The 72,089-nt window shown below is 39.3% G+C and overlaps 1 protein-coding gene across 1 annotated transcript; it reads left to right on the top strand.

The window, feature by feature from the left end:
* The first annotated feature begins 20,762 nt into the window (after nt 1-20,762).
* On the top strand, nt 20,763-45,374 carry LOC149244776 (peroxidase 16-like). Its single transcript, XM_089368073.1, has 4 exons — nt 20,763-20,996; nt 21,212-21,406; nt 21,980-22,145; nt 44,815-45,374. Exons 1-4 carry the CDS (start codon nt 20,763-20,765, stop codon nt 45,219-45,221), a joined length of 1,002 nt encoding a protein of 333 aa, XP_089224199.1. The 3' UTR covers nt 45,222-45,374.
* Nucleotides 45,375-72,089: the final 26,715 nt, after the last annotated feature.

The following is a 72,089-nucleotide window of genomic DNA, read 5'->3' on the forward strand; positions in this document are numbered from 1 at the left end:
TTCTTTGTCATTCTTTTGATCTTGTTGTGGTGATTTCGAAGGTTTGTCTTTGTGTGTTTGGGTTGTCTTATCTATGTGAACACCCTTTGAACTCATACACAAAGTTGTAATCACTATTGTGCAAGTGTCGTCACAGTCGTCCAAAGGCCTATCTCAAGTGTCGCGCTTGTCACTTTCAACTCTAAGACAGTCTCACCGAGGGCATGTTTTGTCTTGTTGTATTGATGGTCTGTGTTGTCTCATTTTCGAAGTATGCTAAGTGTATGATCACAATGTCAAGTCTGCCCAAGTTCACTTGCTTTCAACACTTACCCATTCTCTTGAAAATTTGTCCGATCGGACAACCCTCTTCCAATGGACCTCGACTAAGATGCACTGCGCAATCTCAGCCCTCCATGACCTTGCTCTGCTACCCGCAACTGTGTAGTTCTTGAGGCTATCCTCTAGGTTAGTTGAACTGTGCAATCCTAGAGGGGAGCAGCCTCTCTGCCTCTCAGAACTATGCATAAATTGCCTTCAAGTCCAAACTAAATTACACATTTCTCATGCACAGTCATCAAGCCTCCCTTTGGTTTTACGGAACCCTGTACTGCACTGAGATTTGGATATGTACTAGCTCCAAAACTGCACAAACATGCCTAGATGATCCCTTTGATGCCTTGCTCTATATTTCCTTAAGAAACTGTGGAATCATGTCTAGTAGGTCCTGTGCTTCCTTGCTTTGCGCTATTCTCCAAAACCACGTAGTCATGTCTACTAGGTTCTCTAATTCCTTGCTCTACACTTCCTTCAAAAACTACACAGTCATGTCTAGCAGGACCTTTGCTACCTGTTTTATACTTTTCTCCAAAATTGAGCAATCATGCTTAGAAGGTCCCTTGCAGCCCTGTCTTGCCTTGCTCTTGAAAAATGCACAAAACTACCCAACATGTCCCCTACAACCTTATCATGCCTTTCTCTTGAAAACTTCATAGAACTGCCGAACATGTCCCCTACAGCCCTGTATTGTCTTCCCTCTAGGAACTGCATAGAAGTGCCCCTCAGGACCCCACCTTGCAGCTCCCACTAGAGTCCTTCACTGCGCAATTTTGCCTCCTAGTGGTCACTGCGTATCTTTTCCCAATAGTGTAGGCTATCCTCCCGGAGTTCCTCATTTCGGCCTGAGCTATGCTCTGTGCTGTCTCAGTGAGTTGTCCTACCTCCCTGTCACATGGAACACGAGAAACATGTATCATGCTAGACTAGGAGTTTTTTGATTTGATGTCGTCTTGTCATGAGTGAATTGCAGAAACAGGTACACGAATAGATCACGGTGAGATGAAAAATGGGATGAAGATTGAGCGCACGTGGTAGAAGACTTGATTGCAGTTGGATGGACGTACTAAGAACATCAAGAAACAAGCAATAGGAATACATGCATTGAACCATCATGCAAAGCTAAGATCATTGAAGACTTCGCAACATTAATCCATATGGAGGAGAAGACAAAGCACACCAAGAATACTTCCATCACTCAACATCTCAATAGCTTGACATGGACACCATAGTCATCTAGTACATGTTAGAAGTGTCATGCCAAGTTGTGTCATGGGCTGTGTTGGCCACATCACCACTATGGGCCATATTTGTTGTAACAGAATGTAATGTAAAGTGAAAGTCCAATGACGCACACAAGAATTTGAAGAGTTATGTTAGTTGAAAATTCATAGGAAGTTAAATGGTCATGAGGGTAGTCCAAGAGTCACAAGGGTGAAGCTCCACCCTTGGCTATATATAGCCCTCCCATTATATGAGCAAGGCACTTTTCACCTTGGCTCCTCCCACATAGTCTTGAGAGTCTATAGTTTGTTCTTTAAGGAGAGAAGAGTGGCTCCAATGTTCCACTATTGGGACTAGTGATGTATGATGTACAGATGTGTCTTGGGACATTTTATTAACCTGTTAAGACAACATTTTTTTACACATGTTTTGTAGATGTTTGTAAGACTACTCTTTAAACATTTGTAATGCATGTTTGCTTAACCTGTACTAAGATAGTTGAACTAATTTGGTTATTTTAGTACTTAAATTGTTGAATATGTGTTGTATTGCTTATCACTGTTGTCTCATCCCTATGGACTACTCCGTGGGATACTAGACAAACCACCTTTGTGTGTTGGTTATCACCGCTGTCACATCCTTGTGGACTGCTCTGCAGGATACTTTACATACCATCTTTATTTTTTGGTTATAACGATCATCACATCCGTGTGGACTACTCCATTGGGTGGTGTACATGTTGTCCCCTTCACCTCGGTTCTAACGACTGCTGCATCCATAGTGGACTATTCCACTGGGTGTTGGATAGGCCTTTCTGGTTCACATATGTCTCTTCCTCAGTGGTACTAATACCTCTAATTTAGATGCTCACTTTACTCTCCCCCTTTGTAGTAGAAGAACCTTGACATGGTTACAATAGACACTCACTAGGCACACATACCTTTCTATTTGAAGATACCAACATAACACTCTCATGTGCTGACAACTAGAGCCAAGGCAGATCTCTAAGTATATGGAAACTGAGCCTTCATACCATATGGGACTCCTACACCAAATGGTGTGAGGTCTAGTTGGGACTTCACATCGGGGAGATCCCCTTTGTTGGCGGGTCCAACATCATCAACATGAACCTAAACCTACCATATTATACCATTGAACTAACTCGAACCATGAACCCTTCTCTCCTGCGAGTTTACCATCCAAATAGACCTTCATCTCAGATATCAGTCGTTATAAATTAATTAACAGATCAACGAAACACATAAAAAATTGCTAAAACACAAACTTTGAAGTGCATAAAATAAGAAACACAGATATACATTGTTCACCCAACTTAGGCTACATCCATGGAAAAACAATCAGTCCTTCATTTTATATTATCTAATGAAATGAAGAGACACAACCTACAATAGATCCGTTGCAATTTCCTCTTCGCTCTCACATAGTCTCCTCTCTCTTTCTCACTCAGAATAATGATACATAGTTTCAATACAATTCCTTCATATAAATGAAGGTTTGCATTCTATGGAAAAAACCCTAAATTAACTAACATAAATTCTATTGTCAGATCATCCACCTAATGAGTGACCCAAATTGACTACGAAATCACAATATTTTACAAGAATTTTTTTCATCTATTTTGAGCTTCAAGGACACTGCCCCTGAAGCCTTGTCTAGGGGGCTCATAAAAATCATCGTTTCCCCCCACTAGGTCACCCTTCTGATGATCATATGGGTGGCATTGCCTCCTTATTGGGAACAAGGATCCAATGTGGTTGAAACAAAAAAAAACTTTGTACAATCAAGAAGATAATTAGGTTGCACACCCAACAGGGTTGTGATGAAACATACTAAAGTCGAAACATTATTTAGCCTGGGCTCTCAAGTAAACTTGATTTTAGAATAAATAGTTAAAAAGTTGTGATTAGAAACCAAGCCTCATCCAAAACCCTACCCTCTTCGTTGGGTACGTGACAAAGAAAAACTTCATGTAACCAAGAAATGTAGGGTTAGGTTTGTTATTCCATCAAAACATGTAGATGAGGTTGATATAGATGTTGTACCGTTGGATATATGTGGCATTGTTTTGGGGAGTCTGTATTTGTATGATAGGAAAGTTGTCTTCTTCCGACATGAAAACAAATACCATCTCATAGAAGATGAGGTGGAGTATATTATCAGATCCCATTGTTTGAAGATCAATGCAAATCTTGTTAGTGCAGGTCAAATGAAGAGGCTTATTAAATCCAACAAAAGTTGCATGCTCATGGTTGTGAGAACAAGGGATGCGAAAGCATTTGAAGCTTTCGAGGGTTGAGATCTGACTCACAAGAAAGAATTGTATGAAATTATTTCTAATTATGGTGGGATGTTTCAGGAACCAAGTGGGTTTCCTCTAAAAAGAGAGATTCAACATGAAATTAATCTCCAACAATATGATCCTTTACCTAATGTGGGTATGTACATGTTGTCGGTTGTTGAAATGGAGGAGATTAAGAAACAAGTCGAGGAATTGTTAAACCAAGGGGTCATAAGACCTAACTCTTCTCGTTGTGGTTCATCCATAGCATTGATGCCAAAGAAGGATGGCACATGGAGGATGTTCATGGACTATCGATCACTCAACAAGATAACGGTAAAAAACCGTCGTCCTCTCCCTCACATTGATGATTTATTAGATCAATTGAAAAATGTTATTTATTTCAGCAAATTAAATTTGCGCAGTAGCTACCACCAAGTTAGAATTGCATAATAGGATGTATGCAAGACTACATTCAAGACAAAATAGGGAATGTTTGAATAATTGGTGGTGCCATTTGGTCTATGCAATGCCCTGGCCACATTTATGAGGGTGATGAATGATATCTTTAGGAATTTTCTTAAACATTTTGTGCTTGTGTACCTTGACGATATGCTTGTTTTTTGTAGAAATTGGAATGATCTTGTGAATCATGTTAAGAAGGTGCTTGATATTTTGCAAAAGGAAAAACTATATGTTAAAATGTCCAAGTGTGAATTTGGCAAGACTTCTTTCGTTTCTTTAGGTCATATTGTTAGAAGAGGACAATTGAAAATTGACCCTTCAAAAGTTAATGTGATTGTTAATTGGCCTAAAACTATCAATGTAATAGAAGTAAAAAATGTTTTGGGTGCAATGCAGTATCGAAGAAGGTTCATTGTCAACTTCTCTATCATAATGTCTCCCTTGCATGATTTAACCAATGTGAAGCATACTTTTTAGTTGGGTGGAAAGTAAAAGAAGGATTTAGACACCTTGAAAGAGAAGATTAGTACCACACCAGTCTTAGTCTTTCCTAACCTCCAACAACTTTTTGAATTTGAGACAGATGCTAGTGGTTACACCATGGGGGCAATGTTGATGCAATAGAGGAAACTTATATGTTATCATTCAAAGACTTTCTCCCAAGTTGTTGTGAATTATCTCACTTATGAAAAGGAGTTGTCTACTTTAGTGTAAAGAATCAAGAAATGGAAACATTACTTGATTGGAAAGGAGACAATTATTCATACAAATCACTAGTACTTGCAATACCTCAAATATCAAACCAAGTTCTAGTAGACACATCATTTCAAGCAGATGGGATTTGTTCAATATTCTTCCTTGGTAATCAAATACAAAAAGGGCACAAGTAACAAAGTGACAAATATGCTCTCTCGTTGTCCTATTTCTACATCTTTTATTTAGCAAAATGCTTCTTTGTGTCATGAAAGTTATGTTGTGTAATATGTTGTTGATGAAGATTTCTAGAATATTTATGAGAAGCTAACCCATGGATCTATCGTAGGGAAAACCCAACAACGACCCTTTCCATTAATTTTTGGCTAAACATCTTTTATGATTTTCATTTAAGTTAATTGTCTTACAATTTTATCATTTTTTTCATTTTCGTCAGATTTATGTTTTGATTGTTTTTTTGAATCAGATTTTTCATAAGCTTTCCATCGATACTTGTTTCGCCTCATTTGGTCAACCGGTTTGTAAATGACACTATTTTAAAGTTCGATCATTTTCTCGCGTGGACTAAAATTGTAAATAAATGTATAATATTTCAATTTTTGTAACTAATTAAATTCAATAGTCATTCATTGTAAATATTGACTTTTAATTAACTTTGATTAATTTTTCATTTTCTCACTAACGGTCCTACAAAACGACTCAGCTAAATCATAGAATCAATGAAAACGCATTTCAGAATCTTGATAATTTACTCCAATTTATTATTTTTAAATAAATTATGAAACTCAGAATCTCAAAATTACAAAGTGACTATAGTTCAATTTGTAAGATTGATAATTCACTTAGGTTTCACTCATCTTTATTAATTTAATAGCCTCAAGACCAAGATCAGAAAAACCAATAAAAAAATGTTATCGCAAAAATCATATCACGAAAAAAGTTCTCGCAAATTTTAAACCTCAACATTTTTAACAAAACAAAAAATGCGACATGACCGATCTGCTCGTAACTCCGAAGTTTGTTATGTTTGTTTTTTTTTTTTTTTTTTTTCAAAAGGTGGTAAAACCTATCAAACTCAGTTTGTCAAACCAACAGTGAGGACAACCATCTCTGGCTGCTATCCGCGAATGTCAGTTGACACATTACTGTTATCAAGGAAAACCACGCCACCTGAAATAACCCGCTGGTGGTCCGTAAGGGAGCAGGCTTTCACTCCTGCCAGATGCCTCTGGGTCTTGGGCCGTTAACCTATTTCCTTACGTCTGAGGAAGACGAGCTCTTAGCCAAGCAGAAGCAGTTTTAGGGCATACTCCAGGCCCTGTAACTCCGAAGTTATGTTTCGTTTTCAATTCATTTAAAATGAATCGAGGGAGTTTAATATATGTGTAAATATGTTAATATATATATATATATATATATATATATATATATATATATATATATATATATATATATATATATATATATATATATATATAAAATGTTAATAATTTTATTAAATAATCTGGCGCAAACGGACAACGCTGACAGTGGTTGCAGAAGGGTTTAGACGGTGGTAAGAGCTCTCAGATCCGCTGGGACAGTGAACCCCAGACTGCAGGCACGGGTTGGTTTAAGAGATTTCAACGGCAAACGGGATTCTAAACCCCTGAAAACGCCCTGAGCGACATGGGAGAGCCAAGGGGGGGGGGAGAGATCCCCTCCTTCAAGAATGTGGTAATGGGTGAAACGAGCACAGGAGGAGAGCAGCACACTGAGAAGGAAAGTCATGCCCCAGTAATGGGCAACCTATGGCAGAAAAGAATGAGAGGAAAATGTCTTCCTAGGGCTCAAAAACAGCCAAGGTATGTTGTTCCCAACAACAAATTGGAGGATTATAACTGTTACATGAGAGACCATGCCTTAATATGTAGATTCGTTGGGTATTGGCCTTCTGAGCGGGAACTCTACAGATGGATTGATCAGAGATGGAAACCTACGGGACAGGTAGATCTCAAGCTGGGAGCCCAAGGTTTTTTCACCGCAATCTTCTCCAATCTGGAAGACAAGAACAGGATCTTTGAGGAGGGACCATATTTCTTGAACAATGCAGGCCTGTTCATGAAATATTGGGAAGAGAGATACAACCCTGAAAAGGAGAAAATGCTTGATGCACCAGTCTGGGTCAGACTGTTTGGGCTTCCTGATGAGTTCTGGGACCCTGAAATTCTGGAGGAATAGGCAACACGATTGGGAGCTTTGTCAAAATTGCAAAGGCTACGAAACGAGGTAAATATAATGCTTATGCGAGAATCTGTGTTTACATAAATCTGGCAGACCCCCTCCCGGAAAATGTCGAAGTAGAGTATCATGATGAAATCTGGAAGCAGCCAATTGATTACGAACATATTCCTTTCCGATGCCGCATATGCCATGAATATGGCCACTTATACAGGCAATGCCCTCTGAATAAAGAGGAAGAGTCCAAGAAAAGTCAAGCGGATCAACAGAGAACCACTGAGAGAATGGAGGATCCGGAGAGAGGCTTTCAGCAGGTAGTAAGGAAAAAGAGGCAGAATAAAGTGGGACCAAAGACCCAACCTCAGAAGCAACCCAGCCAAACAAGAAATCAAAACAAATTTAAGGTACTGCAGAGCGAAAATGAAGAATATGAAATAAACCTGGAAGATGATGAGGACCCGGAAAACACCCCCATGGAAATAGCTGGAGAGGAGAAAGAAAAAGAAACAAATATAAGCAAAACAAGTAGAGAAAAACCGGAGGAGAAGTCAATAGAAACAGAACTGGAGTCTCAGATGGAAGTGAAAAACCCGCCTAAAAATGAAGCAGAAGAGGAGAAAATCATGAGAAGGTTACTCCAGGAATGGAAGTATCTGGATACCAGGTTCATACCGGAAAAACAAAAACAGCTGTATAAGGAAGTTTTTCGAAAATACAAGGAGAAAAAAGGAGAGCCCCCGGATAAACCAGTTATGATAGAAAGTGAGCAGGGGAATGAAGATAAAGGAATGGGCAGCTCTGGCAAAAACAGCAGAAAAAGAGGCCGGAAAACAATGAGTGAAACTATCCAGACGGTGGGAGAAATATTGATAAACTCAGGTAAGGTGATACCTCTGTCGGAGGTATTCTTCCCCTCATACAAAAAGTTTTAAATGATAGTTATCAGTTGAAATATTAGGGGTTTGAATAGTAGAGGTAAACAAAGGTATATGAAGGATAAATTGAAAAAAGAGAAACCTAGTATTATGATCTTACAGGAAACAAAGATTTTGGTTCAACAGCTTGAACAGATGTTAGAAAAAAGCAGATTACATTATCAAGTGACTGGGCAAGATGCAATCGGTTCTGCGGGAGGTATTGCAGTACTGTGGAACCCCAATGAAATCATCATAGATAACTGGGCCAGCATGTGCGGAACCCTTACTGGGCTGGGTAGGATAGTAGGAACCAAGCAACAGGTGGTTATTTCAGGGGTCTACGGCCCCCCTTCCCCTGGGAAAAAGGAGCAGTTCATAAACAGTTTCAAATCAGTCCGTAGACTTTACCCTGAAGCTGCTTGGATCATTGGTGGAGACTTTAACTTGATCAGATCCTTGGAAGAGAAAAAAGGAGGGATTAGGAGGAGGGATCACTTCATGGACAGCTTCAACGATATGATAGAGGAACTTAGGCTTGTTGATATCCAGACCATTAATGGGACATACACTTGGAATAACAGAAGGGGAGGAAAAAACCAAATTGCATCTAGATTGGATAGATTCTTAGTTTCTGAAGCCATCATGAACAAAGATGTTTTTGTGGAGGCCAAGATCATTCCATCTTTGGGATCTGACCACTGGCCGATCCGATTAGAGGTTGATATCAAGAGGATTCAGGGGAAAAGGCCTTTCAGATTTGAAGCTTTTTGGTTAAGGGACCCTGAGTTCATCAAGAAAGTAGAGGACTGGTGGAAACAATGTACTAGTCAGGGCAGATGTAGAATGCACACGTTCCAGCTAAAGTTGAAAGAGCTGAAAGGCAAAATAAAAAAATGGAACAAGGAGGAATTTGGCAACATTCTAGAAGATAAACAAAAACTAGAAGGGGAAATGGCAGATCTCCAGCAAAAGATAATTTTGGAAGGAAGAACAGAGGAAAGCATAAACAGGGAGGGGGTAATCCTTGGCAGACTGGAAGAGAGACGAAAGCAAGAGGAGATCCTTTGGCGCCAAAAATCTAGGATAAAGTGGCTAAGGGAGGGGGAAAGAAACACTAAATTCTTCCATCAGGCTATGATCAAGCACAGGCAGGGAAACAGGATCCTATCGATAAAAGACAAGAACGGGGAAAGAGTGGTAGAGCAGAATGAGATTGAACAAGTCTTGATGGATCACCACAAAGAGATTTTAACAGAACCTCAAATCGATAGATCGAGAGCCATACAGGAGATATGCTCAGCTATCCCCAGCTTGGTCACTGAAGACCAAAACAAAGCGCTTATGAGGGTCGTGACCATAGAAGAGTTGGAGGAAGTGGTGAAGGCAATGAAGAAAGGGACAGCTCCTGGGCCGGATGGCTTCACTGTGGACTTCTACCAGGCAGGCTGGCATTTCTTGGGACGAGAGATACTGGATCTAGTGGAAGAATCAAGGATAAATCAAAAGGTATGGCCTGCTCTTAATTCTACCTTTTATGCCCTCATTCCTAAGGGAGACAACCTAGAAGAGGCTAATGGCTTCAGACCTATAGCACTATGTAATGTCATTTACAAAATGATCACTTCCCTGATTGCCAAGAGATTAAAACCCCTTCTGGACATTTTAATCTCGGCTGAACAAACAGGTTTTGTGGAAGGCAGGCAGATTCTTGATGGTCTTGTTGTAACTCAGGAGGTCATCCACTCCTTAAAAGTTAAAAAGCAAAAAGGAATGATGATCAAATTAGATTTATCCAAAGCATATGATAGATTAAACTGGAAGTATCTGGAAACTGTCCTGGAGAGATTTGGTTTTCACCAAAGATGGATTGCCTGGATCCACAACCTGATCTCCTCTCCTCACTTTTCTATCCTGGTTAATGGAAGCCCCTCAAAAACTTTCAATGCTTCTAGAGGGATTCGACAGGGAGATCCTCTGTCCCCATTTCTATTTATTCTAGCCGCTGAAGGTCTAGGTCGATTCATCAAACAAGAAAGAGCAGCAAACAGAATCAAAGGATTGCAAATTTGGGGAAACAACCTGCCTCTGACTCATCAACAATTTGTTGACGACATTATGTTGTTTGGAGAACCAACGGTAAGAGAAGTCCAACATCTAAGGAGAATCCTAGATCTGTTTTCAGAGGCCTCCGGGTTAGAAATCAATAAGGACAAATCTTGCATCTTCATCTTCAACACAATGGATCAGGTCAAGTCCCATCTAATCAGAATACTAGGATTCAAAAGGGGGGAATTACCTACTAAATATCTGGGTAATATTCTTGATTTCACTTCTAAAAGGGTGAAGAACTGGCAAGGGGTACTGGACAAACTAAGCAACAAGGTTGCAAATTGGGCCTTCAGAGTTCTAAATATTGCTGGCAGAGTTGTTCTTGCCAAGTCAGTCCTTCAGGCTATCCCTATCTACCCTTTATCGATTATGGCTGCCCCAGCAGGGGTTTGTGCTAAAATCAGGGAAATCATAAGGAAATTCATATGGAATGGATCTGATCAAAAGAAAAAGTGGGCCCTGGTCTCGTGGAGTCAGCTAACAGAAAGAAAAGAGAAAGGAGGATTGGGTCTAAGGGACCCGGAAGTTCTTAACAGGGTCCTGGGAGCCAAGCTGTGGTGGAGATGGCTCAGTGGCGGAAATGATCTCTGGAAAATCATATGGAGGACTAAATACAGAATGCCAAACTCTCCGGTCGATGTCCTAAGGCAACAGGAAATCCCCAAAGGCTCCACTATTTGGGAATTAGCCTCTCAAAACAGAGATCTGATTGACAAACATACTTTCTGGGAAATCAGGGGGGGCACAGAGGCCAACTTCTGGGAAGATAGGTGGCAGCAACGAGAAAGACTGAACAGTATTCAGAACCTCCTCCAGGTCCATGGCAGAATTGAAGGAAACAGAACTAGTGTACAAGATTATTGGAAAGTAAATGACTTGTCGGAGGGATGGAGAGTCTGGGAGGACCCGACAGAATGGGATCGGGAGCTTAACTCAGATCTCCAAGAACTTTACAGGAAAGAAATGGGATCAAGGAAAATCAGAGTTCGACATGGGAAAGACATCCTCCGGTGGGGGAACTCTATGAAGGGGACATTTACAACCAAAGAGGCTTATTATCTAATGGATTCGCAAAACAGAGGTGACAGGAATTTGGAATGGAAAACAATATGGGAAAATAACTGGTGGCCAAAGGTGTCCATTTTTGTTTGGTTAGCCTCAAAAAATAAAATTCTGACCTGGGATCGTATCCAGAAGAAGGGATTCAAGGGCCCTTCACGATGTTACCTGTGCAACAACGATGATGAGACCAGAGATCACTTATATGTTGGATGTCCTTATACAGAGAAGCTATGGATGATTACCAAACGACTGTTCAACAGAGCAGGATTTAACATCAGAGAATTTAATGAATTGGTCTTCTAGTGGAACAAGGAAACCTTCCAATGTAAGGTTGTTCAGAGAGCTTGGAATCTTATATCTCCCTTTATTCTCTGGATGGTCTGGAAGGAGAGAAATAGAAGGGTTTTTCAGAATTCTGCTAAAGATCCAGAGGTAATTTGGGATCGGGTGGTCGAGAGTATGCGGGAAACTATCCTAGTTGATAAATGGGAGAGTGATGATTGGAAGACTAACCCAGAAGAACAAGAAATTTTGAGCAAGTTAAATCTAAAACTGGAGATGGTTCACCTTAAATGTTCGGCCAGCCAAGATATGTGAATTCAAAGCCCAGATAAGTTCACATACCCGAGAGATCACTTTGTTAAGCTAAACTTCGACGGGGCCTCGAAGGGAAACCCGGGCGAAGCTGGCTTCGGGGGGATTTTCAGAGACAACAATAACCAAGTAAGGTGGATTTTTGCAGACTGGGGAGGACAGATGACCAATAATGAGGTCGAGTTTTGGGCCCTGCATCAAGGATTACGAATTGCCATCAGGAATGGCTATACCAATCTGGAAATTACAGGGGACTCAAAGATTGCTGTGGACATGCTGAGGAGGCTCAATAACGGGCAGGGATGGGAGAAAGTCACCAAAAGCTGGCGGACTGCGGGCATTGTTCAAGAAATTGCAGGCTTGATTAAACGTATCAACTACAGACTCATCAGTCATGTTCGTAGGAAAGGGAATCAGGCAGCGGATTGGCTGGCCAATTGGGGCTGCAGAGGATGTGGTAGCACAATAGATAGTCAGTGGAGAGCCGTGGAAGGAAACAGAGAATGGAAGGAGTTGGCAGACCTAATTAAAGTGGATCATGATCACGCCGCAAATGACAATGCACGGATCAGTGAGTTGGACTAACAAGGGGAAGTGGAGACCCCGTCTCAAGAATATGGCTCAATTGAGATTTGATAAAATCATCATTTCAGGCTGCAGGATGAAGGATCAGGATTTCGGTGACAGTACAGCGGAGGCGGGAGGAGTGGTTAGGCAACAGTACACACAAGGCAAGATAATTAATGTCCGAACTATGAGAGGTGATGGTTGCGGTTCGCATGACTTCACAACAGAGGGGATTAATAACGATATGATGGTTGAGAGTAGGGGTTCACCGGAGAGCTACCGGCGGCATTTGAAAACCGGTCTAAATTGGTTCTCCGAGGTAAGGAATTCGATATATAATCAAAGAAGGCCGATTGTGAAGGCATTGTATGCGCTTCGAATCTGGGTAAGTGTGGAAGTTCCCATCGAGCGGCATCAGAGAACAACGATAATCCCAGGCAACCAGAGAACGAGGTGCGTCAGACCCTCGGACAATATGGAAACCAGACAGAAACTGAGACAAGTGGAAGAGCAGCAGAGTGCAGGGGAGGAGAACAGAAGCCGAAAAGGCAAAGTCATTATGCAGGAGGAACCTCCTTTCAAAGTGTGGGAGGTTGAGGATGACTCGGATGAAGACTCGATCCTGGGCGTAGTGAGTGAACGTAGGCGACACCATAAGAACTTGGCTGAGGAAGGAAAAGAGAAGGCGAAGGCGGACCAGTCTGAATTATGGGATTCGAAGGTCCGTCGCTACGGTAGGAGGAAGCGCAGCTCAACTCCTGACAAGGATAAGGACCAGGATGGAAAAAGAACCAGAGGTCAGAGGGGGAAAGGGCAGGAGGAAGGGGAGACTTCCAGGCGAGGCCAGGGGAAAAGCAGAAAGCAGAAGGAGACGGTTAACCACAGAGTTCGAAGGGCTGAGCAGGCCTTCCTCCGTAATTCCAACCCGGCAGTGCGTAGGGTCATGCAGCATCTTGAAGAGGAATCGCTTCAGGAGCAATCCGATGAGGAGATGGAAGAATGGGATTTTCTCCTCCACGACCCGGGTCATACCAGAGGGCGTATATCTTTATTCAAGCAGTCGCTTCACATCTATTGGGTGATGAAGGGGCTTATGGCCAAGGCGTTGGAACAAGTGGCCAAAGAGATGGTTAATCTGGCTAAGGGGGATCCAGACATCCGCAGAGAACTGCGCTTCCTTCGCATAGCAATGATAAAACAGGATGAGAAGCTGGATGCTATCCAGCAAATGCTGAATCGGGACCAGCCAGGACCAGCGGAAGCAGCGAACCAGCAACCCGATGGCGGCAATGACTGAATTGAGATATGTTTAGAAACTGCAACAATTTTTTTGGTTATAGCTTTGTATATGTTAAAGATAGGAAAAAGTTTGGAGTACAGAGCAATAGCTTTAGTAATAGTTTCAGTAAGTTTCAAGATTGCATAGTTTATCTAGCTAAGACTATCAGACAGTGGACCTACTATTTTTGGGCTGCACTTAAAAACTATAGGTGGCGTAATGACCCGGTTTCCCCTAGAGGGCGGGCAGAAACTGTTTTTTGAATTGCTGTAATGTTCTGTTGATCAAGTAATAGAAAGAGATCCATCCTAGCTTACAAATTTTTTTTTTTTTATTAAATTAATCTTAATATAATTAAATTAATTAATATTCAATATATAATTAATTAAAATTAATTAAAATAATTGTATATATTTAGTTATTTAAACCACTAATAAGAATTAATAATGTAGTTATTATTAATTGTGATTGATTAATTAATAATAATAATTTAATTTAGGATTAGAATTTATTTAACAAATTTTGATTTTTTGGCTTACGTAACAGAGTTTCCAAAATTTTACTAGATTTAATTCATCAACTTTGGAGACTCATAGATTGAGTTTTACTTGGTCAAATGAGGCTGAGGACGACTCATTGGAGAGATAAAATCATGAAGAACATTTATGAGGAGGTTTGATTAACATATTTGATCATTTATTGAGTCTAAAATCCAACAGAAGATCAAGCTCCAAATTTTTAAATAAAACTAATTTTCCCGAGTTTTATTTTTTGTATTTTTAGTTGCCCAGAGCTCTTCTTAATGAAAATCCATTCGTCAATGATATCATTGGCCAATAAAATCATAACAAGAATCAATAGAAAGATCATATTTCTTTTCCAATTATTTATTTAATTGAATTTGATTAGATTTGTTTTAATTTTAGATTTGGCATTTTGATTTTATTTTTGCATTTTAATTTTATTTGATTTGATTTTGCAGGAAAATAGTTGAAGAGATGAAGAGAAAAAATCTCAATCAATGAGAAGGCTCTAGCAATACATGAATGGAATTTTGAGCCAATAAAAATTGATTAAACAGATTTCTTCTTCAACAAACTTTCCTATTTTGAATTCTTTTGTAAATATTATAAATAACAGATTGTAGAATGTAATAAGGGTTTTTCTCCTATGCAATTCTGGAATTATAAAAGAACTGATGTAATAGGGATTTAGAGTTGTAGGTGGGAGGTGTGAAAATCTCAGATCTAGGGATTATTGAGGATTTTTCTTTTGCATTCTGAATTATGTGTGATGGGCAGAGTTTGCACTTCTGCGGCTCTTGTTGCAACAACAAAAATTCAAGCAATGTAAAGGACGATTGGAGACTAGAGCCAGAGAAATGGATTCAATAAATTGGTATTTCTAATACTACTGTTTTAAATACTAGTTTCATTTTATGATGGCAACAATGTGTCATTTTGTACATATTTGTGTACTTTTGTTAGTGTGAGTAATTTGTCTAAATCATATGTTATTATTTATCTCTGCTCTTATGGGTTGAATTCTGATTTTTGAGTAACTATTTACTCATAGATATGTCTTTTAACACTGGTTTAAAAAGTAATAATATGTTGTGAACTTCTTCTTCATGTTATTGTTTAATTATTCGAATTACTAATTAAACAAACAATATCATATCTGTGAACTTCTTCCTAAATTTTGTTGGTTGATTATTTCAGTCAAGAGGTCTCTTAATAGAATGTGACTTGGTATTCATAATGTAAGTCAATTGAACTACTTCATCAACTTGATATTCATTATAAGCTAGACATTTAAATCCCAATCATTTAAATATCTTGCTCTCAGTCGTGTTAGATCTATATTTTCCTAATTGAGATAGGATTAGGATTTAATTAATTTTGCTTGCATTATAAAATAAGTTTGCGTTTAGGTTTAATTTTACATTGTTATAAGTCCTCTTCCTAATAAGGAAAACTTTAGTTGTGGCTTGGCTGAGCCCCAGATCAGCTTAAGGATCACTTTCTTGCCTGATCAGTAAGAGGGTTGATATTATGTCTCTTCTCCACTGGTGGATGAAAGTCATATTGTAAGCCATTTTGTAGATTGAGAGAAGGTAACTGAATCTAGTTGAACCAATTAGAACCACCATTCCAAACGGAAAATGAGTTTCCTTAAGGTCTGGATCGGTTGGTCATCCCCCATGTTGTTGCAGCAAATTTCGACGCTTCAACAGGATCACAAGTAGATAATTACCATTTGCAAGGAAAACTCTTGTACCATCTAGGAAAACTTTGTATTCCCACAAATGAAAGGGTCCATGTAATTAGAGAAGCACACACTTCTCTTGTGTCAGGTCATTTGGGTGTAGGGAATACTATATCTCATTTGTAGAGGTTTTTCTATTGGCTTCATATGAGAGAATTTGTATCAAAATATGTGAAGGGATGCATGATGTGTTCTATTTGTAAGCCCACTAATAGAAAATTGGGGTTATACAAACCACTCCCTATTACTTGTCGTCCTTGGGAAAGTCCCTCTATGGACTTTGTTTGGGGTTTGCCTTTGTCTAGAAAGGGTCATGATTATTTGTATGTCATGGTGGATAGGTTTAGTAAGATGTGTATCTTAATGCCTTGTAAAAAGCATATTACTACTGAGGAGACTGCTCAACTCTTCTTTCAGTATGTTTGGGTTTACTTTGGTCTGCCCAAATCCATTGTATCTAATCAAGATTCTTGATTCCTTGGGGATTTTTGGACAAGTTTGTGGAAAATGATGGATACCAAACTAAAGAGGAGCATGACATTTCATGCAAATACTTACAGAGAAACAATGATCATTAACCGAATAGTGGTTCACTTGCTTTGAGACTATTGTGGCAAACATCCCAAGTTGTGGGATGAGCAACTTCCTTATGTGCAACATGCATTATAATAGGCCAATGTAGTCATCTACTCAAATCTCACCATTTGAAACATGATTTGGGTACTTGCTCAAAGATCCCTTAAACATGGTCTTTGGGGAGGATGAAGATTCAAGCGAATGAAGTGACGAGGAAAAAGTTCACAAGTTCATTTAATGCATCCAAGTGATCCATCAAATAGTGCAGGAACATATGGAGGAAAGTGAGGCTCGATACAAAGCTTGTCATGAAAAACACTGATTTGATCACCAGTTCCAGGTTGGAGACACAACATGGATCCCTATTACCAAGGACATAACATAGGGGGAAGACAAGAAATTGATACCAATTTGATATGGTCCTTTTACCATCTTAGAGAAGATTGGAGGTAATGATTTTCACCTTGACTTGCCAACCTATATTCAGAAGTAAATGGTGAATGTTGAAAATTTGAAACTATATGGACCGTTTATGATCATGGACATAGACGAGATTGGACAGGTACCTTCAGTGGATGATTTTCCACCAGAATGGTTGGACAAACTACCTGAAGACAACATTCTTGATAGGAATAATATGACCTCATGATGAGGAGATGTGGAGTACCTTCATGTTGGTTTCAAAGGGATGCATGCAAGTAAGTACCGATGGATTGAAAAGGAGAAAGTGAGGGAGAAATTCCCTTACTTTCTAGTTGATTGATAAGGCTTTTGGAGGCCCAAAATCTTCTTAATGGGGAGGAATGATCCAAGATGTTCCCAAAAGGCCACCTTGTGACTGGCTAGTTGGGTTGTGACTGGGCCAACCATAGCAGGAAATTTCGCAAGAATCTTAGTTGTGATTTGTTTAGCAATTTGGCCAAGTTAGGGGTTGGTTTTGGCAGACAAGTGTCTCACCCTCAATGGTCAACATGTCAGTAAGTTATAACTGGTAAATGGGTTAGCAGGCTGCGAACTTGGCAGACCCACCAAACCCAAATCCAAACTAGTGAATGGAACATTTTACATTGGTTCTCTATTTATATATTTGAAAAAAAGAATGGGAGGGTCTACAAGTCAAACTCGTGACCTTCGAGCGACTCAACAACTCAACTTACCCATTGTTACCAATGCGCTAGTTGACATGTTGTTTATAACACTCGGGGATATTGTATTTAAATAGGCCATTTGACGCCAATGGGGGGAAAAACATGATGGATAGAGCGAAACCACTCAACGTTGGAACTGAGCACACAGGAACCATGCCTAGGGTGGAACCCAGTTGCACACTTTATGATGCAGAGGAATATTCTAGAGCATATTCTTGGAATATTACTTGAATATGATTGTGGGAGAATCTATAGGGAATATTTTAGATTCCCTAGAGGCTGAGGGGTCACAATGACAGAAAGTGGTCAACTATATAGTCAAATTTCACAATTTTTTGCCATGAATATGATGGTGTGATCATTTTTCTGATCTGAGCAGCCCATTTTCAGGCCATCCCTAGATATGGATGTATAAGATATATGTTTCCATGTAGTCATTTGATTTTTGCTGAGATTAATGAAGAGGCCTCCCACTGTTGAAGTAAGGCCGAAAGATGTAGCCTACACTGGAAGAGCTTCATTATCAAGCTCTTTGTGTTCTTTGTCTTGATGGTTTCCTTTATTTTTCCTCTTCTTTAAAGTGTATGAATATGCAGTTTTTCATGCTCCTTTACATGCAATTTTGAATACATCAATGAAGTAAAGATCTGAGATCAAGTATCATCATGATTGTAAACACAAACAAACTAAAGGTTTTGATAAATAAATCTGAAAGCTCACTTATGATATTTTTTCAAATAGATATTCATAGCAAGTTCAATTGGAGCTATAGTGTTGAAAAAGGGATAAATGGAGGGTGGAAAGCTTATTATGGGCTTAAAAACAAGTGTAAATTAGTAAACCTTTGACTATGGATAAGAAAAAAAATGGTTTGATACTCCCATCTTGCATGTTAGATTATATATATGTGAAGTTTGGGGTTGAAATATCTTTGGGGTCACTGGAGAGAGATAAAGCAAATCTAAAAGAATTTTATAACTTATAATATTAATATTAAAAGCAATACGTGCCCTATTCTATCATCCTCATAAAAGAGATCCTACAAAGTTTGTATTAGTAGTTTGGTGCCTACAAAGATATGTTATAAGGAAATTTTCATTTATATCCTTTGTACCATATGTGAGATTGTTTGGTTATGATTCATGAATGTTTATACAAGTAAGAAATTGTCTTATATTGATTCACACCACCTCCTACCTAGTATAAGTGTGAATCCAACAAATGCATGACTATGGCTAGATACTTAATGTACAAGAGAAAGATAAACAACTTGGATGACAAAAGGCTCTCAAAATTACTTCCAACTCCAAAGAAACCATATGATCACTCAAGTGAGGATGACATCAAGATGCCAAAAATTTACTAAATCATTGGGGAATACATGAAGATGCCATTCTATAGGATATCAATAATATTTAAAATATCATTACATCTAAATTAAAGAAAGGTTGTGGTATGAAAAAAATAGAAAATAAAAGGAAGCTAAGATACTACAAGAACATTGTGAGACCTCATCTAGAAAATCAAAAGTATCTCTTAGTTGTAACTAACACAAAGAAGAAAATGAGCGTTGGTAAAATTTGAATAAACTCCCATGATCTACATAGTGAAACTGCACATTGGACGCTTTCTAAAACACCATGGAATGGAATAATATGTCATTTTCTTGATATTAAGAGGGTTGAAGATGAATGATTCTTTCTCATACATTGAATTTTTTTATAGTGAAACTAAATTTCAATTTCAAAATATCTATTATAGTACCAACCTTCCTAACCTCTTTAAATCATCAAAACTATGAGATCTTGGAATGTTTCTCTTTAAATCATCAAAATTATGTGATCTTGGAATGTTTCTGTTTAAATCATCAAAACTATGTGATCTTGGAATGTTTCTCTTAATGTTTTTTTAGAAGAACAATATAATTTTAAAGAAAACCTCTTACCATTTTTAAGATTCTATAAGAATTCTAATTATGTGGATATGAATGCTTATTTTGAAAAAAAGCTTCCAAGGTTTAATTTAATTATCAACAATTATTAGGTGGATAGTAAGGATTCAACCTCCACAAAATATTCTTGAAATATTCTTAATAGTATTCACAAATCAAAGATTAAGATTTATCCAAAGGTATTATGCTCTTTCCACCCTTTTAATTAAATTGATTAATTTAAAAAATGTCATATCAACAATTGTCATATGAAATGAATTATGATTTTATAGACATGTGGTATTGACCTATTTAGACATTAAGAATCTCAATGAGAAAGTGAGAGATCATATATTATTATTTTTTATAAATAATAATAATAAATATATAATGTAATTAATTTTTAATAATTTTTTAAATCTTAATAATGTGAAATATGTCATGAAATAAGTGATTTGAAGTTTATCAATGTCCATTAACATTTAGTAATCAAATAATTTATATAATTAATAATATTAATAAAAATTAATCATTATTATAAAAAAATTTAAAAAAATCAACAAATGTATTTTCATATATATAATTTTAATTTTTATGCTTTAAATGTGACAAAAAATCGCATTGTCACCTAGATTATTAAGACTGATAATAAGCTGTGAATATGGAAACTGACTCCTTGTATCGGGTAAAGGAATTTGGATTGAGAATATTTAAATCTTAAAGGATTCCCCTTATTTTGAAGCAATCTAGATTACCGAGAATGAGACTAAGCTGCGCATACGTAGAACCTGAGTCCTTGTAATGGGGAAAAGAATTTGGATTGAGAATAATTCAAGGGATAAAAGAATTTGGATTGAGAATAATTCCAGGGATATAGAAAGGCAATAGGGCGCCTGGCCGATTTGCATGCACATTTGGCGTTTTTTTGGGTTGATTTAGTCCCATTTCTGCGATCCACTCTCTAACCAAATCATTCATTGATTATGGTCTTCATTGGAATACAGTAGGCCAGAGGGTGTTTATATTTTGGGTTTTCAGGTAAGAGTTTCTGGAATATTATTGAGTACCGTGAATCATGGTTACAAAGAAATATGGCAGGAAGACATTGGAATGTGCTGGAATTGTCATTTGGGTATTGTTTGGACTGTGTGTAAGCAAAGGATCAGCTCAGCTTAGTGAGAATTTTTATGCAGAAACCTGTCCCAATGTTGAATCTATTGTAAGAAATGTTGTTTCTCAAAAGTTTGCGGAGACCACTATCACAGTCCCTGGAACACTGAGGCTCTTTTTCCATGACTGCTTCGTTGAGGTAAGAGACACATATATATAAATACGTTCATGTTTTTGTTTGAAATTGAAATTGAAGTTGAAATTTTTGTTCTTCCATCTTTTACCCATTGTTGATCCTAGAATATTAGTATTATTAATATCTGGGCTCATATATATTGTTGAACACTGTCAATTATGATGATGGATGTTTGCATTGAGGTCAAATGGTCTGATTTTACGTTTGGGTTTGCACAGGGATGTGATGCCTCTGTGATTATTCAGTCTACTCCAGACAACACAGCTGAGAAAGATTATTCAGACAACTTGTCACTTGCTGGTGATGGATTTGATACTGTAAATAAGGCCAAGGAAGCTGTAGAAAAAGTGTGCCCCAACACAGTGTCTTGTGCTGATATCCTAACCATGGCTACCAGAGATGTTGTAGCATTGGTAAGTGATTTGCATCACAGGGCTAAGGTGCTCACCTTCTTTTTAATGAGAACATGGGAAATTAATGGGTTTTCAGTCCAAAGTAAGTAGGATGACTATGGCCAAAACCATAAGTAGTTTATCCATATAGCTGAAATGGATTTTGATGCAAAGGCACTCACTTTGACATAAAACAAAAAATGGAAAGGGAATCTGATGAAATGACTAATACGTAATAAAGTTAAAAAACAAAATATTTGAAATTTTCACTTCAGATATAAAGATAATTAGTTCTAAAGATGAGTAAAACCTATCAAAGTTCATCAAATATTTCCTTGTATCTAAATTTGGAAGGAAAATGATTTTTGGTGCACTATAACGATGGAAAATGAGGAAATTTCATATACCTGTGAGACCTTCCAAACCACCGAAAAATGAGGTTGCCCAGATAATTTGAGGCATTGGCCTAAGGATTTACTTCATGCAAATTTTCCATTATTGCAAATCTGAAAATTGTAATCATAGCATTGGGATTTAGATGATCCTATTACATTTATGTATTGACTAATGTTACTCTATTCTCCTGTTTTGCAGGCTGGAGGTCCACAATTTAATGTGGAATTAGGGCGGCGAGATGGAAGGGTATCGCTAGTCTCAAGAGTCCCAGGGAATCTGCCAGATCGTAAATTCAATCTCGACCAACTGAACGCTTTATTTACGAGGAAGGGATTGAGTCAGACAGACATGATAGCTCTTTATGGTAATTAACTGCAATTTTTATTTTTCTATTTCCCTAGTAAGTCTTAATGTGTCATTCCCAATAGTTTTATTGCGATGTTGTTGTTGTTGTTAAAGGTCGTATGAGAATCTTTATTGAGCAAGTAATCCAATTTAGTACAACTATTTAATTCGTAAACATATAAAACTATACTTATTTTACACTGATTAGAACTTATAATAAAAAAAAAAAAGGTAAAAAGACATGCTATTTATCATTAATCCCATAATGATCTGATGCCTTTTGTGAACTCCTGCACTCTCTATATGACATTAATCCCATTTGTAAAAGGACATGTTACTTATCATTAAGCTAATAATGATTTGATGTCTTTTATGAACTCGTACACTCGCTATATGACCTTAAGCCCATTTCTCCAATAAATTCCAAAAATAAATTGGGCAGATTAGTAGGCAGATGGGAAAAGATTACAAAAATAGTGAAATGAAATGAAATTCAAAATGATTTTATTGGTTTTGAAAAGGTTTTTGTAAAATCTTGCCCGATTTCTTTCAAGGATTATAGGCCTATTTTTTTTGGTGTAATATCACATACAAAATGATTTCTAAAATTATAGTTAATCATTTAAAGGGGAAGCTCTCTGATTTCATATCAGAGGAAAATTTTGGTTTTTTAAAGAATAGGTTGATTCAAGACCTCGTTGCAATGGCACAAGAATGCATACATTCAATTAAATCCCACAAAAAGGAGGCTATTGTTCTTAAGCTAGATTGCCATAAAGCATACGATAGTGTTGATTGGGTGTTCCTTAAGTTGATCCTACATAAAATTGAATTATCTATTGGCATTGTGGACTGGATTATGTCTTGTGTCTTGATGGTATGTTATGATGTTTTGATTAATGGAGTTTCGTCTCATTTCTTCAGGGCTCATAGGGGGTCGAGACTGGGTTTTGCACTTTCTCCTCTTCTGTTTCTATTTGTCATTGGTGGTTTGAGTAGAAAAGTTTCCATGGCTAAGATCTACAATAGATTTGTTGGTCTTCAGACTACTAAGAAGCTAATTATTATTCATCTTATGTTTATTGATGATGTACTCATCTTTGGACAAGTATCCATTTCCCAATGGAAAGGACTCTTGCTCATTATCACAAAATTCGGGGATGCTTTTGGTCTCTTCCTGAATGGCACAAAATCACTGCTCATCCACGCCTCTAATCAAAAAAAGATCATTCCAAAATTTCTTACTTCTTTGATGTTGGTATTGCGCCTCTTGATGAAGGATTCACCTATCTCAGATACAAATTAAAGTCAAATTGTTACTGAATTTCTGATTAGAAATGGATAATTGATAAATTTGAGGGAAAGTTAACAAATTGGACATACAAGTGACTATCATCAGGGGGAAGGATAATCCTCATTCAACCTATATTGTAGAACATTGCGATATATTGAATTGAACTATTCTTATTTCCTAAATTGGTTATACAAAAGATCAATGCTATTGTCGCCATGTTCTTATGGTTCGGGGAAAGGGAAGGTTAAAATATTTACTTGTTAGGCCTAAGTGACATTACTAGACCAATTGACCATGGCGGTTGGGGCTTAAAAGATTTAAACATCTTCGACTAGGCTCTGTTATCAAGATTTTCTCAAGAGCTATTTACAACACAAATATTTGGCAATCTATTATTAAGTCTAAATACATGAAAAATCATCCTTTTATAGAATGGTATCTTCTTCATAAGCCAAATTATGGAACAAATAAATGATTTACATTCACTTCTTAAGTGGAAATTAAGGGCCTTGCGGGGTTGGGCTTTGCAAGTGAGAATGCTATGATATGGGACAAATATATTAAGCATTTACAATGGGTAGGGATTCCAATCAAACATGTTAACGACATACTTATATAGAATGCTATTCTTAGTCATGGAAATATTGTTGTAGTGGAGTTGTATCATAGGATCTCTCAATCCCTTATGGGGAATGATACTATATGTAATTTTCAGATTGTATGATCTTGAAACATGCCATTGAAAATCACAATGTTTAGCTAGTTGATTTAAAGGAATAGAATCCTCACATGGGTGAACCTGTGTGGAAGAGGAATCATTGCCCTTGGTTGTTGCTATTTGTTCAAAGGTGCATTGGAGGATACATTTCATTTACTCATAAAATGTCCCTTTCCCATTGCTACATGAAATTGGGTTCTTCTTTGTCTTAATTTTCATATGAGGTGGTGTTATAGGTCGATGGATGAATCTAGTGATCAATGATTGAGTCAAATTTGGGAATATAAGACCGCCCCCTTTATTTATTATCTAGGGCATTTGGGATCACTGATTGAGTAAAATTGGGGAATATAAGACGCCCCCCTTATTTATTATCTAGGGCATTTGGAAGGGAATAAACATTGTTTTTTTAAGGTAATGTTGACAAGTGGAAGAGAATTTTTTAACTACTCGGAATTACTTGTGAATGTATTAGGTATTATTTACAATGTAATTCATTTCATCAAGTAATTACGCTTCAAAAATTGGATGAACAGTAAGGAGAAAGAAGAGATCATAATGCATAATAACAACAGACACCACAATTAGGTCAAATACTAGGGCCAAACCCCACAAGGGGGAAAACCCAACCAAATATTTCTTAGGGAGATCCTTCAACAATACATAAAGACAAAGAGAATACTAACACAAGAAGCATTCTACAATTGCGAAGTCTCCAGATGCCCCCCTTATTTATTATCTAGGGCATTTGGAAGGGAATAAACATTGTTTTTTTTAAGGTAATGTTGACAAGTGGAAGAGAATTTTTTAACTACTCGGAATTACTTGTGAATGTATTAGGTATTATTTACAATTTAATTCATTTCATCAAGTAATTACGCTTCAAAAATTGGACGAACAGTAAGGAGAAAGAAGAGATCATAATGCATAATAACAACAGACACCACAATTAGGTCAAAGACTAGGGCCAAACCCCACAAGGGGGACAACCCAACCAAATATTTCTTAGGAAGATCCTTCAACAATACATAAAGACAAAGAGTATACTAACACAAGAAGCATTCCACAATTGCGAAGTCTCCACAACTAAATGTCCAACAAAGATCACCAAGGAGAGGTTGATCCTCTCATCATATCATAGAAGACAATAAGATTAGAACTCATATCTTACATCCATACTTTATATCATTGTAATGATAAGAAGATCTCAGACAATAGACTTCAGATCACAATGATAATAAGCATATCTTGAATACTAGACTTCAGATCTCAATGACAATATGCAAATATTGAGTACGAGACTTCAGATCTCAATGATAATAAGTACATCTCAAATACCGAACTTCATATCTTGGTGATAATAATCAGATCTTGAATAACATAATTCAGATCTAAATGATGATAAATAGATCTCAAATACCATACTTCATATCTTGATGATAATAAACATATCTTGAATACCAGACTTCATATTTCGATGATAATAAGAAGATCTCGAATAGCATATGTCAAATCTCAATGATAATAAGTAGTTATTGAAACTCTTACTTCATATCATAAGTATAATGAGCATATCTCAAACCTCTGGATTCAAATCATAAGTATAATGAATAGATCTTGAACCTCTAACTTCAAATCATAAGTATAATTAGTAGATATCAAACCTTTGACTCCAGATCATAAGTATAATGAGTAGATCTCCAACCAATGACTTAAAATCACAAGTATAATGAAAAAATCTTGAACCTTTGACTTCATATCATAAGTATAATGAGAAAATCTCAAACCTTTGACTTTAGATCATAAGTATAATGTGCATATCTCTAACCTCTGACTTCAAATCATAAGTATATTGAGCATATCTACAAATCTTAGATCACTTCACATAGGAGAGCTAATGAGTAAGGTATGTGTGTTACAATAGCATACAAAGGAGAGTGAATTAATATCTATATATAGCTATCATGTGATCCAAATGAACACTTGTGGAGCCACTTGAAAATATAATTAAAATAATAATTTTTATCTTTCCAAAAACACATTTTGACCAAATGAAAAGCATGAAGAACATGCTAGAAACAATAATAACTTTTTCCTCTCAAGTATAATGATAATTATGAAGACCGACCATAGCTACACTTTCTTCAATACTCACTCTTAGCGAGGGAGGTATTCATAATCATAGTCAAGAGGTCATACAAGTTGAAAAGGTTCTATAAGAAAAGATCATGATTAGATCAATTTCATCAGAGGATTACCAACATCACCACCCAATACCAAATCACCATGGTACTCTTCATGCATACTCTCCCTAAGAGATATCAAACAACTAGAGTCTCATAACCATGGTACCATCATATAAATCAATTAGCTAGTACTGCAAAACTAGAGTATTGTATTATCCATGCATGGTAAAAATAATAAGCTCTTTAGAGCTAGATGCTAGGAGGATCCTATCAAACCCGATAGCCTCTAACTCCTTTCTCCTATCCAGGTCATAGTACTTGGCTTAGGGACTACAAACCTATCTAGGTGATAGTAGAAGACTTGAGAGAATGGTTATTTTCCTTTAGGTTACTAGAGATAATGCCAATTACAAGAAATGTCCACCTTCCTATCCAGGACAATGTATTGACACCGAGATGTTAATCCCTATACAAGTCAAATACATGACTCAGGAATATGACCATATTTCTATACAAGTCAGTGTGATTGACACAGGGATGTTAAACCCTATACATGTCAAAGCATGAGGCACAAAAAGATGCTCACAAGACCATTCTCCCCATAAAGATCAATGTACAAGACTCAGGCAAAAAACCATATATAGGTCATAGTACATGACACAGGGAGAACGAGTATCCATAATGTTGATCAATCCATCAAACCACTCTTCCTATACATGTCACATTGACACAGGGACTACAACCCTATATAGGTTAGCGTGACACAGGAAGAATAACATGATCTAAGAATATCACTGCTCCCTCTCAAATAGAGAGGAAACCTCCACACGTCCAAATTATCTCTAAAATACACAAACATTCCTTTGGGGAGAGGTTTTTAGATATTTTATCATGAGTGGAGATATACTAGATCTTACTACTCCTTTCTGCACCATGTCACGAATGTAGTGATACCGGGTACCATCATGCTTTTACTTTCCATGATACGCTTGATTCTTATACAGTTTCACATAATATCACTATGGCATAAAAAATTAGGTCAAACAAATCGAAAATAAATTTTTGAAGCCAATTTGCTTCATGAGTCACTATGCATGCTACTATACATCTTGAATTAGCAAAATATTGTTACATAGAAGATTGATTTATGATCATTATAGGAAAGCCCAAACAAACTCCGATTATTCATTTCTCATCATCAATACTTCAAGCATAGTCAGAGAATCCTAGAATTTGGATCTTACAATCGACAACATACTTCAAGAAACAATCAATAATACCATGCATCTAAGCACGTGATTTTCTATAGCCAAAAGATCATGCTTGGGTCCCAATATTGACCAAGACCATTAATGAAATAATTAGCTTCCTAAACATAACATAGAATGAAATTCTTTCCTCTTCCTCATGTTCGTTACCATGAGAGTTCTCATGGGATTGCATTCCAACTATCCAAACTTCCGCATGGTATTGATAACATCCTTCCCTTGCCCAAGGGAAACTTCATCAGGATTCTTCCAGATTACATGTCCTAGGAAGTAATGTACTAACCCAAGGTCCTTCATATCCAATTTAGTAACCAACTCTTTCTTTCAATGAGGAAAGAAGTCTTCAAAACCTATCAAAAGTAGGTCATCCATATAAGGAAGCAAAATCACAAGCTCATTCTTTACAACCTTGACATAAAAGTTGGAGCCAACTTCACTGAACCTTGTTAAATAAGAATTAAATAATTTGATGAACCAATCAGTAAATTTCATCAATTTAGCAATGGAGCTTCTTTAGGTTCCTCATCATGGAGATGTTCATGGATATACAGTCCACCAGGTAGAACCAATATTATACATCCAACTCTTAAAAGATTATGTCATGACCTCATAGAAGGCTCATTTGGATAAAAAAAAATTGTTTATTCATACGGGACTTCAATCCAACTAATATTGTATTCTCTCTTTGAATACATTGCTCATCAATCATGTTCTTCCATTGATTGTCATTACCTTAACAATATTATATTCCTTCTCCCCCTTGATCTTGGTTTTTCTTCATCAAAATATTTTCTTTCAACAATGTAATACCCCACCCCACATTTACCCACTTTAACTTGCTCACTAGAGTAAACATGAGATGAGAGTTACTATGCATGACTTGATTTCCACGATGAACTTATGGAAAATGGGATCCACATGTCCAGAACTAAACTAAAAACAATCAGTGACACATAATCACACGGTTATCAACCTAACTTGACCCAACACTATTTCGTTTTAGTTTTATTTCCTTAAATTTAACGCAAATTAATTTTGGTTGTTTTTAACATCCTAAAATTCTAAGGCTATTTTGAGGGCCCAAACGACATTTTTAGGGGAAACAAAGAGACTCGAAAAGTTCCAAAATTTGTCTCACATATTACTTTTTTGGCCTACTTGTGGATATCCTTGAAATGAGGTATTATGGTTATCCAAATGGAGATTGTATGCCAAAGTTACGACCTCATGAAGTTGGTGGTATAGATTATTCATTTATACAAACACTTTGTGACTATGGTAGCTATAGGTGATGAATGCATAGTTTGTTCACCTTTTTCATTAGCTCATCAGATATTCATCAAAAAGCCCTGTTTCCCTATCACACTAGTTGCAATAAAACACATATTAACATGGGCATTCATATAAATCAACCATGAGCCATAAAACCATAAATTAGATTTACATCAAAATCACATCATATAATAATAAATATACCATGCATGTAACCAACATTTAACTGGAATGAAGCCATGAAAAACTAGTCATATAAACAACAACATATCATAACTTATTCTCATTAATAGTCAATAAAGAATAGCACATATTAACATATGCATAGTACCAACCAAGTTAGAGACTTCCACATACCACCCGACCATAGAATAGGGTGAACCAATTCTTTCTTTCCACCCAATCACCCCCATCCTATATTCCAAGCTTGAATGTGGCGATTACAAGGGATAAAATAAAGCATAACCAAATAGAGAATATAGAGGTTAAATCACCTCCACCCTCAAGCCACAGTGATCTCACATAACTGGTCTAGAGATCACCAAAACCAACATAAGTTTGGATGCTGTTAGGGTCTTATAATTTATAGGATCAATTAATGATTAACTGTTGATTTTTTTTTATATGACATATTGTAAATAATGTTTCATTCTATAAATTATTTCCAAGAAAGAGAAAAGAAAAAGAAAAAAAGGGATACAAAAGAAATATGTGTGTGTGTGTGGAAAGAAATGAAAGAATAAAAAAAAATGAAAGAAAAATGAAAATACCCCAATAAGTGAGAAAATTTAAATGCCACTGCATTTCAAAAAATAAAAAATAATGCATGAGAAATACCTTTAGAATGATGTGCAACTAGTTAAAATGCCACATTAGAGCTAGATAAGTAGGATTAGTTGGTTTAATCAAACCATTTAAGTGTGATTAGACTTGGTAAATAAAGTTAGATAAGTTAAGGGTAAACATTTGACTGCACAGTTTAATCGTGGTTAAAATAGTTAAATAAAGATAAATATTGGAGCACACAGTCTAATCGTGCTCAAAATAGTGTTAATTAAGTTATTATATTAGTTAATCGCATTGTATAGACCGCGATTAGAATGTTAATAAAAAAAAAATTGGATACGACAACTTTTGTCGTTTGTAATAAACTCTACACAAAATTGGAAGGCCACCCACCCAAATCAACAGTGGGCAATGAGTTCAGACCTCCCTGCTCCTCCTATGGTTAACTAAGGGGGGGGGGGGGGGGGGGGGGGGGGTCCCAAAAGTAGTTTCCTCACTCACCGCCTTTGCAACGTGTCACACCCTGGCCCATTTAAGACCCCCCCCCCCCCCCCCCCCCCCCCCCCGCCTAAAACCATTTACCCCACCCCACCCCTCCCCTCCGAAATCCTCCTTTACACTTTCCCATCTGTTATGACCATTGATCATCGCACTCCCGCTCCACTCCCCTTTCGCCAAGTGGTGCCTTCCATCCCCACCTCACTCCTATACGATGCTGCCATATGGTGCTCCCCACTTTGCTCCTCTCCCATCACAGTCACATTCTTTCCTGCTCCATGTCAACTCACCCTTGCCACATGGTACCTCTGTGCACCCGTTATCCAACCATTCCAGGCATACCCGTTCCCACGATAATGGACCCGCTCCCATTTAAACAACTAAATCACAACATGAAGATATTTTTTCTTATAAAATAAGCCAAAGCCTGTTCATTTGCCCTTCCTTTCACTGTTTCGAGACATTTGTAATTAGAGCATGTTCTAATACCCTGTCAAGAGACAGAGCCTATTACAACATCCAATCCTCGAACCGTCCTACCACTATGACCATTCAACAAATGAATTACCTATGTACGCCCATCCACTAGTCTTCGACCAATCTATTCCCGGGTAATTCCAAATTTTCCTTTTCATTTTGTCCAGTATGGCTTCTAAAGGAAAAACTAAGGTTACAGAGGAAAACCCCCTTCTACCCCCTGTAATTGATTTGGATCATCAACCCCTAGTAGACCAAGAATATAAAATCATTGAAAACAATTGTGAGTTCGACCTTTATGAACTCCACAACTGGTTAAAACATAAATTCATTGACCTCAGTGATGAATTGGGCTCGTGGGACTCCTCCCTACCCCAATTCATTTTCCCTCAAACCTACCACTTCCCTAAGTTTGTTTCATGGTTCCAATTTTGATATATTCATAGTCATAGGACAATTTTGGCCTAAAATAATGACATCCTTTTCACAATCACCTTTGAATCCATCTTCCAAATGCCCCAAATTTCAAAACTCTGCACCTCTGAAACCTTTTACAATAGATTTCCTCATGGAATTCTACAAGAACATCACCTTCCCTAACAAAGAAAATATTTTTGAAAAATTTCTCCTTGAGGATGCTCAATTGCGTAAGAAAAATCCTTCCTATTCATCCTCCATGTTCCTTGAGATGACAAAACCGATTATCTCCATTATTTAATGTTTATTGGGCTATCAATACAATCAGTGGATTGATGAGGCCATCATATGTTCTTTGTCAGTTTTTTCAACAGTTGAGAAACCCTCCATCATCTTCAACTATAACGATTTTCTAACAGATGCAATTCATGAGAAGTTCCTGATTCTTTTTATACAGAGGACCTTCAAGTATGCTTCAGTCCTAGTCTATTTATTTTTATACCATCAGGTAGACAGGTTTCAGTTTCCCTTACAGAAATTGGATGAGCAAGGGAATGCTCAATGAGTAATTCATTGGACTTCCTTGTTAAGGAAGGATTCCAATGAATTTACCTTCACTGAGTATGTTGATAAATTATTATATACAATATCTTGCCTATTAAACAATAATATTGAGCCAAGGATAGGGCCTGAAATCAAATGATTTCTTCATCTGAGTGAGCAGACCAAAACAGATGACTGGTACTTGTACCATAATTACACAGAAATCAAGGTCTATGGGTGTGAATTTCCACCTTACAGGTTGCCAAAGTTTGTCCCAATGAGAATTTTCTCATTAGAGTACATCAGACAGATGATTAACATGGACGAGCTACATTTTGTGGCAGCAAAGAAGAAATCCCAATTTAAGATTAAAACACAGGTGGGCCCTTTCATCTGTAATACCAGGGCAGCAAATAAAGAAGTAGACATCCTCCTAAAGAAAATGAACTTCAAAATCAGCTTCACCTGGTCATATGACCCCTTGGGAGTGATTTCAAAGCTAAGAGTAGAACATAAGACTACTCCCTACATTCATACTCCCAGGCCAGAGATTGAAAAATACATGAACCAGGATCAATGGCTAGAAAACACTTTGTAGGAGGAAGAAGAGCAGGTTATATCAAAAACTACTGTATAGACTCCTACACCATAGGAGAAGCAGGACAAGAGGCCAAGGGAAGACCTTTCCCCTTCAGTCATAGAAATCCAGGGAAAGGAGTTCAAAATTTACAAGAAGAGACAAAAGACCAGTCAAATAGAAGAATCCTTTCAAGAGGAAAATGTACAGTCCACTATTATTTTGATAGGCCCCCATACTTCTACCAGGAATGAAGATATTTTTGTAGGATCTCCATCCTCTTTGGCCTCCCAAGAGCCACTAGATACCTCTCAGTCAGGGGAATTGGTTCATGACCAAGTTGAACCAAATATATTTTCCAAGTATAGAGAAATTAAAAAGAAGAATGAGATGCTAAAAGCTACAACTTATACACAGTTTTGGAAGCACACAACATCCTCACAGCATAGGCTACTCTCTACCTTTGACATAAAGAAAGGGAAAATAAAGATAGCCTTCCTACAAGCTGAGGTCCCTTTCCCAAAAACTCTAGAAGATTACAAGAAATCAATATTTTCCTTCAATACTGATCAAATTCATCCAATTGATCAAATAGACTTACATAAGAAAATAGGGGAGATGTTGTACTCAACCTTGACAACTTTAGCAATGACAGCTTCTAGGCTACAAGCTTTAGTCAACAACATTCAGCCACAAGTCAAATTAGAGAATATTTCTTCTCTAGCTAAAGACACAAAAATCAAGTCTTTAGAAGATCTACTAATTAAAATGGGATATGATGCCACCAATGTGAATGCTACAGACGAAATTACTAGAAGGAAGAATGCTAACATTGCAGCACTCAAGAAGCAGCTCAAGCTTTCCTCCATAGAAGACCCACAAACTAATGAAGTTGGATAGTTAGAGAAGGAAAAGGAAGACATGTTCATAACTATTATAGAACAAAGTGGACAAATCAAAGGAATGGAGGTTGAGATAGAGAAATTGTTAAAGGAAAGAGAACAATTAATGCATTTGGCAGCCATTCCACTCACATCAATTCCTATTGCATCTACATCAACTGTAGGGGCATCCACTTCAACATCCATCACATTTGAGGCACAATCTACAGATTCTTCAGAAGAACTAATCAAAGCAATGGATGACCTATCAATTAGAGGACAGGAAATTGAGAAGCTGAAAACTCAGCTAAATAATCTCCAAGAGCAGAAGTTGAAAATTGGCAGTGCATACCTAGCAGAGCTGCAAAAGACTCATAAATTAACTCTAAAAATTGAATAGGTGGAGAATTATTCTGCAATGGCACACACACTTGCACAGGAAAAAGAAAGTATTTGGATAAAAATAAATGAGGCCATGAATGAAATATGGCCCTCTATTGAGATCATTGTTTAGCATGAGGAATTAGTACAGAGATCTAAAGGAGTCATTGAAGAGGTGAAAGAAGATTTAGGATAGAAGTCGGGTGAATTCACTGCTCTAATCACGATTCTAAATTCAAGGACAAAAGTGGAATTAGAAGAGTATGAAATTGTAGATAGGACAAAGACAATTATTGAGGTGAGAAGGGTCCTTACAAAAAGGAACCTTATGCTTCATTTGGAAAACAAGTGCCACAACTTAGAGTCTAGCATTCATAAGTTCCATAGGAAATTCAATGTGTTAAATCTAAAGGGGTTGCCAGGTTTGATAGAAATTGGAGAGAAGTTGATCAGGTGAGATGATTATCGGAAGAAGTTTTATACCATAGCCAGGGATAAGTCATAGTTTTCCACGATCAAAGGAAGCTTTATAAGAAAAGTCTTCATGGAAGCTTTGGATTTTGATTTTCTTAGCAAACATGAGATAAAACACTTATTCATTGTCAAGGCTACTTTTCAAAAGTACACCGAGGTGGATGAAACCTATAGGAAGCTTGTTAAATTCTCCACTCCAGATGAAGATAGATGGGACAAATTGTGCCAGTTACTTGGGTAAAACAATTTTTTGCCTTCGATAGCAAAGCATCATTTTTTTGAGGCCGAGTCATCACCAGCAATCCTCGAAGATAGTGCTAGAGGACTACAACATTTTTAGTTTCCTATACTTCTATTCTAATTTTGTAATCTATTTTTGGATATTTTGTAAAAATCTTGATATTTCCAATCAATATTTTTTTGATAGTTTTTGTATAATTACTTGTTGTAGTAGCTACAACACCCTCTAAAATTTTCCTTAGCTTCATTTTGGAGCCTCCCTACAAACCACCCTCAGTAGCATGTCTTACATTGTCAAGCACATAGACTTCAGTTGTTTCATAGAGTCTTGTTAGCCTTTGTATACAAGTTTGTTCCACCTACTTCATAGGTTGCTTTCCAAACTTAGTGTAAGTTGTTGTTTGAGCAGATCCCTCTAGGAATTGCGCAATTCTCGAGGGGAACCAACCTTCCCTCCAGAAATTGTGCAAAACTAGTTGGACACCCAGCTAGGCTCCAGAATTGATTTATTATTCCTAATAGTCTTCCTCTCAAAAACTGCGTAATTCATCCCATGACGGCTACCCAGCTAAGAAGTTGCACAATTCTGGGCAGTAGTCACTTGTTGCTCCCAAAAATTGTGCAATCCCTTTGGGACAACCAGCCCAGCAACTAGCAGAAATTGTGTAATTTAGCAGGTAGCCTGTTGGGCTCAGAAATTGTGCAATGTAGTCAGACATGCTTCCTTGAGAAACTTGTGTAGTCTAACCCAGGACATCTGCACAGCTCAGAAATTGCACAATGAAGTTAGACATGCTTCCTTGAGAAAATTGTGAGTCTGACCCAGGACAACTGCTCAGCCCAGAAATTGTGCAATCCTAGGAGACAATCACTTGTTCCTCCCAGAAATTTCACAATCCCTCTTGGACAACCAGCTCTACTCAGCCCAGGAACAATGCAGATTTTCATCCCAGGCTCACAGACTGATGCATGTGCCTTCAGGTTGAACGGTTCCCTCTGGGACTGAGTAAAACTGATTTGCATGCATGGACTACTTTTCCCAAGACAAAATGCAAAGGAATCCCTAGATTTAGGGATCCATTTTTACCAGCTGGAGGTTACATGCAAGGATCATTTCAAAAACCTGCCGCCAATTGTCTCTTTTCCTAGATTTGTGGCATGTGCGTCATAACCTCAATTTTATCAAAACTTATCAACCGCACACTGCAAATCTCATTCCTCGCATAGATCTTACAGCTTTGACATCCCACATCACATCTAAGACTCGTTGGCACATTCATCTCAGTTGTTTCACAGTAAGCCCCGCTTCTCATGTCTTGCACTATGTTTCTGTCACTTTTTGTGTTTTGGCTTGTGTGAGTGTTGTCTTCTTGATTTCAGTGAGTGCTTACTATTGTTTTGATGTATGTTAGTTTGTAGGAGCACCATTTCAGTTTTTGTTCGCATACCACTATTGTCGCATGCATGACACCATTTTTGCACCGACGATCGTCGTTGAGGCAACTCGCTTCACACACATGCATGCTTTCCCATTTTTTGAATCCGAAACTTACTAATTGCATGCATAATCATTCACTCTTGTTTTCACTCATCTTATTATGCATTCGAACTTCTCATGTTTTCAGTGACCCGTTGGCTGGTCTGGGCTGCCTTGGCCCAGACTGTGCCTTGCCCGACTATCACTGCGCATTTCCGGAAGCAAAGGCTCTTCCTTCCCTCCATAAATTGTGCAAGTCTGGACCAACACTAATCTCTAAACTTGCATTACACAATTCTTGGAGGCAGTGTCCCGCTGGCCCCAAAAACTACGTAATGCAGTTTGCTGGTTGCATGTCACTGCTGACTGAAATTGTGCATTGTGCAATTTTAGTCCTTAGTAGGCTAGGCTGGATTGTCCATTGCAGAATTCCAGTAGTCAGTTAGCCTCCCGACATCCCGGACCGTGCCTCATGCAGTCTTGGTAGTCAGTCCCCCAGCTTCCTGGTGAAAATGGAACAATCTTCACAAACAGTCACACATGTATGTTGCATGTCAGTCCTCCAGTTTGTTTTGGTTTTCGAATGACAAATTTCTTGTCGTGAGTGATGCTATGTCTCTAGGTATCAGAGGTGTTCGTCTGCCTCTCAAGAGCATAGGTACAATGGCTTCCATGAGAGCAGAGTTGAAGACATCATTCAGAGCACACTTGGGGATGCAGTCGAGCAAGTGTCTATGAACTTACCTATCCATGAAGACATCAAGTTGTTCCTAGACAAGGATATCAAGATGAATGGAAATGACATCATATTGGGAAACAACATTAGGAGCAACAAAAGGTAGCACACCTGCACATGACGAATGTGAGAGGAAGGTTGTTGAAAACATAGAGGCAGAGCAAAGCTGCAAGTTCAAAGCAGATCCACTCATGATGAAAACAACTTTGGAGATTGAGGCTATGAGGTGACGATGCGACATGAAGATTGCGTGAAGGTAGAGAGAGAAATAGAGAAGGAGTTGCATGTGTTGAAGCAAAAACTCAAGGAAGAACAGGAGCTGCACAGATGAGAGAATGAGTTGCAGCAGGAACAGGTATAGCAGGGGGCACAACATGCACAAATGGATGAAATTGCGCTCGTACAAGTTATAGATCCATCCCAGCAGCTGGCACGAAGAAAACAAGGTGAGTGGTGTTGTTAATTGCATGCAAGGGAATTCAACAGCATGCATTTCATTGCGCACACGCATGAGATCCCACCCATTTGACACACTCACCAAGGTGAAGACAAGAAGCAAGTCTGATTGGAGCCAAATATGTATTCTGACAAGTTGATGCGCACGACCACCAGCACATGCTTGGAGATCAGTGTAGACACTATGAAACAACATGTTGCCAGTCTGGTCACACCTAGGATGACCATGCGCATGCTATCAGACAAGTTGGACGGAGAAGTCATATCAGTGTACTCAGATGCAACAGAGGCAAGAGTTTGATTTTAGCATGATATCACCATTGAGTGCATGGACATCAACACGAACGACAAAGCTTGGCATTAGTTCGCCACCATCAACCATCACAAGGATGTCAAAGATTTGGTCTCACCACAATAGTCCAAGTGTTAGTGATGTCTTGCATGGCTTTCTCAAGCCATTTTTTCTCACATGGGTACATGTGCAGATTGTATGTAACGTCTTGTCAAGTGGAAGTTCAAGTGTCGATAGTTGAATGTAAGAATCATAGAGTAGTTGAAGAGTCATGAGGGTAGATGAGCAGTCACAAAAGGGAATTCCAAGGGTCACCTTGCCCTTTGATATTTATAGTACCTCATAACTCATTGTAGATGCTTTTGGTCACCCAAGCTTCTCATAGGAGTATCTTAGAGAAAGCTTGGACAATATTGTAACGAGCCTGACTTCTCCACTGTGCAGAGCTAGTATAACTCTTTGGAGGAGTAGGCGATAGTGACTGTAACATTCCACTCTTGGAAATAGTGGTTTGTCATGGTTGTACTATATGACTGGAATTTTCACTTCTTAATATAATAGAGCCAACACATTTCATGCATATGTTGTATTGTATTTTAGCTATCTTGTCTACTCTAAATGATATATGTATCTATTTTCTTGCGCATGCATGTATGACTATTTTCTCTATATGTATGTATGAATCTTACTGAAATGTGTTGTTGGTTTAACCATCACTTTGGATTGCTAGCTTACTTGCCTTCCAGTTTGTGATGCATCTTTGCTCATGTGTTCCCTTGTTAACTTCATGCTTTCACAGGTTTGTAAGGGGTGCACTCACCTCACCCTCCGTGTGTTAGAACTGTTCATGCACCTTCCTTGAGTTGTTGCTTATGTCACACCCTTGCTACCAACAAGGACATGTCACTTGCCTCTACTTGCAACTGTGTTCAAGGCGATACTGCACGACCCACTGTTGGGACTCCTATGCCAAACGGTCTGAGGTCTAGTTGGGATTTCTTACCTGGGAGATCCCCTGACATGTTGGTGGGTCTGGCATTGTCAACATTTTGGTGCCAGAAGGAGGGCTAGATGACATGTTGAGTCCTCACATCTGTTTTGAATCTCTGCATATCTATCATGACTAAGTACATAGTTTCTTTTCCAGAGTGTATGCCTTATGGAAATGACTTCATTATCTCGGAGAAGCTCTCAGATAACATGTCACATAAAGCATACGATGGTGGAGGCTACATAGCCTTGGTTAGGCACGTGGTTGGTGTTGTAGGCTCATGTGATTCTTTGAAGAATACATGACCTACGTGTTGTTCGTCTACACGCTCCAAGGGAACCTAATGCACTGGTGTGCCACGCTACCTGAAATATCTATTCATTATCTTTCTAATTTGGTCGCAGAGATAGACCATGCTTTAAATCTCTTTAACCATAAAGCACTCAACAAAGAAATTCTGGAATTACAAAAAGTACCCGATGAATCTGTTGAACAATTTCACACACGCTTTTGTAATATTGCATACCAATTTCCCAAAGATGAAATTAATTGGGAATTTCTCGATGGAAGATTTGAGTATCTTCTTCACATATCTGAAAATCAGCAATTATTGAAATCATCTGAACCCCACTCAACACACTTCGATGATGGAGCTGCACAATCACATGCATACACAATTGTTGCCACAAGTGATATTCCACCTTCACCTCATCAAACAACTCCACCACCATAGGGTTACGTGGGAGATGATGCACACACATTTGTTGAACTGTCATATCCTCCCATGCCACTTGCTCTTTATATCTGTGTAGATTTGGATTGCAAGTTTGTTGGTTGTCACGTGGATTCATTTCCTCAACCTACATCCCTCTGTTCTATTGATCCTCCAGATTGTATTGTCTTGTGTTCTTCCATTCCAAACTCCTCACCTATTGTGAACGAGGATCAACCTGTTGACGGAGTTAGTGTTGTGCAGCCAACTTGTGCCATCATTCATGATGAGTATGTGCAAGAATCTAAAGAAGAACTCGCGGTGAAGGATGACTCCCTTCCAACCATGCCTCATCCACTTTATCCTAACATACATTGTGATTCTGCCACTATTGATTTCCCCTATGAAAACTCATTTTTGGTTCTTTCTACTTCCAATCGTTCACAGGACACATTAGATGTTAGTCTGTCATTACATTGTGGAGAGGACACATCTTCCTACAAAAATCCATTCAATCTGTTATCTGTCATTTCTGAAAACACAGAGGGTGAACATCCATGCTTCTCATCTACCCCTCTGCACGATTCATAAAATCATGAGGATGCCGACGAACATCCTGGATTTTCTTATGTTGGTTTTCGTGATCTCTCTACTTCTTCATTCGATCTCAATGTTCATTCACTCGTTGTTCATCTGTCTAAATGACTGGTATACGATGATCTATATGTCGACAAAGTCAAAATCCCGTAGACTGTCGAGGCACTTCAGCCCAAGTTAATGGTTATGTCAGGTCCTTGTTGTCCCGAGGTTGGTTTCGCTTCTGATTAGAAAATTGTTGAAACATGCAAGGCTCCTCATCACTCTCTTCTTTGCAGTTAAGATCAATATAACACTCAAATTTCACTTCCTCTGCTCAAACTACACGATCCCATCGCTCATGCATTAGAGGAATCTTACACAAGAAACACACTTGCACAATGTAAGTGGTTTACCTTTCTCACATTTTCTTGCATGTCATAGTCAAGAGAATGCATACACTCAACATCTGCACGTAGTGTAGCACAACACCATGGCAAGTCCACAGAGTGCATGTCATGCGCTTTCACTCATTTTTGTTCTGTGGACGCTTGTAAGCTCACAGTGTGTTTTTCTTCATCGTTATATCTTTCATGTTTGCTAGTTTTCACAACTGTGTTGTTCGCAAACCATGCCAGCGACTGCATTGGAAGTATCACTTCACGTGAGATGACCCATGCATTATTAGCTTAGGAGTAGGAGTAGTATTTTCTTTGAGTTGTTTGCTTGCATGCATGTTTGCTTATTTCTTTGTGTGTTTTCTTGCTTGCTTGTTTGTTTGCTTACTCGCTTTTCATACACATTTGCTTCTGCTTCTTGCTTTTCATTTCGTTTTCTTTGCTTATTTTTGTTCATAGGTTATTTTTGTATGGATCGTGTGTGACTCTTGAAACAAGCCTGGGTAAAGTACAAGAGGACTTGTACAACTATTAACATTTGGTTATTTGTTGTCCACTCTCTCATGAAGAACTTGTTACTTTCAGTCCATGATACATTAATGGAAAATACATACTGTTTGAAGTGAACCTTGGTGAAAACACAATTCTTGTGTGTGAACTAGTATCACCTACTCTAGTCGGTTGTTTTTTGGGTTAATCCTTGTCCGCTCAGTCAAGTAGAGTAAGATGACGGGTAAAACCTTAACAAGAACGTCAGAGGTATATATAAACTACTTCTCTGAAGGAACAACCTCTTCTGCTCTCAATAAGTTGGGATCCCTCTTCTGCCTCTGAAATGAATAAGTTCTATGCACAGTTACCAAAAATGAAAAATGAAAAATGAAAATGTGAAAAAAAATTCGAAAAAATGAAAAATGAATAAGGTGAAATAAGAGAAAGGCTTCCTGCGCCGAGAGGTGATGCAAGTAACTCCACTAGTGTACTAACCAAGCTTGCTGGCAGTGAAGCGATGCTTGTGTTCTTGCGTGACTTTGACGGGGTAGTGTCCAGGCCTGCTGGTAGTGGAGCAACACCAGAGATGAAACTTAAACTCTGATGACCAATACGCTTGTCAACCAATATACCCCTCATCCCCATTCAAAACAACTGTGATGTCTTGTCTTGGAATGTGTGTCGACTGACCAAGATCTTGGCAAATGCTACACCTTACAATCAATCAAGTCTGGAAACCAAGATGAATAGAGAACTGAACAATACTTCCAAAGTTGTTTGACTTGATTTTCACGAACAAGGTCCATTCAAAGAGCTAGAGTTCTACCACCGTGTCTCCAAGTGTTGTAGCAGCTACAAGCACCCTCCAAAAATTTTCCTTATCTTTGTTTTGGAGGCTCCCTACCAACCATCCTCAACAACATGTCTTGCATCATCAAGGACATAGGCTTAAGCTATTTCATAGAGTCTTGTCAGCCTGTGTATACAATTTTGTTCCACCTCCTTCATTGGCTACTTTCCACACTTACTATCAATTACTTGTTGAGCAACTCCCTCTGGGAATTGCGCAATTCTAGAGGGGAACCAGCCTTCCCTCCAAAAATTGCACAAACCTAGCTAGACACCTAGCTAGGCTCCAGAATTGCGTAATTATTCCTGACAATATTCCTCTCAAAAATTGCGTAATTCATCCCATGGTAGCTACTCATCTCAGAAATTGCGCAATTCTAGGTAGAAGGCACTTTCTGCTCCCAGAAATTGTGCAATCCCTTTGGGACAGGCAACCCAACAGCTAGCAAAAATTGTGCAATTCAGTCATGTAGCCTACTGGGCTCAGAAATTTCACAATGTAGTCAGACAGGCTTCCTTGAGAAAATTACGCAGTCTGAGGTAGGACAGCTGCTCAGCTCAGAAATTGCGCAATGAAGTCAGACATGCTTCCTTGAGAAAATTGAGAAGTCTGACCTAGGATAGCTGCTGAGCCCAGAAATTGCACAATCCTGGGAGACAATCACCTATTCCTCCCAGAAATTGTGCAATCCCTCTGGGAAAACTAGATCTGCTCAGCCCAGGAACCACACAGATTTTCATCCCAGGAACAATGCATATTTTCGTCCCAGGCTCACAGACTGATGCATGTGACTTTAGGTTGAATGATTCCCTTCGGTATTGAGAAAAATTGATTTGCATGCATGGACTGCTTTTTCCAAGGCAGCATGCAAAGGCATCCCTAGATTTAGGGATCTATTTTTAGCAGTTGGAGGTTACATGCAAGAATCATTTCAAAAACCTCCCGCCAATTGTCGCTTTTCATATATTTGCGGCATACGCATCATAACCTCGATTTTATCAAAACTTATGAACCAAACACTACAAATCTCATTCCTTGCATCAATCTTGCAGCTCTGACATCCCACATCACATATAGGACCCATTGGCACATTCAGCTCAGCGGTTTCGGGGTAAGCCTGCTTCGCATATCTTACATTGCGATTCTGTCAATTTTTATGTTTCGGCTTATGTGAGTGTTGTCTAGTTGATTTTAGTGAGTGCTTGGTATTGTTTTGATGTATGTTAGCTTGTAGAAGCATTGTTTCAGTTTTCGTTCGCATCTCATTGTTGTCGCATGCATGACACTGTTTTTGCACCGACAGTCGTTGTTGCAGCGACTCGCTTCACACACATGCATGCTTTCCCATTTTTTGAATCCCGCACTTACTAATTTCATGCATAATCATTCACTCTTGTTTTCACTCATCTCATCGTGCATTCAGACTTCTCATGATTTTAGTCACCCGTTAGTCGGTCTGGGGTGCCTTGGATCGGACCGTGCCTTGCCTGGCTAGCACTATGCATTTCCAAAAGAGAAGGCTCTGCCTTCCCTCTAGAAATTGTGCAAGTCTGGCCAAACACTAACCTCTATAATTACATTGCATAATTCTTGGAGACAGTGTCCTGCGGGCCCCAAAAACTGCGCAATGCAGTTTTTTGGTTGCATGTCACTACTGACTGAAATTGTGCATTGCGCAATTTTAGTCCTTAGTAGGCCAAAACTTGCGCAATTTTAGTCACAGTTTCATCCGTTTGTGCATGTTGCGCCCCCTGTTGTACCTGTACCTGCTGCAAGTCATTCTCTCATCTATGAAGCTCTTATTCTTCCTTGAGTTGTTGAATCATCACATGCAACTTCTTCTCTATTTCTCTCTCTGCCTTTGTGCGATATTATGTCATGCTGTCACCTCATAGTATCAAATTCCAAAGTTGTTTTCGCCATGAGTGGATCTGCTTTAACTTGCAGCTTTGCTCTGCCTCTATGTTTTCAACAACCTTCCTCTTGCATTTGTCATGTGCAGGTGTGATGCCTTCTACTACTGTTGATGGTGTTTCTCTCTGTGATCTCATTTCGATTCATCTTGATATCCTTATCCATGAACAACTTGATGTCTTCATGGATAGGCAAGTTCATAGACACTTTCTCGACTACATCCCCGAGTGTGCTCTGAACGGTTTCTTTGACTCTGCTCTCATGGAATCCATTGTACCTGTGTTGCTAAGACGCAGAGGAACACCTATGATACCTGGAGACATAGCAACACTCACGACAAGAAATTTTTTAGTCGGAAACCAAAACAAACTAGAGGACTGACATGCAACATCCATGTGTGACTGTTTGTGAAGATTGTTCAATTTTCACCGGGAGGCTAGGAGATTGACTGCCAAAACTTGCGCAATTTTAGTCCGGAATGTGCCTTGCGCAAATTATATGAATAGTAAGGAGAAAGAAGAAAGAAGACATTATGAAGTCATTATACTTCATAAATTAGATGAATAGTAAGGAGAAAGAAGACATCATAGTGCACAATAACAAGAGACACCAGAATTAGGTCAAAGACTAAGGTAAAATCCCATAAGGGGGTAAACTCAACCAAATCTTTCTTAGAGAGATCCTTCAACAATACATCAAGACAAAGATTATATTGACCCAAGAAGGCCTCCACTTGTGCTAAGTCTCTACAACTAAATGTCCAACAAAGATCACCAAGGAGAGGTTGACCCTCTCATCATATCACAAAAGACAGTGAAGTTATAACTCAAATCTAAGCTCAGATCTTAGACCTAGACTTCATATCACTATAATAATAAGTAGATCTCGAATACTAGACTTGATATCTCAATGATAATAAGAATATTTCGAAACTCTAACTTTAGATCATAAGTATAATGGCAGATCTCAGACCTCTCACTTCAAATCATAAGTATAATGAATAGATCTCGAATCTCTAACTTTAAATCATAAGTATGATGAGCATATCTTGCACCTCTTCCTTCAGATCATAAGTATAATGAGCAGATCTCTCACCTTTGACTTCAAATTATAAGTGTAATGAACAAATCTCGAACCTCTAATCAAATCTCGAACCTCTAACTTCAAATCATATGTATAATGAACGAATCTTGGGTCTCGAACCTCTGACTCGAACCTCTAACTTCAGATTAAGAGTATAATGAGCAAATCTATAAATCTCAGATCACTTCACATAAGAGAACAGATGAGTAAGGTATGTGTGTTCCAATAGCATACAAAGGAGAGTAAATTAACCTCTCTATATAACTATCATGTGATCCAAATGAGAGAATTTCAAGGCAAGCCAACTAGCTACCCTATAATAGAACTTAGCACTTGTGCAACCACTTGAAAATACAATTAAAATGATAATTTTCATATACGATTGTTTTACTGTTTTTTGCGAGATGCACATGGATACCATGGTTTTATAATTGTATAGTTCTGAAAAATTCATTCTGTTGCATGCAGAAATAGGTAGTTTGTTTTTTGAATATGCTTTAAAAACAGTACATTTCATGGGCTTACCTGGATAATTTGAACATTGATCAATGTAATGGTTTTTCATTTTTTATAGAGAATCCATCAATTTTTCTTTCATGAGAATAAAAGGTTTTGTAAACTTCCTTGCTCTACCATAATGTTATCAAAATCCACTCATATCTATGGTGTCACTAACTTTCGTTTTTGGTCATTTTACAGGAGCGCACACCGTGGCATTTGCTCACTGCGACAGATTCGCAGATAGAATCTACAATTTCAGTAGTGAGAGTTCTGTGGACCCAAGTCTGAACCCTGAATTTGCCAGGCAACTCCAAGAATCGTGCCCTAGAAACGTGGATCCGACCATTCTCGTCAACATGGATCCCATAACGCCCAATACATTCGATAATGCATATTACCAGGGTCTGCAATCCGGGAAGGGACTCTTAACCTCTGATGCAGTTCTATTCACAGACACACGCTCACGGGGCACAGTGAACACATTTGCACAGAGTCGAGCCGCGTTTAATAAAGCTTTCGTGAACGCCATCATTAAATTGGGTCGAGTAGATGTTAAGACGGGAACAGAGGGGGAGATCAGACTGGATTGCACCCGCATTAATTGATCCCATACAACCCTGCATTGCATTCAACTTCTTCTTCTTCTTATTGATTTTCATTGAGTTTGGATCTCTCTTTGGAGCATTCATTCAATGGCATATCTGCAACGGATTTGGATTAAATAAAAGAATTGGGCAATGAGCATTTCTCTGTAAAAATTTTATATTTCAGTTTGAATGTTCCATTTCAAGTTGTATGTTGCATAATAATCTGAATCAAGTTGTAGATTGTATAGCAGTCTGAATCTTATATATTGTTTTCGTAAATTCTGCCGGGCAGGAAAGCTCATCTCTTGCACATGAGCTTAGGAACAAAAACATCGAGAGATAAAACTACCAGGCAATTGACTTTGGCTCACATTTGTTTCGATGACTTAATTGTAGAAAATCTGAAATCTGCAATAGAAAGTGAATAACTTAGCGCACAAACCAAGTCTATAACGTGTATTCGAACCAAAAAGACCCATGGAACAAGCCGGAAAGCAATGTAACTTCAGCATCCCAATTTGTTCAAAAATTCATATGTTGCAGATTTATTGTTCTCCCAGTGTAACCCGGTGAAATGGTATTACTACGTTCTGTGTTTTATTTGATTTTGCTATTTCAAGTAAGCAATTTAACGAAGAAAGTAATCAAAGAAATTTCTCAACCTGGCAGGTAACAGTAAATTTCAAACTTTTGATTCTATTTCCAGTGATGTGAGTATAAGCATTACTCTAACATTTCCACTTAAACACAGTTGGATAATTGAAACTAACGTTGGTAATCTAACTTAATCCAAAACTTATAAACACAATGGGAGAATTGAACCTAATTATAGTTATAGTAATTTAAGTTAATCTAAAACTTATAAATAATGGTAAAATTCCAATGAATATCATTACTTAATTTAAAACTTATCGACAATAGTAAATTTCCAAATTATTACCATTACTTAATCCAAAACTTATAAACAAACTATTATCATTATTTAATTCAAAACTTATAAACAATGGTAAACTTCCAAACATTATCATTATTTTAGCAGTAGACAGTTGGTACCCTATTCCAAAAATAACAAGTAGTCTACCTAATAGATTCCCATTAATGTGAATATAACAATTACTCCAACAAAAATAAAAAAATCATTTTTTTTCTAATTTCCATTTAACATTAAAATTTGGATGTAAAAATAATGACTTAACTGAAAGTTAATACCCTATTCCCAAATGGCAAGTAATCTACATAATAAATTCCCAATGGCAAGTAATCTACATAATAAATTCCCATTTATATGAATATAACAATTACTCCAACAAAAATGAAAAACATCAATTAGTTTCTAATTTCCATTTCCACATTTTAAAATTACACAATCTACTTAATAAATTCTCATTTATATAAATATGATAATTACTCCAAAAAAAAATGAAAAACATCAATTAGTTTCCAGTTTCCATTTCCACATTAAAAATTCTGATGTAAAAACAATGGCTCTGACAATAATGTTAAGAAACTGAAACTATTCTCTTTCTCCCATGAATGAGGCAGCCCGTCGATGGCTCATGCGCCTTTGTGGCATACTAATTGGATATGGAATAAAATAAAAGATCTTTTCGCAAAGAGATATAAAAAATATTGTAAAGCCACAAACCAAAAATGAAATATTTCTACTGACTCTTGGAGATGATAAATTCCTTAAAAAAAATAAGGCTTAAAAAATAAAAAATAATGTTTAAAAAATATTTTTAAATAATAGGGAGCAAACAAATCAGCAGATGGAAGTCTTAAAACTAATTGCATATTTCAAAACGTAATTGTAATGAGATAAATATTGTTTCAAAATTTTATCTAAGAAAAATATATGTTTAGCATATATTAGATTTTTTTTTGCATATTTCAAAATGTAATTGTAATGAGATAAATAATGTTTCAAAAATTTATCAAAGAAAAATATAGGTTTATCTCATATATGTTTATTAGATCATTTTTTAAAAGTTAAAAGTGTGTATATATAAAAACAGATGTTTATATTTATTAAAAGTATATTTAATTAAAAAAACATATATCTTATATTTATTAAGAGTATATTTAGTTCAAAAAAGAGAAAGTTGAGAAGGCTAAGGCAATTTTTTTGGGTTCAAAATGCTTAAAAGGTTATGCTTATTTTGAATGTTCTGTTTATTTTGAATGTCATTGAACAATAAACGTGAATGAAAATATATCTGTTAGATTTGTTGGTAATACAATTCGATACCTTTTAAGTTAAAAGAGAAACACGAGAATGTTGAAAATGGTTAAGAACTTGTTGAAAAGGGTTAAGTACATTTTTATCCAAAATACATATAACATATGTTCACCATGCATTTCAATTAACAATGTAGTTAGAAGAATGAAATATATATTTTATATTCACTAGTCTTTTAACTCACAAACAATATATGCTTTATTAATATGATCAATGCAAAATTTTCCAACTCACAATCATTTTATTAGAACTCTTACCTAGCAAAATTTTGAATAATGATCATTTAATTCTTTACAAAAGATCATGATTAATATTTTGAAAATTGGTTGTCATTGATGTCAACTTAAGCAATAAGCAACATAAGCCCCTCTTTCTCCACCTTTGTCATGGCATATGACCATGAGAAATCATGATACACCATCATCATCTGATAGTACTCGTCATGTCGTTTCTCATGGTAGGTGGCACGCCATGTAACTCCTCACAGTTGACGAGATATGCCTTCTCAAAGTTGATGCCCCGAAAGTGTGATCATGGTGTCTAAATTTGAATGGCGTCTTCGTCGAAATTTGACATATCAAATTCATAAAAATAAATTATGCTATGGGTCAATGGTTGTTACAAATTTTTGACTAAGTTGGCCCTCTAAAAGAAAAAAAAGTCATTGTGAAAATTATCTCAAAAAATGTGTTAAGGTTAGCCCTATGAAAAATATAAATTTATAATTTTCTTTGTCACCTAATTTTTGGATCGGCTCCAAACTTAAGGGGTTTTAGTGAAATTCATTCCCCTGCCCCCCCTCTTTCATGTATATATAGGGCACTTGATTTCCCTCCAAAATCATCATTTTCTCTTGCATTATCCCATGTATTATCTCTAAGATTTCCTAAGGCCATGGATTGTCACGTAGATCTAGAGAAGGAGATCAAATTTCTAAGGGTTTAGGCTTCATTGTTTCATCTTTTATATGGTGTTTTTGCTAGACAAAAGTCAAGTTCCTAAGGCTTATTATGAGGCCATTCTCTAAGACAAAACTTGGTTGTTTCTATTGCAAATTTCCAGCCCTTCTAAAGCCTAATTAAAGGTATTTCCTGAGCAAAATTTCGACCCTCGTGAGACCTGATTAGAGGCTTGTTTGAGGCCACGTCTAAGGAAACAAGGCTGAGTTGGTTGTGGGAAATTTTGAACCTGTTTGAGGTTATTTTGATTGCAAGAAAACATTTATTATAGGGCCACAATATCCCTATGGAATAAGTCAGGAAGATTGTTGTGTCTGAATCTTTGATGCCACAGGTTCACTGTTGTCATAGATGTTGAAGTTAATGCTTGACGTGGTGCGCTTATAACATTAAGCTTGTACAGACCTCCAACTCATATTCCTGTCACAATTAGCTTCAAATGATCCAACAAATCATTAATAACACAATAAGATTTAAAGAACTCTTAAGATTTTGGTATGTAATCATAAAAACAAAGATTAGATTCTTTTTAATTCTTGTTACATACATCACATTTTGAATACGTCTGATATTACCATTATGCAATATTACAGGAATGTTTCCATATCCTTTGAACTGATATCCCCTGTCATCACCAAGGTAGATATTAGAACTACTGTTGGTCTCTTTAAAGTCTTCAAACCAATGTCTATTGTGTGTCATGTGAGTGGAAGCTCCTGAATCCACAAACCAAATTTCTGCTTCATCATTCTCAGCAAAGAAAGCAGAATCAGACACAAACAGTCTAAGGTACTGATTCTGATCTTGATTAGTAAAGTGCCTTGCATGCTTCTTATATCTATGTCGAGCTTCATCATTCTTTTTCTTATAAAAATTTTGAGCAAAGTGAGTTGGAAGGGTTTAATCCTCCCTTTGATCTAATATATAATAGCTTCGATTTGATAATTCCTCTCGGCTTTAAAATAGTAAAAAATGCCTCTCTCCGATACAAGCCACACGATGATCACAACACACCACCATAGTTGAACAAATAAAAAAAACATGCTCACTCATCCACTTATAGCAAAGCGCCAGGCACATATAGGCTCCACCACGCATGTTGGGCATGGAATCCCCCCAAGGCATGTTTTGGGGCTTAAAGCCCAAGTTTTGAGCAAGTCTTTTGTAAAATCTCCGCGAATTGCGGGCACAGAGCACGAAGTCATAATAGAGTCACATGGGTGTCCACCCTAGTTTTGTAATGTAATGTCGGCTAGATAGACCTACCCATAGTTCACAGACCATGGGATTGTATAAATAGAGTGAGGCTCTAAGTGTAGAAAATAACGAATAACTAAGAGAGATGGAAGGAGGAGAAGTCTAAGTGATTGAGAAAAAGTGTAAAGTGTGTCTGTGGGTCGTAGAGTAGGAGAAGGCTTTGCAGTTATGTGTGTAGAGGCCTACTAGTCCACAATTGAGTGCGCGGACCCCTGCAGCTAAGTGCGCAGGGCAGGTCGAGTCTGTAATCGTTGGGAAAATCAATAAAGAGAAGTTTTACTAATTTCTGTGTATCTTTTTCAGGGTTAATGAATGATTGAATATAATTTGCAAGTATAGTGTTTCTTTACTGTGCGGACCTGTATGAATATTTTGTATAACTAATTATTACATAAAGCATTCAAGTAGGCGAACATAATTAACTAATATCAGAATATAAGCAAGATCTTGGGTAATAGCATAGAGCATGATGCACAACACCTGGGTAGGGCTATGCGAAAGCAGTGTATCAGGCCACGAGCAACGAGAAAGTGCACAAAGGAACCTATGCACAGGGACAAACAATGGACCAGTCGAACTCATCATACATCTCCAAGGTGTGGAAACCTGGTTCTAGCACCCTCCCATACTACTTCAGGTGAGACCTTAGTCCACGCTTCGCGGACTGTTGCCGAAAGGGCCAGTAGTATTGGGATTTGTTTGGCTAATTAACTCTGAATCTAGGTCAGGCCTCAACAAGCCAACAAATGGTTCTGTTACCGGGACCAGGATCTGCATAGAGATGTATGATGTTGTACCACTGGAATCCGACAAAGAATGGAATTGAAGATTGGTTGGACAGAAAAATTCACGAGTTTGCGGCGCAGGAAAATAAGAACCCGCAATTATCAAAGGAAGAGTAGTTAGACTGCTACTTATACACATAAACCCACGAAATTTTCTTTGCATCCTTCCCCACTGAGTTGTATGAGTGGATCGCGAAGCTAGAAAACAGTCAAGGAAGGTGTAAGCTCGACAGACCTATTGTGTGGACTCCAGAATTGGTGCGCAGACTGGAAGCATCAGAGGGTAAGATTGTGCCGGCTACTGATCACTAGCTCGATTGAATTATAGGAGGATTCATCACTAAGTTCGCGGTAGATACTTTAGTCAGCTACAGCGAGGCAGAATGAAACTTCCTCAAAGGACCGCGAGGTAAGTACGTTAAATCTTTCAACACTTGGATTAAAATGCTACTGTGTGAAAACCGGGTTATGCGAATATATTGATGTTTAGGGTTGCACGGAGTGGGAGAGTCTACAAAAACGAAGGTAGCATAGAACTAGAAACTAACCATTTGATTTCACCTCCGCGAGAGAGTGATGAAGAGCTCCCGAAGGTCTCACCAAGAAGTGCAATCAGTTTGATAAGGCAGAGAATTCCGTGCATACCACCCCCACCCACACCACTGCCAGTTTCACTAGCTTCACCCCAATCTTCGCCATTACCACCTCCGCCACCACCGCAATTCAATATGGCAAGCATGATAAAGTTGCCAGTGTTCAAGGCAATAGGGAATGAAGATCCAGACCAGTTTTGGTTCGTGATAAGGGCTGTACGGTTAGCGCAGGGAGTCATGGATGAAAATATAAAGATAGCGACGTTGGTGAGCATTCCGCAGGATCACATGCCAACCCGGTACATTAAGAATTCCAATGACAATCCGAATGCGGGGATCACAGATATCCAAGTTGGGATGGACAAATAATTTAGCAGGACAAAGTCAGAGACACATTCGATCATTGGATTCAAGGAAATCGCAATGATTCTAGGCAAGACCCCTTGGGAGTTGGATCAAAGACTGAAGTGTACAATTGGTGAAGTTAATATGACCTTGACGGATGGGCAACACCGCGCATGGTTTGTAGCATCACTAACACTGCATCTAAGGAATGCGTTGTCACAACAGAGGCTAACCACTCAGGTCGAGGCCTTGGAGATCGTGATGAGGCTGCACGAGACCCCGATACAAGATCCTAACCTGGGAGTTCAGTAGATCCACGCGCAGTTGAGAAACTTGTGCCTTGAGATGCAAAGTCTGAAACAAGACATGACAACTTGCCCAGAAGTGCGTGAGAAGGTATGGTGTGTAAAGTGCAAAGGACAGAGACATGATAAGGACCATTGCCCAGTGTTCATGAATTACCTTGCGAGAGGAGGACTAATGCCATTAAGACTAGAGGGACAAGTAGGACCAAGCACGGTGCCTACATTATGGTGCACGATTTGTCAGATAGGAGGAAGACATGCTACAGATAACTAACATCTACTACAAAAGTATATGCAGAATTCACAACAGTTGTTCTGTAATTTCTGTAGGTTGGTAGGACATGATGAGTGCGCCTGTAGAATTTATGAACTGATGACGGATCAAAATCCTACCTATAGAGTTCAGGCTGAAACCCAGACCCTTGATAAAAATGTAGGAATGGCGCGCACTGGATTTCAGGGGCACAGATGAGGCCAAGGTAGAGGGGGACTAGGAAGAGGTCGCGAACAGCTAATATGTTACAATTGCGGAGGGTTGGGGCATTATGCCCGCGATTGTACAAATCCAATGAGACCATCATGCTTATATTGTATGAAGTTTGATCATGAGACATAGGACTGTCCCACACTGATAGCGAGGTTGCACGATAAAGGAGCACTCTAGCCTCCCCTGACTTAGAACCTACAAATGATGAGGTCTGAGCCGCACGAGGAAGACCCTAATGTAAATATTGTGCTCCGGAGTGGTATTACGATAGGGGATGACAAAGGCAAGCAACCTTAAGAAAGTACTTGGGTTCGCAAGGCTCCAACGAAGGAACCAGAATTTGATTTGGAGCGTGCTAAGGAGTCCTTCATGGAAGCTAAGAGGAGCTTCATGGATGCCTCCACTTCAAGAAGTAAAGATAGACTAGAGCCAAAAATGGACCCATCGATGCTCACTACGTTCTTAGAGACATGCATGAAGCTGCTGCGTGATAACAAGGCTATAAAGGCACTACAATAACTCATAACTAGATGCATTGGGACTACGCGTAGTTCAGAAGCTCAAGAAGCACACGACGTGAACAGGAAGGGAGATGAGATTGACTGCGCAGATCTGGGAATATGAGATGGATCAAGTGATTTTGGATCTAGGATCGAACGCAAACGTCCTGCCAAAACAGGCATGGGAGTGCATGGGCAGGCCTGCGTTGCAATGGTCTCCTATCCAACTATGAATGGAAAACCAACAAAAGATCCTACCTATGGGGAGACTGCAGGGAATCAGAGTAGATATCGAAGGATCAAGCGTGCTAGCAGATTTCAAAGTGATAGAGATTGTTGATGATAGTAATCCCTACCTCGCACTACTAGGAATAGATTGGGCCACTGACATGAATGGAGTGATAAATCTAAAGAAGCGCAAGATGATTTTTGAGAAAAAGTCACTGCGTGTAGTGGTACCTTTAGACCCTACAGAAGGATCGCACTACATAGAGCCAGTGCATGACTACGACAACGACGATGATCTAGACTGCATCTACAAGATAACTGCATGCAAGAAAGACTGGGTAAATCCAACAGCGGATGGTTGAATCTCATGGGAGTTTGAAAGCTTTTGTACATCAGACTATGACGAAGAGATAGAATGATGGCAGAAATGGTTACACGAGGTAACCACACTCAACTATAACATGATGACAAGATCGTTGTGATATGTAACAACATAGATAAGAGATCTACCTATGTACTACGGGTTAGGTGAAGTGGAGGTGTTCCTGTAGAAATTTGAAAGAGAAGTGCTGGAACAACAATGTTTCGACTCTCTGAAATTTGTACTGCACGCTACGCTTGCAAGGTGGTGGGGTACGCACTAGAAGAGTTTTGAGGAATTGCATGACTGCCGAAGGATGACGCACATAATATTTGGGAAGCCTCAGATGCAATTAAAAGAGAAGTATGACAAACGAAACGGCCCGCATGCCCACCTTTCCAGGTGAATACAAGCATATGGTGCGAAAATTTTTAGAATGCACACAGTACTCGTGGTAGGAGACACAATCTGTAAGCAAGTGCGGGAAAGACAATGGCGCGAATGACCCCTCTGGCTGGGACCACAAAGTATGGAAAGACCCAGTGTGCAGAAGGACATCCACACGAAAGCCTTTAACCAAGTATGAAAAGCGATGAAAAGGTCTACAATACGAAGTGGACTGATTGGGACTTGCGTGTACCAGCATTTCTATGGGCTTATAGGACCGCATCCAAGCACCTAACCCCATAGGCACCTCCAAGGCTCCAGTATCAAGGAACCATTGTAAATCCTATAATACAGGGAAATGTTGGACCGTGCATACTAGCACCGGTAGATACGACTGTTCGCGGAACCCTGGAAGAAGAAATCCAACTGGGAAACTCTAGGCTCCAGGAACTTGAAAAGGAAAGGGTACAACTAAGAAATAAAAGCACTCTAGTGGATGCGGAATTCAAGAAGCTGGAGGATGAAATAAGAGAAGATTTCCTCGATAAAAATACCAGGATGATAAGACTGGGTGCGCATAATCACCGTGACAAGTTTGAGGACTATTGTCATGGATTGATCAGTCTGATTCCTTGGCTTCGACTGCATATTACTAAGCAAAGTAACCAGGGTGGTGCACTACAGATGATAAGGTACGTGATGCTGCCAGTAACAGAGAAAGTTGGGTATTTACTAGGGAGAATGATGGATGACCAGAGGAAACCATACTTGGGTGGTGTGGCCACCTGACTAGCCGAGAGAAGTACAGTCTTAACACTCCAAGCAGTTGAAAGGAAGTGTGGGACTATAAACTACTCTACCCGGGAGTTGCACGATGTTGGAGCTACATGCATAAACAAAAAGTCACAAGGTACGCGATTGTGCACGGGGGGGCAGCGCTACCACGCAGGTTTACTATGAAGTGACCATTGAAGTCACTATTCACGATGGGATGCTCAACCTGAGGCGAAATGGAGTGGGCGGTAGGCTATAGGTTTTAACCCCATACAAAAATTACCTGCATATGAATTCTAAAACACATAAAATAAACAATGCGAGAGCATAACACATAAAACACATATACACAGATATTTTCCCCTGGATCCCAAAACCGGGACTACTAGCTTGATTTTTCATTATGTTCCTTTCAATGTTATAATACATATTTATACATGCCGAAGCATCCGATACCATGGACCGAAAACCATCACGTCCAATACCATGGACCGAAAACCATCACGTCTAAAACCGTGTGCGAAAATCATGCACAAAACCATAGGTGGGTCCGCCCAACCTAACATAGGGTCCAAAACCAAAATTTTCTGGGGTGCTGCCTCGGACCCAATAGAGTGGGGTTACGGGTACCCCTGAAACCCCCTGTGACCTCCCCCTTCTAACCCCCGGGTAACTACGTGGGCTAGTCATGGAAAGAATATAACACAACTCAACATTCTCCCACTTGTTTTTTTCTTTCCATAGGGGGCCACAAGAGAGCTTAGTCATTTATCCAGCCCTACAATGCCCATTGTTTCTCTACACCAAGAGAACTTCTTAGAGCTCACAGATTTTGTCAATTCATCTGTAATATTCTTCAAAGTGTCCACCTTTACAGTCAAGGGATCTCTACTTGAATGGTTCATGAGGCACAATACTTGCTAAGGTTTTGCAAATGGGGTAGCAAGCTAAGTGGGCTTGATTGTGGGGAAAAACTCCACAGTTAAGCGCGCTTGAGCCAGAGGAGTTCTGGGATGGGTGACCTCTTGGGAAGTCCTGGTTACCGGGTGCAAGCCCCGGAAGTGATGATTGATGCTATGTGATTCGTTCTCCACATTTCACTAGTTTCAATCCCACTTCTTCACCCCTGTGAGCATCACCCGATGCAATGAGTGCTAAGTGAACTATTCAAAAATCATGAGAAATTAGTCAGTTACGACTACCTCTCATGGAAATGGTCATACGTTTGAATGACTTACTTAACGCAGTTGAATCCCAAAAATGATATCTAATATAATGCACTGCGTAAATCCCCCATACAACAACACCTTTTTGTCTTCTATCATATCCCTCACAAAGTGATACTGAACATCAATGTGTTTTGTCTTTGAATGATATGTAGGGTTCTTTGCCAAGAAAATTGCACTTTGGTTGTCACAGTCTATCCTTATAGCTTCCTGTACTAACCCCATACTTGAACAAAATCTTTGCAACCAAACTGCTTCCTTTCTTGCATGAGTGGCTGCCATGTATTCCGCCTCCATAGTTGATAGTGCCACTATAGATTGTTTCTTACTCATCCAACTGACTGCACCTCCAAATAGGTTAAACACATACCCACTTGTAGATCTTCTCTGATCTAGATCTCCAGCCCAGTCTGCATCAACAAAGCCATGAATATCCAACACCCTGTCCAATCCTAGCCTTCCTTGGTAGCAAAAACCATAATTACTAGTGCCATGCAAATACCTGAAAACCCGCTTCACTAATGTCCAAAGCTCCTTCCCTAGTTTTGACATAAACCTGCTCAATACTCCCACTGCATGTGCAATGTCTGGTCTAGTACAGACCATTGCATACATCAGGCTACCGACTGCACTTGCATATGGAACATGGGACATGTCCTCTTCCTCTTCTTGTGTCTTAGGACACTGTTCAACAGATAACTTTACACCTATAGGAATAGGAACCTTCACTGCTTTACTATCCTGCATATTAAACCTCTAGAGTATTGAATCGACATACTTCCTTTGGTTTAACCAGAGATTCCTCTTTTCCCAGTCTCTTTTAATTTCCATGCCCAAAATATAGTTTGCAGCGCCAAGATATTTCATGTCGAATTTGGAGGACAATTGGGTCTTCAAATCCTGGATAATTTCTTTGTCATTTCCAACCAGCAACATATCATCCACATACAAGACCAAATAAATAACACGGTCACCAATTAATTTAAAATACACACAGTGATCTTCTTTGCTTCTGGTGAAGCCAAGTCCCCGTATAAATGTATCAAGTTTCTGATACCACATCCTTGGTGACTGTTTTAACCCATACAAAGACTTCTTTAACTTGCATACCAATTCTTTCTTACCCTTTGCCGCAAAGCCTTCAGGTTGCTTCATGTAGATTTCCTCTTCCAGATCCCCATGAAGAAATGTTGTCTTCACATCCATTTGTTCTACCTCAAAATCAAAAGCAGTAGCAATAGATAAAAGTAATCTAATAGAAGTTACCTTGGCAACAGAAGAAAAAATATCACCAAAATCAATTCTTGGCACCTGGGAATAACCTTTTGCTACTAACCGAGCTTTGTATTTCTCCACCTTTCCTTCTGCATTTGTCTTCTTCTTGAACACCCATTTGCTACCAATGGGTTTCCTTCCAGTCAGCAACAACCATGGCCTCTTTCTAGAGTTTTCCATCCTCTGAATCTACTACTTCCTTCACAGTTCTAGGATCACCATCAGTAATAGATAAAGAAAAATTTTAATAGAAAGCAGATGGAGTATACCTTTCTGGCTGCCTTCTTTCTCTAACTAATCTTCTCACACCCAGAGTTTGTGGCTCTTCATCTTCTGATTCCTCCTCTGTTGTAGAGTCTGATTCTTCCTCCTTTAGCTCAAACTCTATCTTCTCAGGTTCCTTTGGTTGGAATTCATGTTTAATAACATATTTCACCTCTCTAAACACCACATCTCGGTTGTACACAACCTTCCTTGTTACTGGGTTCCAAAGCTTATAACCCTTTAAACCATCCTTATACCCAATAAAGATGCACTTTTCAGATTTACTATCCAACTTGGTTCATTTCTCCTTTGGAACATGTACATATGCATCACATCCAAATACCCTCAGATGTGAAAGAGAGGGTTTCTTACCAATCCATACCTCTTGTGGAGTTTTATCTGCCAAAACTGATGAAGGATATCTATTGACCAGGTAACATGTTGTCTCCACCGTCTCTGCCTAGAATTCCTGTCCTAACCTGGCACCACTGAGCATGCTTCTTGGCCTTTCCATCAACATCTTGTTCATTCTTTCTGTGACTCCATTTTGCTGAGGTGTATATGGAGTAGTCTTCTGCTATGCTATACCACACTTCTTACATAATTCTTTAAATTCCTTACTGTAAAACTCTCCACTGTTATTTTTCCTCAACACCTTTATCTTCTTCTCTATCTAGTTTTCCACCAGAGCCTTGAATTCTTTAAACCTGTCAAAGAATTTAGATTTCTTCTTAAGGAAATATATCCATGTATTCCTTGAGAAGTCATCTATAAATGATACATAGTACATAGACTTACCCAGTGATGGAACCTTCACAGGTCCAAACAAATCACTGTGCACAAGCTCTAATATCTGTTTCGCCCTCTTAGTACGGAGGGGAAACTCACCTGATTCTGCTTCCCATATACACAATTTTCACAGAAATCAAAATCCAGAGAGCTATTACTCATACCTTCTACCATACCTTTACCATGAAGTATTCGAAGGCCCTTCTCTCCAATATGTCCAAGCCTTTGATGCCACAACATGTTCTTCTCTCCAGAGACCACTAGATTTTCTGCTCCACTTTCAGGAACCACAGAACTGTTGCACCCATCAATAATAGTGGTACCTTGCAGCTTGTACAAAGTCCCAATTCGAACTCCCTGCATCAATACCAGTGCTCCCCAAACCATTTTGCAGGTATCCTTCTCGAACACTGTTTTTATACGCACATCATCCAACTTGCTTATAGAAATCAGATTTCTAGCCAATGCAGGAATATGCAGAACACTTGGAAGTGTTCTAACACTTCCACCTTGCAACTTAAACTTTACTTTTCCATGACCAACAATTCTAGCCTTCCTGTCATCTCCCAAGAAGACATCACCACCATCGTATTTCTCATACTTGCAAAACCACTATCTATGGGGAGTGAAGTGAAAGGATGCACCTGAGTCAATCAACCACGCCTCATGATCTACATGTGTACTTGAAGAAGCCAAGTACACATCCCCACCTTCATCTGAGGTGGTTTTTGCCTTTGCAGAAGGAGCATCATCATATCCCTTTCCTTTATCAGGAGCTTTAGATTTATAGTCCCTTTTCTAGTGCCCTTCCTTTCCACATTTCCAACACACCACCTTTACAGGGTTTCCTGGAGATTTAGATCTCCCACTCGATGACTTATTTTTGTTTCTGTTCTAGGACCTTCCTCGTACAGACAAGGCATCACCATTCTAGCTCTCCATATTTTTCCATCTCATCTCCTCCATCAACAAGGATGAGACTATTTCATCAAACTGCAAGGCAGTTGCATTGCTACCTATTGCAATAACCAGACTATCCCACGAATCTGGTAGAGAACACAATAAAATGATGCACTTATCTTCATCTGAAATTTTAATATCAACAGATGCTAACTGACTTACCACAGTATTAAATGTGTTCAAATGCTCTGTCACTGAGTCTCCATATTTCATCCTCAGGTTTTACAACTTTTTCCATAGGAACAATTTATTCACCAGAGACTTCGATTGGTACAAAGTCCCTAACTTTTCCCACAAATCCTTCGCCAGAGCTTCCCCTGATACATTCAGCAATACTGAATCTGAGACACGCAATTATATTGTGCTCTTTGCCTTGTGATCCAAATTCTTCCATTCTTCATCAGACACTCCTGTTGGTTTAGTACCCGGATCTACTGTGATCCATTGATCTTTATCAACCAACAGATCCTCCATCTTGAGTTTCCACAACTCAAAACTCTAACCATTAAATTTCTCGATCTCTATCTTTCCACTATTCGCCATCTTCTTTCACCACGAGAATCAATCTCACAGATATCCCATTGAACATGGTCTACCACAGGCCCGAGCGAAACCCCTCAGCAACAAAGGCGTCCCCTTGAAGCCAAAACTGCTCTGATACCAAATGTAGGTTTTAACCCCATACAAAAATTACCTGCATACGAGTTCTAAAACATATAAAATAAACAATGCGAGAGCATAACACATAAAACACATATACACAGATATTTTCCCCTGGATCCCAAAACCGAGACTACCAGCTTGATTTTTCATTATGTTCCTTTCATTGTTATAATACATATTTAGACATGCCAAAGCATCCAATACCATGGAGCGAAAACCATCGCATCCAATACCATGGACTAAAAAACATTGCGTCCAATACCATGGACCGAAAACCATCGCGTCCAAAACCATGTGCAAAAATCATGCACAAAACCATAGGTGGGTCTGCCCAACCTAACATAGGGTCCAAAACCAAAATTTTCCCGGGCGCTGCCTTGGACCCCATAGAGTGGGGTTACAGGTACCCCTCAAACCCCCTGTGACCTCCCCCCCTCTAACCCCTGGGTAACTACGTGGGCTAGTCATGGAAAGAATATAACACAACCCAAAACAGACATTTAAGACGTGATTTATGGGTAAGATTTGGAAAAATTTGCCACCAAGGGATCATTAATGAACCAGATTTGGGGGGAACAGTTGAATTCAAATTCAAAAAGTGCTATAAATTACAAAGGGCTGCCCAGCAAACAACACTTGGTCATTTACGAATTGAGCCATTGGGCCATTGAGCCAAGCCTTGATTATTGTGAGTCGAGCATCGATTGAGCCCCTGAGTTTGAGAGTGCTAGATTCCTGGACAAACATGATGGCAATAGCTGCAGACATTATGGACATAATAGAAATGACCATCGAAGAGGCCGTGCAGGCCCTGACTATGGGGGATGCTCCAGAAGGTGCCGAGATTGTGGAACAAATATCAAAATCACCACACACGCCAAGACCCAAGAAGGAAAAACAAGCAATGATCCCTGTACGTGTGTCCCCGCGGAACCTGATGCGCACCAAGCTGAAAATGGAGGATAAGGGGGAAGTTGTCACCATCAAAACAGATGGAGAAGAAGAAAACCTAGAGGACCTGGTCATCACAGAAGATGAAGGCAAAGGCATGGAGGCGAAAGCTGAGCCTACACATCCCCTCGACAAAGTTGCCCGCCTATGTCCCCCTGTGGAAAGGAAAAGCTAGAGTGCCCAAGGACTTTGAAAATACCAAGAGCTCGCTCCAGACCCCACTCCTCCCAGACAACATTATCTTTGAGGGCACACAACTGGGATGGGTGCCAACCTTAAAATTCGAAGATTGGGAGAACCAGATTGAGGAGAACCTGATTGTGTTGGGGGCCCTTAGAGCACAGTTGCAGGAATTACAAGTGCGCCCTCCTTAGGTTGTAACCCTTTCGACCAGCGTCGCAGTTGGAACAACACTAGTAGAAAATATGTTGTGCGCACGAATGACAAATACCATAGTGCTACTGGAAGGGGCACTCGTGACAACAAATGAGGCCGACAAGCCTACAGTGAGCACACTAAAGGGTCTCGGTATCAATATGGCTGCACTTCTATGGGAGACCTTATATGTTTTACAGGATGGGATAAGTGAAGAGTTGCAAGCTAGGGAGAGTCATGCACTACAACTTTTCAGTGAGAAGAAAATTAATATGGAACAGTTGAGCTTACAGCATGACAAATTGGTGTCACAAAATCAATAGTTGGTGCAGGCCTGCCAAAGCGTCCCAGAGTTGGCCATCCCATGGACCTAACAACAGAGGCGCGCATCCATAAGCTAGTAGCAGGGGTGCGTGAGGGGCGGGAGGAAATGAAAAAGTTTTAGCTGGAGCTGAACCATCAGATCATCGAGCTGCAGTTAAAGGCGTAGCCATCTACCCCTCCAGAAGTCAAAGAACAGTGCACTAGCGCTATCACAACAGGATTGGACAAGATTGGCAGTGCAGTGCGAGACTGCACAAGTATGTTGGAAGAATCACTTGAGGTCCTCACAAATCTGCAGGAGGACCACATCATCCAACATTTAGAGAGAAAGGCATGAGAACTCCAATAGTAGTATGACAATGTCCGAGGAACTACGTAGACGATGGTCCTCCCCCAAAGGCTTGCACGGATGCAACAGGCTAAAGTGCCGAAAGAGCAGGTGGACGCGGCACGACACAAGGAGGCAATGCTGAAGGCATGTGTTCAGCCTCGGATCGATGAGGCCTTCACCATCACAACAAAAATTGGAGGCAAGCTCACACACATGCAGGGGATGCACGTACTGATGCAGAGAAGCACTCCCAACATAGAGGTCTCGTAACAACATATGCAGTAGATACAACAAGTAGCAGCTCAGTGCGCTACTGGCCTTGTTGCAGTTCAAGCTTAGTTGAAGGGACTCCAAGCAAAGATCTTCGTGCTGACAGAGTGACTCGAGGGAAAGTCATGATGTTTGTGTTGGGGGTCTATTGGGCATGGAAATCCCCTAAGGCATGTTTTGGGGCTTAAAGCCCAAGTTTTGAGCAAGTATTTTGTAAAAGCTTCGCGAATTGCAGGCACAGAGCACGAAGTCATAATAGAGTCACAGGGTTGTCCACCCTAGTTTTGTAATGTAATGTCGGTTGGATAGACCTACCCATGGTCTGCGGACCATGGGATTGTATAAACAAAGCAAGGCTCTAAGTGTAGAAAATAACGAATAACTAAGAGAGATGGAAGGAGGAGAAGTCTAAGTGATTGAGGCGAAGTGTAAAGTGTGTCTGTGAGTCGTAGAGTAGGAGAAGGCTCTGCAGCTGTGTGCGTAGAGGCCTAGCTGTCCATAGATGAGTGCGCAGACCCCTACAACTGAGTGCTTGGACCCTTGCAGCTAAGTGCACAGGGCAGATTGAGTCTGTAATCGTCGGGAAAATCAATAAAGAGAAGTTTTACTACATTTATGTGTATCTTTTTTGGGGTTAATCCATGATTGAATATAATTTGTACGAATACTATTTCTCTACTGCATGGACCTGTATGAATATTTTGTATAACTAATTATTACTTTAACCATTCAAGTAGGCAAAGATAATTAACTAATATCAGAATATAAGCAAGAGCTTGGGTAATAGCGTAGAGCATAGCGCACAACCCCTGGGTAGGGCTACGTGAAGGTAGTGTATCAGGCCTAGAGGAATGGGAAAGTGCGTGAAGCAACCTGCGTGTAGGGACAAACAGTGGACCAGTCGAACTCATCAGACATCTCCAGGGTGTGGAAACCTGGTTCTAGCACCCTCCCATACTACTTTGGGTGAGACCTCAGTCCGCGCTCCGCACACTGTTGTCGAAAGGACCAGTAGTACCAGGATTTTTTTGGCTAATTAACTTTGAACCTAGGTCAGGCCCCAACAAGCCAACAACACATCACTGTTCACTACGAAGAAAAACAATTGGTGGTCAACTTCACCATTCTCCATTGCTGCACAAATAAGCACCGACTCGAATAGATACCACTATTGCTCACCACAGTTAGATAGATACCACCTATTACTTACGAACTTGACTCAACAAGTTTGTTATCGGGAAAATTATCCATTTGGAAAGACCCTATCCCACTAAGGCGTGACAGTGACCTTAGAAACAACAGAGAAAACTACTTAAGTATTCTTCTTTATGAACTGTAAACGAAGAGGAAAAGGGTGAACTAACCGGTGTCTTGCGCTAGTCCCTTTGGTCCAATTTCTCTCCTCTTTGATAGCTTCCAACCACTTGCTCCTTTACTTGCCCAGCTTCACAATACCTGCAAGATCACAGAAGAAAGAAACTATACAAAGACATGGGTTTATGTTCATAAAAAGCTTAGGATCAGATATAAGCTAAACATACAAATGTAACACACATCAATGATACACAAGCATGTAGGAGAAACTCAAATAGTTTTATTGATAAAACAAGAAGATCTAGGAGGAGTTACAACCGATGATTCCTGATCCAGCATCAACCTCCCAGCATAGAAGTCCCTTCTCACCTCCAACAAAGCATAAAGCACCCAATACTCTGATTATCTCTCTCAAAACCAACAACAATTCTTTGCAATATCAAAATTCCAGCCTTTGGATCTCTGGGATGAGGGATCCATATATAGATGTATGCAAGGAAGATGAGTCAGCTTATGATTTGACTAGTGGCTTCTCTCTATCAGTTCTTGCTTCCACTTGGAGACTAAGAGCCTCTTACTCATCCTTGGTCGAACTCAGTGAGGCAAGTGTCATTGGAGAAGATTCTGGAAGCTTCCATTGTCTTTCCACCTCGCGGAATGGCACTGCCATTTGTCATTTCCCGCTCAACGCACCCTGGTAGTGCATTCAAGTGCGTTGCAACGCACCTAGCCAGTGTATTTGGGTGCTATGCAACGCAGCTAGCCAGTGGAGCAGCTGAAATGATCCTGATTTGACTGATTCTGAGTAGTTTCTGGTGGAGAACTTCTGGGAGAAGCTGTAATTTGTTGACCTTGTTCCTTTAGGGGTCGGAAAAACACTTTTAGGGACTTTGGATCCCTTGGTTTATGGACATTTCATGCTCAGAGCTGCAAGGTACAAAAATGTCTATAACAGTTGCCCCCTAAAGTATGAGGCCGTTTATCGGGTGAAATGCTTTATTAGGAAGATCCGAAGTTCTTTCAATGCTGGGAGGAGACCTGTAATAAGATACAATACGATACATTATTTTCATACTATTTTCATGATCTAGCTGAGGTGGGCATTCCCATGCTCAGCTTTATAAATTCATTTTCATGTACATAGGACAGACAATCGTCTGATGGTAGACTGATGATTCTGATAGAGCCATCATCCTTTTGGCAGGATGATTATCTGTGCTGCAATGTTGTACATTTCAATGTCTTTATTTTCCTGAATTTATATCGCAGCCCGGATGGCTGAAACTAGATCCGGGGTCTTCAATCTCGTCCGATCTTCACTCGAAGTACAAGTCGATCCATGTGAGAAATGTTTTGAAGTCGAACATGGAAAGACGTCGCTTGATTACCAGTCAATGATGTAAACTGTTAACAAGCGCGAGAGGAATCACCAATAATGATAATGACCCTCAAGGTACTGCAGTACAATTCACGTGGTGTGAATAAAGGACTTGGCGTCGAACACCACGCAAAATCTTTCGGTCGAAGGTCATTGAGGTATACCTGTCGCCGGAAGTGAGAAACTTGCCATTGAGGCATGCAAGCTTCAAAGTACTGAATGGGGTGTCCCTAGATCAACTTCTTGGATAATGAGTTGATGTCGACAAGAAGCGATCCGTCAAAGGAGGGCTTTAATGAATCCCACATCAATGACACAGAACGGAGTAAATGATTTTGATGGAGGTGAAAACAATTTGATGATATACGGTTTAGGATGGCGGTCATGAAAGAATGAAGTATAATGTATGGTAGTGGATGGGACACAGGTGACTTCTCTGGATGACTTCTCTTGAACATGTCGGCGACACTTATGTGATGGATTGGTAGCATTTACCCCAAATGTGGATGGTATGGCGTGACCATGGTGATGTGACTGGTGAATGAAACAACCCAAACCGACTCGGACACGGAGTGGAAGTGTCATGTTCAAGAGCGACTTGCTACCAATAGAGATTCTTTGAGTTTTCTTCCCAATTTTTCCCCAGTCATTGCTGACCAGTACCTCTTTATTTTTGTCAAGCTTGAGGAGGATAACATATGCTTGTTCTATAATTTGCCCTTCGGGCAAACCCATCGCTATGTTTTAACGAGCCTAGCGATAGTGAAACTCGCTCTCGTCTAAAGACAAGTTTGTCGCTATTAATCTTTTTAACGAGTTTAACGACAAAGATAACTCAGTCCTTTTCATTTTTAGAGAGTCTGAAAAGGTACATAAAGGTAACTCCGAAATTCCTTTTTCGTCATCTAATCCCTTAAGTCTGAAAAAGTATAAAACGATACAGAAGGGATGAATTTTCGATAGTTTTAACGAGCCGAACTAAACAAGCGCTCGATCTTTTTGTGCAATAATCCCTCAGGTCCAAAAAGATTAAAATCTAGAGGAGGGATAGCTCTTCCTGTCGCTTTAACGAGCTGGAAGGCCAAAACTCGGCAATCTTTTCATTTTTTACGAGTCAGTTGAAAAGAGCTTAAAGAAGACTCGTCTTTTGAGGAACGAGTGATAAACAGGGTAGCAGCTGATTCCAGGTAAGGGTTGGAATTTTCCAATCACGGCAGTGTCACAAGGATGGCTAGTGAAATCACTCTTCGCAACTGTTCCTCAAAATGGGTAAACAATCAAATGGAGGTGAATGATCGGCCAATGAAAAAGTGGAGGTGACGGTGAAAACACGACCAAGGCTTTAATGGCTGAAATGTTACATTCACGGTGGTTATTTACCGAGGAATAGTTCATTTTTTAACGAGCTTAAATGCGAGTTGAAACATTTGCTCATGTCTTATGTTTATTTTTTAACGAGCTTGAACTATGCGCTAAAACTGCTCGATAAGTTTGCATGCCCCCAGCATAATAATGCAAATCGAGGTGCATACCCTCCAAGCTTCATTGCATTCAACTCGGTGGTTGGAATGAAGGTTTATCTTTGAGATTTGGAAAGGAGATTTGTTTCATTTTTATTTTTTTTAATTAGGTTGACACAATAAAAGAACTATCCTCATGACTCCTTGTTTCATTTTTTAACGAGGTCGACACGAGATAAGAACCATCCTCGAAATCCACCTTATTTACAGTATTTGATAGAAAATAAAAAACTGAAGGATGATTAAGGTTGCTGGAATAATCTTCTTGGTTATCCGGAAGATGGGAGTGATGGTGGTAATCTTCCCATGGTGCCTCTTCTTTCATCATTGATTGAATGATTCCTTCGTTTGTAGAATGTACAAGTGACGAAGGATTTGAAGAGGTGCCATATTCCTTAGACCTATCTATCCAAACACTCGATGAGCGTTGATTTGGGGTTGCTCCCCAGGCCAAGAAAATTGATTGCTACAATATTTCTAAAATGGCAATGATCCATGCTGACAAAATGTTTAGGAATCTTCTGAATCCATTAGATATAGAAGATTTCATATTGTAGGTTTCCACTGTGGCCACTTCCGCCGTATTACTTTGAGGCGGTAGGGCAAAAGTACCCATTAAGGCAGGGTCTTTTAGGAGGCCTACTCCAATATTTTGAAGCGAATGATTGCTTCCATGGATCATGGGAATGCTTCCAGTAACTTGAGAACCATTGGGGAGGAAGTTTTGTTGATCGATGATTCTAATCCCTCCCTGAAAGGGAAATGCAATCCTCCTAAAATAGGTCGACATAACAGCTGCCATGGCATATATCCATGGTCTTACTAGTAGGATGTTGTAATCAAGATTCCCATCGATGACTTCAACATCTATTTCTATCGTTTTCCCTCCTAGTTCAACTTTCAAGTTACTTAGGATACCATACGGGGTATATGTCCTTCCGTCAAATGATTTTAATGTCGTCGAAGATCACGACAAGGTTGGAGATCCTAAAGTTCTCCAGCAACTCATCGACATAATACATGTAGATGCCCCCTCATCAATAATTGTTCGATGAACAGTTTTGTTGAGGGCTTTCACTTGAACGAGGAAAGCTAGTTGAGCTGGTAACTGAGGATCGTATCCTTTGTGATCAAAGGATACAAGATTGGAATCCTTTGGGTCAACCCCACCAATGGCCGATAATAAAGCCTGCCTTTGGGATGGGCAATTTTGTAGTACTTCAAGAGTCGACATAGCGGATGGCGATTGGGCCAAATCTTCCACTATGTTATAATGCTGTGCCGCTCTAGCGCGGGGATTAAATGTCGACTTGTGTACTACTCCCTTTGGCGGTTTTATCGTCAATTCAGGGATGGTGGGTGGCACAACTTCTGTTGAAGTTGTTGTCGAACTACTTGGTTGATCTTTATCCTTGTTGTTCGACAGCTGCGGATTCCCGTAATCTTTGTTCCTTGTCGAAATCAAAGCATCATTCTGCTGTTTTGAAATCGACAACATTAGCACTTGAGACGGGGAAGCATTTCCACTTTCAACCAGATTTGTTCCTGGATTTGGAAATGGATCAGTTAACACTGCTGAGGTTTTTGAACTTTTAAAGAATCTTTTAAGCTCAACTTTGTATGGACATTCTTTCGTCCAATGATCCTCATCGCATATATGACACCCTGTAGGGGGTTTCCTATTTCCAGGAGGGTTCGAAGAAGATTTTTCAGGAGATGACTCATCATGTTTCTTCTTCTTCCCTTTGCCTTTCTTCTTTCTTCCTGGTTGTTTGGTTTCTTTGCCTTTATCTGTCGACACGACATTTACTTCCGAAGCAAGAAGTTCGTCTTTTGTATTTTGACCTGAAATCTTACGGGCCTTTTTGGATGTAGCCTTTGTCGATTTCGTGTCTGTCATGCCAATCACGCCATCGCCGGCATGAGAGTCATTGTTTGATTTAGGAGGAGGAGGAATTGAGAATTCCGGTCTAGGGGCATCAGGTATCTTGTCGTAGAGCGTGCCGGACTGAGTGTAAATCAAGTCCATATATTGCACACGAGCGATAACTTGCTCTTTTGTTACGACTCCCCCCTTTGCCACATCTTCCGTGATGGAAGGCAGTAATGACTTGATAAACCATTCAGCTAAAAGCTGATCGGGAACGTACATTTTTACCATCCTACGACGACGTTGCCACTCATGTATATGATCAAATATGTGAGTAGCCATTGTCTGTTTGAAGTTAGTAAGAAATTCGGTTCCCGTTTCATACCTTATCGGTAATTGAAAATGGGTTAAGAAGGTTGTGGCTAAGGTACTGAAGTTGTCGAACGAAGCTCTAGGCAATTCAATGTACCATTTTGCCGCCGGACCCGTTAACGTCCTCTGGAAAAGGCGAAGCCTTATCGAATCATCATTTAGGGTGTTTGATGAACACCATAGATGAAATGTCATCACGTGATTCGATGGATCTTCGCCCGGATTTCAATTAAATTTAGGAATATCCGATGGAAGTTTATGTGGAATCGTTGGCCACCAAGGGGCGTAGGCAATTGGATCGTTTGTTAACCGATTTAAATCGGGTAACTCTAATGTTGCCACAAAGGGTAACTGCTAATTCAGGTTAGGTGAAGCATACCCAGGATAGGACGGAATTGCCTGAGCAGTTGGTCTTTGCATACCGGCATAATGCATTTGATGCTGGTATGACTGGTAAGGTTGGTGGACCTGACCATTGTAAAATGGTTGATTTTGACTGTTTTGAATGTACGGTTGTCCACTGTTCGCAAAAATTTGCTGCTCAGAACCTTGGTATACTTGTTGGAATTGCGGTTGTTGGTATTGCACCAACCATGGTTGTGATGCCATGTGTTGTTGCCCTATACTAACATTTTGACCAAGATGAGGGGTAATTGTACCCGTTTGAACCTGTGTCGCTCCACCAGTTGGCGATTGTGGTTGAGTCGCAGGGTCAAGGGGTTGTTGCATTACAACCTGAGAAACTTGAGGTTGGCATACAACAGGCAGCGCTTGGACTTGTGACACTGTCACAATAGCCGGTGTGGTCAAGATATTCGACATAGGTACGCATTGTTGCATTGACTAAACAACTCTTGGTTGTTGAGGTAGCATAGGTACCCAACCACTTGAGGTAATTCCAGCATAACCTGAATGTTGTTGTGAACTCCCGTATGGATATCCTCCCAGAGGGGATAATGAAAGGGCATACTGCCCCCCATACGATGGTAATCCAGAACTCAAGGGAATTGTTTGCCCTTGGGGACTGGATTGCCCAAATTGACCTATAAATGGATCAATTTGTTGAGTCTCAACATAAGAGTTTCCGGACATTATTCCGGATGAACAAACAGGAACGGAACAGACTGTCGAAATAGCCCCTGGGTGGGCTCCTTCTAGCGGTTGTGAGCTAGTTGGGACAGATGGTATGCCGGCGAACATTGTCGGAGTGACAGCAGGGAGTTCTGTCGTCACTGTGTCAGATGATACAGTCCTAGATGTTGACGGTTGTTTTGACATTTGTAGTCTATCCAAAAGATTACCTAGCGATTCTACAAGAACTTCCGCTGGTGGTAGACTAACTTTTGAAGAAGGGTATAGAGTGATCCCGAATCCAAAGTGAGTTGGAGTACTTGTTTGAAGATCTTCTACAATTTCTTCTATCGCAATCAGAGCAGGTGGAAGGGGAAGATCGTCAGGTCCGTAAAATATTTCTGGTGCCGAAGAAGGTGTGGAATCGACAACGACAGATGTTTGAAGAGCAAGACTCTCTGAACCGGTTGTAAATGGAACTGGTTCGGTAACACAAGTGTTTACTCTCAGACTAGGATCAGTATCACTGTCCTTCTGTGGCTGTTGAACTTCTTCTGTAGAGGCAGGGATTCCAGAAATGTTTGGAGTAACTGGTGTCTCTGATGTCGTTGGAACACTTGTTCTAACTTTGACAGGAGATTTGGAACCGGTCAAACTAGTTCGCTTTGTCCGTACTGGTTTCGATTCCGGAGACAAAGACGGTTGACTCGCAAGTCTCCGCGAATGACGGGGTTTCAATTGACTTTCTTCCACGATTGTGGATTACTCGATCAACTAAAATAAAGGGAATGTATGTTTCCAAATTAAATGAATTTTAGATGCTTTGACACAACTTGTTTTTTCAGTTTTTAAGAGTTGAGAAAAAACAAAAGATGACTCTAGTCTCCTTCGATTTTTAATGAGCCTGAAGTGACAAGTGCTCAGATGGACCTTTTCCGTTAAGGAGTTTGAAAAGGAACGAAAGGGACTGCTCTGGAGATCTAGGTAGAGGGAGTAACAAACCAATCGCAAAACTGCAGAATACTTTTTACGGTACGGCAGTCAATCTTCCCGAATGCTGTGTTCGGTGCATTGCGATCAATAGGGCGGCCGACACGGCTTCCTATGGATAAAAGGTTTTAAGCCTATAGGGGTCTCCCAATATATACTCGACGGTACGTGGGAGAACAAGTCCGTACTGGCACTTATCGTCTCAAAGTGGAGGAATCATCCAACCATCAGTGAGGACAACAGTTACCAGGCTTTACGACGTCGGAATACATCTCTAGCCTAGACCTCTAAATGTTGTGCGTTAAGTTCCAAAGCGTTGTTAAGTTCATTGAATTTATTTTAAGTTGATCTTTCTTATGAAGTTTGCCTTTTGGGTTCACCACGAGATGTAGATGTAATTCCTAAAATGCAGTCTAAAGATGATAAACAAACTTTTATCTCTTTTCAGCAATGAAAATCCTAGCTACAAGGGAAAAGAAAGATACAATATTTTCACAATGAGCAAAGAGCACACTGTAAATGCACTTTCCTAAATCAAGCCAAACAGACTGTCAATATGCAAATGCACATGTGCATGTATTTGTTTTTCACTTTCTTAATATTGATGCCTAAAAAGAAAGTTGATGTACAAATCTGAATTTTCTTTCAGGTGACAAACACAAACAAGCTTCTTTTCGAAATCAAAAGGTAGAGATGATTATGACACTTTATGATTTTGAAATAAATACTCGTTTCGACACTAGAAAGTCACAAATTCAAACCAAAGGCAAAAGTAAAAGCATAATCGACTGTCAATAGCAAATAAACTTTCTCCTATGATCAAAACCGACACTTGCGACAGATCTAAATCAAAGGATGACAGTATGACTATTCTACTTTTTCAATGGAAAACTGTAAATGACGTAACAAACACACAAAAACATCTATAGTCTTTTTGTACAAAGGAGGCGGAATTATGGCAAAGAAAAGGGGTTTTTAAACAGACACATACACTGATCACAGGTTGCAAAAATCAGAGATAAAACTGAAAAAATGAAGCAAAGAACCTCAGCTGCACAAGGCTAGGCTGATCAGCGCACCTGTTACACAGAGAAACTGGATTGCAGCGCAAGTAGCCTCTCGGGACCTGCGTTGAAATGCAGAACCTCTTCACAGAGCCTGCGCTGGGGCAGAAACGAGAATTCTATCTGGGTTCTGGGTCACGGTTTGCAGTTTAATCTACGGTTTTTGGCCGAGTAAAAGCAATCAGTAATGCACAATCAGAGGGTGGATTTGAAGAAGGTCTAAGAGCTATCACTAAGGGCAATCAGATCATTTGTGAATCAGCTGTTCAAATCATAAACAGATCCAGTGAATGGATTGAAGTAGCAGATGTCTACTTTGCATTTGTTAATGGCAAATGCAGTTCGATTGCTACTTCTAAGCTTATGAAACAAACAACAAGAGAAACACAAACAAACCAATTAGACAATCGTCCCCAGCGGAGTCACCATTTTGTTATCGGGAAAAGTATCCATTCGGAAAGACCCTATCCCACTAAGGCGTGACAGTGACCTTAGAAACAAACAGAGAAAACTACTTAAGTATTCTTCTTTATGAACTGTAAACGAAGAGGAAAAGGGTGAACTAACCGGTGTCTTGCGCTAGTCCCTTTGGTCCAATTTCTCTCCTCTTTGATAGCTTCCAACCACTTTCTCCTTTACTTTCCCAGCTTCACAATACC

Source organism: Pinus tabuliformis, chromosome 8 (genome assembly GCF_031772625.1).
Source record: "Pinus tabuliformis cultivar Carrire ecotype Pingquan chromosome 8, CPIR1, whole genome shotgun sequence".
Lineage (NCBI taxonomy): Eukaryota > Viridiplantae > Streptophyta > Pinopsida > Pinales > Pinaceae > Pinus > Pinus tabuliformis.

Excerpts from the sequence above, each read along its gene's own strand:
- LOC149244776 (XM_089368073.1), top strand. The coding sequence starts at position 20,763 with ATGGTTACAAAGAAATATGGCAGGAAGACATTGGAATGTGCTGGAATT. Across the intron at positions 20,997-21,211 it reads TCCATGACTGCTTCGTTGAG|GGATGTGATGCCTCTGTGAT; the intron begins GTAAGAGACACA and ends GGGTTTGCACAG. Across the intron at positions 21,407-21,979 it reads CCAGAGATGTTGTAGCATTG|GCTGGAGGTCCACAATTTAA; the intron begins GTAAGTGATTTG and ends CCTGTTTTGCAG.